Here is a 71,311-nt window from a genome sequence, read left to right as displayed (position 1 = left end):
TTAAGTTTGGTCAAATGACCCCGCGACCTGCAACCCAGAATGGATTGCGAGAGGGGAACGTGACGTGCACGCGCGTGCACATCAGCGCACAGGCGCGTGCGCACAGGCGCACGACGGCTTGCGCGGACCATCACGGGTCCAATCCGGTCCATGCCGAACTCCGTTCTTTGTACTCCGCACGTAACATCGACGCTCTCGTCCACCCTCCTCTCGGCTTTACGGAGCGCTGCCTTTTTCTGGCAGCTTTTGTTGAAGCAAGAGGCCAGCCCTGGACCGGTTTGGCCCATGGGTGTAAACTCGCAAAGAGAAAGAACCAAAGAGCACGCTTTGTTGTACTCGCACACGCGCGCGGTCACGCAGCACAGAGCCGTCGCACGCGACTTCTCTAGGAAGTTGCCCGCGACCGCGCCCTGCCCACTGCGACTTGGGTTTTGAATGAGCGAGCGATGCTGCTGCTCAGAGAGACGGACGCATTCCTGCAGCTGTGCCCTGGGCGGGCCACCATCTCTGGACAACATACTTTGAGTCAAAAATACGAACTGTGCGTGAGTGCAGAGGAACGCGTGGGTGACTGGGGGGGGGTGGTGGACGTGGCGAGGGTAGGACCCTGTTCAACCCCCCTCCCCCCTACTCATCCTTACCTGCAGCCACCCCAAGGCGTCACCCGCGCCCATCTTGGCCAGGAATGAGATCGGACCGGCCCGGACCGCGCTCCCCGCCCCACACCGCCCGAGCTGATTCCTATCAGACAGCTCAGAGAGCTGCCGCAACACTCCCGGATTCCTTGCATTGCACGTGTAGATGCTTTTGTATCGCCACATCATCATCATCATCGTCCATAATAATAATCACCATCCATTCACCATCAATCATCATCATCACCACAGTGATAATCGCCATTAACATCATTATTATTATAACCCTCCTCAGTCACCACAATCGATCGTCATCATTATAATCTATCATCACAATTCACCATCATCCTCCATCATCACCATAATCATCGATCAATCGCCTTCATAATTGTATTAATCTCCATCATCATTTTCTAATTTTCACCACCAATCAAAATAATCATGATGGAAATAACCATCATCGATCATCAACATCTCCATCACACGTGGCGGTCGTGAGCGCCATGAATTCGTGGCGCGAGCGTTCACGGGCAGCCCAAGCGTTGCGCCACCGCTCGCGACCCAGGCTGGGCTTCTCGACTCGAACCCCAACAACAAACGCCACGCAGCGTCATGAGACGCACACGCATGGCGGCGAGACCGCGTTCATGGCAGTGCTTGCGCGATAGCACAAATCTACCCATCTCGATCGGCTCGAAATTATCGTAAATCACGTGCTTTTGTGCGTGTGTGTGTGTGTGGCCACCCCCGCTCTAAATCCATTCCCTCGTATCTATACTGTGCCCTTTCTGGGGGTGCGAGACTTGGCCGAAAAAAATGTAGAAGGTAAAAGCATCGAAAAACAAATTAAGCATGGGCAGTAAGTGCAACGACTTTGTTTCATCAACCCCTAAGTATGTATTAACATTGTACAGTTTTTTTTTACAATTGAGAACCAAAGGAGTGCAAGGCTGCAGTAAAGTTTAAGAACCACTGCTCGAAATAAACCAGCTCAAGCTTAAATTTCTATTTAAAGCTTTCGTGACTGCAGGGATTCATCTTCTTGGTTCTTTGGGTAAAGTCACGTAGAATGGAAATAATAAAATAATAAAAATAAAACATAATAAAACGAAACGTCGTGAGAATTATTTATGATGTTTTATTTGTATTATTTTATTGTTTCCATTCTACGTGACTTTACCGAAAGAACCAAGAAGACAGCTCAAGCTTCTCGTAAACCACGTGGTTTTTATATGGCCACTCCTACTCTGACTCCCCGCCCCCTGTGAAAACAGACGCCGCTCCGTGTAGCAGCCTCGATGCGCAAATGTCGCTGCTTGCTCCCTATCCTCATCTCTCCTGATCCGTTGCTCCCGCTTCTTCGTTCCTTCTCCATCCTCTGTCTTTATATTGAACTTATTTGACACGTTACGTAGCCAACTATGATAATTATCGGAGGTGTGGGATATTAGAAACATTAATAACAGGAAACGTTTCGGGCAATAGCCCTTCATCGCAGAGACGCAGTTGCATTGAGACAATGCACACATTAACACGACCGTTGTGGGGCCTGGCTGTATTGGGGTTAGTGTGGGGGAGATATGTGGCTATACTTCCCCACGCCGGTCAATGCGGGTTGGCAAGGTGACAAGGAGGGGGGGGGGGGTCAACGCTCACACCCACGGGACCTCGCCAACCTCTCGCGATCCCTCAGGGGCCCAGCCAAGCACACGTGGTGTGGGTTCTGGTTCGGCATGTGGCCTATATGGGTATGGATAGGGTTGTGGTTCAAGATTGGGATTCAGGGGTCGGTGAGGGGTTGTCGTCTTGGACATTTCCCGGGAGCTCTTAATGGACATCAAAACTCAACACGCGGCTGAGCAATCTGCTTCACGTTGCTATTCCTCCATACGGCGTCATAGGGGTCATTGTTTGGTCTCGGAACTGTTTTATCATCTCTCTACTTACGAAGGACTATTGCCCGGAACGTCGCCGATTAAATACGTACGTTTTATGCTTCTTCTTTTTCTCTTTCAGTTGCAGTGGTATTGAAGAATTTGCTGATTTTGTAATTTTATTTTATTTTCGGGAGCAGCAGAATTTCTCGATGTTCACGCCCCGCGCGCCTCGCCCCGCGACTCGGCATTTAAATCGAGTTCCGCGCGTCCTCGTGTCACCTGCCCTCTCATAACCCCCCCCCCCCCCCCCCCATTGTTTGGTGTCAGACACAGCCCCCCCCCACCCCACTCCCTCCTCCACGTGTGAGCAAGTATCGGCACGCCATGGCCCCGGCATAAGAATGCGCAGCGCCGAACCCACAGCCCCGTATTTCCCTCTGCTGTACGACCAGATTCACCCTGAACGCATCGCCAGCGAAGCGGGTTTGAACCTGGTTGATGAGCACTTTGCCTGGGAATGCCACGTGGTGTTGTTAGGCGGTGGGCTGCCAGTTGGACGAGAGGAGGCGGTACACCAATGCATTGTTGAATTCATCTGTGCGGAGTTTGGGACGTGTTCTCCCCTCGTGTGATGGCGCACGTGGTGGATGGTTTTTATTCCGGTTTCGCAGATCGACATCCAAAGCTCGCAGCAACCTCCTGAAAGCAAGGCTTTCCTGGCTTAATAGGGGACATCGATTCATCGCTTAGGATTAATTGGCCTTCATTTTGAGAAACAATGCCCAATTGCCCGATTGCGACTCCGCATAATCAACATCAGCCATGGTCAATCCACTGCTGGATGAAAGCCTCCCCAAGCCGCCGCCACCACCCTCTCAAGATCCTGCGACGTAATAACCCACCTGCACGGGAACCAACTTCACCGCTCCATCTCCTCGATTGACGTCCTCTCGGATGAGCTCATTCCTTGACTCGCAATTTGTTGCCACACTTGGTGATTCGCGAGGCTCAATCGCTCCGGGCTGTGGGCAGCTGGGGCTGTGGGCAGCTGGGGCTGCAGGGAGCCTGGGGCTGTGGGCAGCTGGGGCTGTGGGCAGCCTGGAGTTGTGGGTAGCTGGGGCTGTGGGCAGCTGGGGCTGCAGGGAGCCTGGGGCTGTGGGCAGCTGGGGCTGTGGGCAGCTGGGGTTGTGGGCAGCTGGGGCTGTGGGTAGCCTGGGAGTTGTGGGCAGCTAGTGTGGTGGGCAGCCCGCGGCTGCTGTGGGCAGCTGTGGGCAGCTGGGGCTGTGGGCAGCCTAGGGTTGTGGGTAGCTGGGGCTGTGGGTAGCCTGGGAGTTGTGGGCAGCTGAGACTGTGGGCAGCTGAGGCTGTGGGCAGTTGTGGCTGTGGGCAGCTGGGGCTGTGGGCAGCCCGCGGCTGTGGGCAGCTGAGGCTGTGGGCAGCTGGGGGATTTTGAATAGCCCGCGGCTGTGGGCAGTTGGGGCGATGTGCGCCTCGGGGGTAGACGGAAGCCCGGGAGGGCAGCTCGGGGTGGGGAGTGACGTGTGGCACGTGGACCGAGTGTCACGCACAGCGAAGTGTCACAAGTTCGTGTCACACAAAGCGCAGTGTCACACACACACACTCACCTAAGTGGCACATGCAAGTGTTACTCAACGTGTCACAACGTGCCAAAAACAGCGAAGACTCACAGTATGCGACACTTTACTACGCAACCGTGTCACAGGGCAGGGTCACAAAACGCGTTACACAGTATTGTCACACAGCAGTCCCACAGTGAATGTAGTGTCACACACACCAGTCACAAAAAACAAAGACAAAGATCCCCCGTATAGCCTGAGCAGACTGTTGGGGCAAGTGCTGTTAGCGAGCAGCTATGAAGGCCGGTACGGCACACGAGGGGGTAGGTGGCCAACACCACGCCCGACCCCTCTTGTCTCCCCAGTGGCGATGTTTACACACCGCACCAGGTACTCATTTGAGGCTGAGTCGACCTAGGGAAGGCCCAGAACAGGTTCAGATAATCGTCACTGGTGTTGGTTCGTAGCGCAGCGCGCTAACTGCGACCCACACACCCCAAGTCACACACACCAATTACACACACACACCAATCAGACACACCAATCACACACACACCAATCACACACACACACCAATCACACACACCAATCACACACACACCTGTAACATAAACAACCCAGCCACACATACCCCGAGTCCCACCCCAGTCACACACACACCCCAATCACACCCCAGTCACACACACCACAGTCACACACCTACAGCCCAAGCAGCCACCGCTGTCACCGTGAATACCTCTCATAACTCCCTCCCACGTGAGTCACGCATGCTTGCAGTGAGGAACCCTTACAACACGGGGGGTGGCGGTGGTGTGAGTCGCGCAGCCCGTTCCTCCAGTCGGTGTCATCATTAAAGGGCCAGGGAGTCACGAGGTGTGGCCGCGATTACGACCAGAAAAACCAGCCCCATCACTCACCCGCCCACCCACTCACTCACCTCATCCACACATCTACTCACCCACTTACTCACCCACCCACACATCCATCCCATCCACTCATCCACCCACCCACCCAACCGCCCCCACCCAGGCCTTCGATGTCCACGTTTCAATCGAGGAGACGCAGCGAGACGCGTGCGTGGTGACGTGGGGGCATTCCTGCGCCGGGTATAAAGCACCCCGCGTCCTGACAGCACCAGCCGCGTCTCATCCATCTTTCTCGGCCACGCGTGGCCTTCCCTGCCACTCCAGGTGAGCTTAGACCAGCGGGGTCGGAGCTGCGTGCGGCTATTTAGGGGCTCCTGCGTAATGTTATTCAAAAGCAAGGCGGCTCTTTAAATATTGCGGGGTTTTTTTTTTACTACCAAATTCTAAAGAAATGGCTCCTTGTTATTTCTGTTGCCGACCACTGGGTTAGACCATCGACAGGTACCGAGACTTTCTGCAATAATTCTAATAATCATAATTTTAAAATATGTACATTTAAAATTTTTTAACATTATTTATAGACCTTGGTCAATGTATGAAGGCCTCGGCACGAAGTGTCCGTCATCGGGGGGGAAGGGGGGCGAAGGGGGCGTTTGACCATACTTCACCGGCGCTGATCGACTCGTGTTGGTGACGAGATTGTGGTAGATACCAAGAGCGGTTGAGATATCACTCGCCACTGATGTTATCCGCCTTCGAGAACCGACCTCGGGTCACGAGAGCTTCATAGTGTGTAGCGCGCTAACCTCTACGCCGTAGCCCACGCACATGTATAACTGTAGGTTTCCAGTGTATTGTATGCAGACTAATAATGGCACAATATATGTGCCTCCGCGTAGCTTGATCGGACTCCATGTGGCGTGCCTTAAACTCAAACGCAAGGAAAAATTGTTACATTTAAGTGGCTGTGACTGTCGGCGATTATTCGTGATTTTTGCAAGACCCAAGCCAAAGTAACCCACCTCCTGAGAGGCAGGGGGGCATTGCCCACAACGTCAGTCGGGTATGTACCTACCCGTCTGGTATAAAGCCGGTTACTGGCGAAGTTGTGGGATTGGCGAGCGCTGTGAACCCGACCAGCAGAGTTGAATTCCCGGCCACGGATAACGACATCGGTGGCGAATGATATCCGACCCAGTTTTTCGGGCCTTCCGCCTTCACCAACCCGTGGTGAAGCATGGCCAAACAACTTCGCCTCCCTCCCTCCCTCCCCACCATTACCGACATGGCGCGGAGAAGTATTAACCCAGCAGTGGAATGGAAATAGCAAAAACTATCAAATGAATTCGTTGATTGTACGCCGTGTAATTGTATGCGTGAGAACAAATTGAACGGTGATAATTTCCGTGATGGGTTTAACTCTCTCGCTCTGTCTTTGATGGGCTATCTGGCAGCTCGCCGTGACCTTCACCTGGACGCCGAACCGGGTGGACCTCGGATCCTGCCCATCGCAGATTCGACAGCGACCGCGCGGGTTCCTCCGCGGTGTCCCTCGCGACGAAAGTCGATGCCACGTGGTGGCGTTGTGACGTCACACGGCAGCCGATATGAGCACTGCGTTGTGATCACGACTCAACACATTTGTCAGTAACACTGTGGCCTTCAAAGGAAACAAATATTCGTTTCGGTTGATGGCCCATCCAATGATATGCTATGAAGAAGGGTCATTGTCTGAAACGTCATCATATATATTTTTTTTTTAAGGCCACAGTGTTATTTACCAATGTGTTGATATTTGTTTTTATTGTTAATTATGCTTGTGCACCACTGACAACTTGTTTACTATTACAATTGCCAAGACGCAGAATAACTAGACTCGGGCTCTCAGGGGTTTGTGTGAATGCCCGAGGCTCACAGCGCCAGACCAAGGTCCCCTTTAGGACTCCAATGGTTGCGTGTCAATGTCTGAGGCTCACGGCAAAGAGAGAGGGAGGGTTTGAAGAGCGGCTCAATCGCTATTATCGTCACCACGCGACCTTAAACACTCCCCACGAACACGAGGACCAAGTCTCTGCTTCCCGGGTCCAGTGGTTCTCATCAGTTCAACAGTTCTTTGGAGAAATTGTGAAATGTTTAGGACCACTGGAGCCGGAGGGGCCTCTCCGTCAAAGCCGAGTTCGACGTGGTGCCACACTCAAAGCGGTGGAAATTCCACATTCTCACGACGGGGGTGAGTCAAACCCACGAGACAATCGGTGTTATATTTGCTGTGTGCCGATACAAGCATGCACATCAAATGTAAATTGAATGTAATAAAAATTGTTATCTAAGCTATATAATTCATTTTTTGTCTGTCTGTCTGTCCGTCCGTCTGCGTACGCTCCCTTGCGGGGGATGTAGCTCTCGGACTGTGGGGTTCGCCGAGATTAAATTTTGCAGGTGGGCACGCCCCCGGCCCCGCGGTAAATTTAGGCATTTCCGATTTTTCGTCTCTAAACTTTAAATCGGACCGATTATCGATTTAGTGCGATTTGTATTTATTTATTTAACGCTTTATTTATTTAATATCGCCGACCAACGCGGACCACGGCGGTTGCCCCTGGCAACGGGTAGCAACAACTTCGCTGCGGGGTGGACGCCATTTTTAATTCCCGTTAAAAATATGCGCACGCAATAACACGCGACTCTGAGGTAAATTCATCAAAGTTTCACGTCCTCTTCACTCCCCCCCCCCCCACCCCAATGTGTGCAATTACTATTATAGGGTCGGTAGATAATAAAATTATAGCGATTAGACAGTATTATTGTAGCGCGGGGGGGGGGTTAACGGCCCCAGTACCCAGCCTCAGCCGGGTGGGCAATCTAGGCGAGGCCGGAGGCTCTGCACGGTACTAGGCCTCGACACGCAAGTCTGTCAGGCGTCGACTTTGTGGTATAAACTCGATATACCCAGCGTTGCCCGGGGGAAAAATACATTTAAAATCTTCTGAAAACTTTAAAACATAACATCCCAATGAAAATACAACTGTGTAATTAAAACTCTAAACCCGACCGCGCCAAGAATCGATTCTCTGAATCGCGAAAAGGAATCGAAGGTTGTAGATTCATTTAGAATCGCCTTATTTCCGTTTAATATTAGTTGGTTATAGAGTTGATATAAACTGCTACGAATGGGAAATATCCGGCGTTGACCGGGGCTAAAATATAATTAAAAACTCCTGAAAACTTTAAAACATAACATAAGAATGAAAATAAAACTCTAATTAAAAATGGAAACCTCCTATGCGCCAGGAATCGATTCTTTGAATCGTGCAAAGGAATCATCGAAGGTTGTAGATTCCTTTAGGATCGCCCTTAACATGTGGTGAGGGGGAGAGTGAGTGGTGAGGGGGAGAGTGAGTGGTGAGGGGGAGAGTGAGTGGTGAGGGGGAGAGTGAGTGGTGAGGGGGAGAGTGAGTGGTGAGGAGGAGAGTGAGTGGTGAGGGGGAGTGGTGATTGGTGAGGGTGAGTGGGGAGGGTGAGTGGCGGTTGTTAGTGGTGATTAGTGAGGGGAGAGTGGTGAGGGGAAGAGTGGTGAGGGTGAGTGTTGAGCGTGAGTGGTGAGGGTGAGTGGTGATTGTTGAGGGTGTGATTGGTGAGGATGAGTGGTGAGTAGTGAGGGTGAGTGGTGAGGGTGAGTGGTGAGAGTGAGTGGCGGTTGTGAGTGGTGATTAGTGAGGGGTGAGTGGTGAGGGTGAGCGTGAGTGGTTAGGGTGAGTGGTGAGGGTGAGCAGTGAGGGTGAGTGGTGATTGGTGAGGGTGTGATTGGTGAGGATGAGTGGTGAGCGGTGAGGGTGAGTGTTGAGGGTGAGTGGTTAGGGTGAGTAGTGAGGGTGAGTGGTGAGCGTGAGTGGTGAGTGGTGAGCGTGACTGGTGAGGGAGAGTGGTGAGGGAGAGTGGTGAGGGAGAGTGGTGAGGGAGAGTGGTGAGGGAGAGTTGTGAGTGGTGAGGGTGAGTGGTAAGAGGTGAGGGTGAGTGGTGATTGGTGAGGGTGAGTGGTGAGGGAGAGTGGTGAGGGAGAGTGGTGAGGGAGAGTGGTGAGGGAGAGTAGTGAGTGGTGAGGGTGAGTGGTAAGTGGTGAGGGTGAGTGGTGATTGGTGAGGGTGAGTGGTGAGGGTGAGTGGGGAGGGTGAGTGGCGGTTGTTAGTGGTGATTAGTGAGGGGTGAGTGGTGAGGGTGAGCGTGAGTGGTGAGGTTGAGTGGTGAGCAGTGAGGGTGAGTGGTGATTGGTGAGGGTGTGATTGGTGAGGATGAGTGGTGAGGGTGAGTAGTGAGGGTGAGTGGTTGTTGTGAGGGTGAGTGGTTGTTGTGAGGGTGCGTGGTGAGGGTGAGTGGTAAGAGTGAGTGGTGAGGGTGAGTGACGGTTGTGAGAGGTGATTAGTGAGTGGTGAGGGTGAGTGGTGAGGGTTAGTGGTGAGGGTGAGTGGCGGTTGTGAGTGGTGATTAGTGAGGGGTGAGTGGTGAGGGTGAGCGTGACTGGTGAGGGTGAGTGGTGAGGGTGAGCGGTGAGGTTGAGCAGTGAGGGTGAGTGGTGATTGGTGAGGATGTGATTGGTGAGGATGAGTGGTGAGTGGTCAGGGTGAGTGGTGAGCGGTGAGGGTGAGTGTTGAGGGTGAGTGGTGAGCGGTGAGGGTGAGTGTTGAGGGTGAGTAGTGAGGGTGAGTGGTGAGAGTGACTGGTGAGTGGTGAGGGTGAGTGGTGAGGGAGAGTGGTGAGGGAAAGTGGTGAGGGTGAATGGTGAGGGTGAGTGGTGAGGGTGAATGGTGAGGGTGAGTGGTGATTGGTGAGGGTGAGTGGTGAGGGTGAGTGAGGAGGGTGAGTGGCAGTTGTAAGTGGTGATTAGTGAGAGGTGAGGGTGAGCGTGAGTGGTGAGGGTGAGGTTGAGTGGTGAGCGGTGAGGGTGAGCAGTGAGGGTGAGTGGTGATTGGTGAGGGTGCGATTGGTGAGGATGAGTAGTGAGGGTGAGTGGTTGTTGTGAGGGTGAGTGGTGAGGGTGAGTGATGAGGGTGAGTGGTAAGAGTGAGTGGTGAGGGTGAGTGACGGTTGTGAGAGGTGATTAGTGAGTGGTGAGGGTGAGTGGTGAGGGTTAGTGGTGAGCATGAGTGGTGAGGGTGAGTGTTAAGCGTGAGTGGTGAGGGTGAGTGGTGATTGTTGAGGGTGTGATTGGTGAGGATGAGTGGTGAGTGGTCAGGGTGAGTGGTGAGGGTGAGTGGTGAGGGTGAGTGGTGAGAGGTGAGGGTGAGTGTTGAGGGTGAGTGGTGAGTAGTGAGGGTGAGCGTGACTGGTGAGTGGTGAGGGAGAGTGGTGAGGGAGAGTGGTGAGGGTGAATGGTGAGGGTGAGTGGTGAGTGGTGAGGGTGAGTGGCAAGTGGTGAGGGTGAGTGGTGATTGGTGAGGGTGTGATTGGTCAGGATTAGTGGTGAGTGGTGAGGGTGAGTAGTGAGGGTGAGTGCTGAGCGGTGAGGGTGAGTGGTTGTTGTGAGGGTGAGTGGTGAGTGGTGAGAGTGAGTGGTGAGGGTGAGTTGTGAGGGTGAGTGGTGATTGTTGAGGGTGTGATTGGTGAGGATGAGTGGTGAGTAGTGAGGGTGAGTGGTGACGGTGAGTGGTGAGGGTGAGTGTTGAGGGTGAGTGGTGAGGGTGAGTGGCGGTTATGAGTGGTGATTAGTGAGGGGTGAGTGGTGAGGGTGAGCGTGAGTGGTGAGGGTGAGCAGTGCGGGTGAGTGGTGATTGGTGAGGGTGTGATTGGTGAGGATGAGTGGTGAGTGGTCAGGGGGAGTGGTGAGGGTGAGTGGTTGTTGTGAGGGTGAGTGGTGAGGATGAGTGGTGAGGGTGAGTGGCGGTTGTGAGTGGTGATGGGTGAGTGGTGAGCGGTGAGGGGTGAGTGGTGAGAGTGAGTGGTGAAGGTGAGTGGTGAGGGTGAGTGCTGAGTGGTGAGGGTGAGTGGTGAGAGAGTGGTTAGTTTTGAGGGTGAGTGGTGAGGTTGAGTGGTGAGGGTTAGTGGAGAGTGGTGAGTGGTGATTGGTCAGTGGTGATTGGTGAGGATGAATGGTGAGTAGTGAGGGTGAAGTTGAGTGGTGAGGGTGAGTGGTGGTTGTGACGGTGAGTGGTGAGGGTGAGTGGTGAGGCTGAATGGTGAGGGTGAATGGTGAGAGTGAGTGGTGAGTGGTGAGGGAGAGTGGTGAGTGAGAGTGGTGAGGTTTAGTGGTGAGGGTTAGTGGTGAGAGTGAGTTGTGAGGGTGAGTGGTGATTGGTGAGTGGTGAGGGTGAGTGGTGAGGGTGAGTGGTGAGGGTGAGTGGTGAGGGAGATTGGTGAGGGAGGTTGGTGAGTGGTGAGTTGTGAGGGTGAATGGTGAATAGTGAGTGGGAGTGGTGAGTGGTGAGGATGAGTGGTAAGGGTGAGTTGTGAGTGGTGAATGGTGAGGGTGAATGATGAGTACAGTCAATATGCACTGCTGTTATCATACCAGGTACCACCACCACAATATGTACTCCTCTCATCATAGCAGATACCACCACAGCAGTATGCACTGCTGTAATCATAGCAGGTTCCACCACAATATGCACTGCTGTCATCATAACAGGTACCAACACAGCAGTATGCACTGCTGTAGTGATAGCAGGTACGACCTCAGTCGGTATACATTGCTGTAGTGATAGTAGATACTGCTATCGAGTTGGTAGATACCGCTATAGTAAATACTAAAACAGTCAGTATATACCGCTACAGTCAGTCAATACTGCTACAGTCAGTATATACTACTATACAGTCAGTACATACTACTATACAGTCAGTACATACTACCACGGTGAGTAGCTACTAGAGTCAGTAGATACTATTATAGAGTGAGTAGATACTGCTATAGATTTTGTAGTTACTACTATAGTCAGTGGATACAACTATAGAGTCAGCAGATACTATACAGTTAGTCGTTACGAGTATATAGTCGGTAGATACTACTGTAGTCCCAGTAAATACTACTATGGTCAGTAGTTATTACAAGTCACTAAATACTACTACACAGTCAGTAGCTACTACTGGCTCAGTAGATACTACGGTACAGTCAGTAGATACTACTACAGAGTCAATAGATACCACTTCCTCTGTTGTATGTAAGGTCTTAATTTTTGAACTTTCGTGACTGCAGGAATTATTATTTGGTTCTTTCGGTTAAGTCACGTCTAAAGATAAAATAATAAATTAAATTAAATAATAGAAATAATAGAAATAATAATGTATGTAAGGTGTTGTTAGTATATATATACCTACGAGGGGTAAAGATATTTTTTGAGGGGGGGGGGGAGACCACAATTTTCGGAAACCTTTTGACATCAACTATTTACCCCGCACTTTCTACAACTTTTTGGACTTGTGAAAGCCTCTTATATATTTGTTGGTGGAGAAATGTACAAACAGCCCACCGGGCTTTGACAATACCTTAGTATCTGTGTATATATATGTAAGGTTTTTAAGAAATATCTTTTTCACCCGGGCAAAGCCGGGTACTTCCGCTAGTAAATTATAAAACAATACCTTAGTTAACTATAGTTACTATACATCTAATTGTATGTTAATATATGAATATAGTTAATATATACAGTACATTGTTATTGAATTATATTGTGTTTGGCTTCTTATTTTGACTCTACGCTACTGCTGCGTTATTAAAAAAAAGTCTTTCTCCCTGCTCTCCAGCATTCACCGTTGCGCGGAGCTAGTATCCAAACAAGCACACGAGGCGCGCGTGTGCGGGCAATTCAGGCAAGAGGCAACACGTGGGCCGCACAGACACCCACGCCACAGAGCCGCTTGGTTTTCCGTGTCTCTATTTGAGCAGCGTAAGCAGTGAGACTCGCTGGGGTTTCTTGTTGAATCTTGTCTTCATCAAGCATTCTTCATCTCGCGCGCACACGCACACCGCACACTCTCTCTCTCTCTTTCCGGGCCATTGTGTGGCCGGCTATGGCTTACTGATGAGCGCTATGAGCGCGAAGCCGGTGACCCATGTTTTGTGTCCGAGGCGCAGCATTAAACCAAATAGGCATTCGTTTTTCCGGGAAATCCGCGTAACACCGCGAGCGCGGGTGTTTTCCATACGGTGATATCACCGTGGTCTCGTCGGATCTCGAAAGCTAACCGGGTTTTAGCCTGGTTAGTACTGGGATGGGTGATCAGCAGTGCGTTACAGGTGCCGTAGGCGTGGAATCTGCATGGGCTGAGGGTTTTCCTGAGATAGAAATGCAGCAATGGGTGCAGTCCATGTATGGATCTCGCCCTGAGTCTGTGAATTGATTCTGTGCAGAGATGTGAGCATTGCCCCCCTCGCATCCGTGGACATTCTCCGGTTCCTCTGGCTTCCTCCGACACGCCAAGGGCTCATACGTGGAACGAATAAAAACATTCTAGATTTGAAGCTTTCGTGACTGCAATGATTCATATTCTTAGGTTTTTTCGGTAAAGTCACGTAGGTAAAAATTAAAATTAATAAAAGTAAAATAAAAATAAAATAAAAATCACGACGTTTCGGAGGCAACACAAGCTTCCGTCAGGTGGAACCGTCACAGCACGATAGCTATAAAAATAAAATAAAAATCACGACGTTTCGGAGGCAACACAAGCTTCCGTCTTCAGGTGGAACCGTCACAGCACGATAGCTATCGTCGTGATTTTTATTTTATTTTTATTTTACTTTTATTAATTTAAATTTTTCACCTACGTGACTTTACCGAAAAAACCTAAGAATATGAATAAAAACATCCCAATGACAATGCGTCTCAAGAGCCAGTGCAGCTTTCCTGGGGTAAATAATTGACAGTCACTATTACTATCGTTATTCAGTTAACATCAGCCACCGTGAAAGAGAAAATCAACACTGCCTAGACCAGTGGGAGCAGCTTACTCGGTGCCTGCACCACCACAACTCAAACGTCGGACCGCGTGAGTCTGTGGCTGCATCACGACCACTCACTCGGTCTGGATTTTCAGGTTCCCCGGCCGCTCTCTTGGAATTGTTGTGGAGCAGGAATGGCTCATTGAAATCCCACCGTCACTACAGAACAACTCGTCTATAGATACAATCTTAATATGAGGCTTTCGTGACTACAGTAATCCATACTCTTTGGTTATTTCGGTAAAGTCACGTAGGTATAAAATAAAATAAATAATTTCTCACGTTAAGATCATGCTAATCTCTCACATTAACATAGCCACTTCCGTGCCCTCGTCGAGGAGGCCGCTTTCCTATCTTACAGTTACATGCTAATTTCTCACGTTAACATCACTAGTTCCGGCCACTTCTTTATGACCCTTGGGCTACACCCATTTCAAACCTTTTAAAACAGTCTGCCTCGGCAGCAGACCATGCTTTCCCACCTGATGACGGACGCTTGTGTTGCGCCTGAAACGTCGTGATTTATTTTATACCTACGTGACTTTACCGAAATAACCAAAGAGTAGAGATACAATATAAATCACGTGACTTGTGTGCCCACCCCCCACTCTGAACCCCTCCCCTCTCTCCGCCGCCCACTGTGGAAACAGACGCCGCTCCCGTCGTGTAGCAGTTTCGAGGCCCTGATACAGCCTCTTCCTCCTGAGCCTCATCAATCTTACCCCTTGCATCCCGTTCTTCCGTTCCGTCTACATCCAAATTACTTTGTTCTCTCTTCCCTTTACCGTTCCTATATCTTTGTTCTACGCATTACATCCTTGACTCTCCTTCCCTTCCCATGGCGTGCAGCCACGGGTACAACGTTGATAGTTGAGTTCCATTTATTGCTGGTGACCGAAAACAAGATGAGCAGTTCTGCAGGAACTGGTGGTTTATCTAATGTTCGAGACTGAGAGCTTTTCGTGCACTCGGTGCACGAGTTTGTGTGATGCTGACTGCGGGAATAACTCTGCCCCAGCCGATAGAAATTCCACATTCATATGTCGGAGTCCAGCCCACCCATATATATATAATGTACCCATCAGAATGATCGAATTGTGTTATACCATATTCTCCAGATTATAAGACGCATGGATGTCATACATGTGGAGCGTCAACGATTCAGAGACAGAGTTTCTAGGAGGCACCTTCTTTATGAAACAACTTCCACGGTCTCGTCCGCACACTCTCCACAGTTACTTAGCCTAGCCTGTACACAACCCTCACCGTCTAACACTGACGGCGCTGACTGAGATAGCCAACAACTTCCAGCAGCGCAGCATCTTGCGAAGACGACAACGACGACGAGACGAGTCCACTCCCAGAACCGGCAGCCCCGAGCCCCCCACTCTCGGCTCCTTTTATGCTCCCAGCGCGGCCTGACTCCGCCCTGACGGCGCCTCCCTTCTCGAACCCGCTAGCAGGTTCCAGGGGCCTCCAGACGGGGTCCTCCCTGACCCTTACCCTGGTTCCTCCGCCCTGCCAACACACCCCGTGCTCAGGCTCACCGGCGTGTGCGCTGTCTGTCCACCACAGTTGCCGCTGCTGTCCACCAGCCGGCGCTATGCAACTACACTTGTTAAAGTAAGAGTTAGGGGTGCGTCTTCTCATGATTATCGGGAGAATGCGGTATGCTCTTCGGTATGAGATGACATCACAAACATTGTTTGCCTTTCGCATGATTGCGCCTGGGCAGTGGATAGATGACCGACCACGGCGCAAAAAAAAGCCACGTTGTAGGTTACCCAGTAAACGTGGAGCGTTGGGCCAACGTTGGGTCAACGTTTCCAACCGCTGACTGGGAATAGACCTCGTGCAGATGCCGTGGTGCAATCGCACACTGAATTCCCGGAGGTCGCCGATTCGATTCCATCAGGCGCGCGCGCTGCAGTTGTAAACAACGCCGCGAGTCTCCCAACCTCTCCGCCTCTGTCCACGCCAGCAGTCGCAATGGGTGCGGTAAAGTGCGGGTGCGCCCATCGCTTCCGATACGCTAGATCAGCGCGGAAGAGTAGGCCGAATATCACTCTTGCGCCTCCCTCTATAGCGGAGGCCCTTGCGCCAGCAGGGGCACGAGCGAGACATTGCAGGGCTGTGCCTTCACCTCGAGATCTCAAAAAGAACACACACGGCTGCCGTCCGCCACCTCAGGTGAGAGCGTGGGGCGGTGACGTCGCCTAATTAAATCAAACTATCGCGTGGGACCCGGCGTAGGGGTCATTACTGTCAATTATAATTTACAAGTGGAACACGCGCACACGCAAGGGGAGACAACATGAACCCCCTTGTGGACATTAGCAGACTCTTGGGGCAAGGCGCTGGTGTTACCGTGCACCTATGAAGACCCCGGACGGCACACGTGGTTGCAAGCACCACGCGCCGGCCGCCTTTGTCTCCCCAGCCGCCGGCCGCTACGGGAGGCCCTCTGCTGCGGAGCAACGCGGCCCCCACAGCCTAGAACACCTGTGACGCAGGGTGATTACCAATCCGCGAACTGTCGTGCAGGCTCAGAGCTTCCGAGGGTCTGACGAGATGGGGCGCATTCCGCGTGATTTGTCACAAGATAACACTGCCTGCATCAGATCCGCAGTGTGTGTGACGGCACGTTTATAAACACGCGTGTCAGTCCGCATGCATAGGCCAAGCACCAAAACGAGTGGAGGGATGCACAAGGCGGTCCAGATGTCTTGTGACCCCCCCCATCCCATTTAATTATATTATCTATACTTAATATGTTTGTATACCAGTGGGTAGTGAAAATATTAATTAATGAGCAAAGGGAGAGAACACAAATTGTTCGGGGTCAATTAATTAGCGGTCGCAAGACACCTGGCCCACCCTGTACAGCACTATGTAGGATAGAGGCGCAGCCCTGCAACTGCCTGCTCGTGCCACTGCCGTGCCGCGGGGCCTGGGAACGCGTGGATGCCGCCACTACCCTCGCGGCTCCCGCGCGCCGGACCCAGCGCTCCCTCTGCTGTGCGAACTCATCACGCCTCTGTTGAGCTTCATTGGCCGTAACTTTTTTAAATTATTATTACACGCTTTTATTTAACTCACTCTGTCTGTTGTTGTCGTTGTTGTCGTTGTCGTATCCTCAAATCTTGTAACTCAATCTTAACCCACTTCCCAATGTGGCATCGACTGCAAAATTGGTATACTTATGTCATACTGATGACAATACTATATTATATCATAAAAAAATAAAAAATAAAAATGTAAAAATTCATTTTTATATGTTATGTTTCGGCTTGGGTCTAATTGTCCACGGTCAACCCACTGGCTGTAAATCACCACGGCCCCTTACGTTATGGCAAGCCTCGGGGCCACTTCCTGGAGTCGTGGAGTTCTGCCATTACTCGTATGGTACATTTAATTAAAGCATGTTTAAAAAAAAGTATTTTTAAATATAACTTTTTTTGCTGTGGTTGCATTTTGTCATTTTGGTGACACCAGGTCCACTCTTGCAAGCGAGACTCCATCCTGGTCTCTTGGGGTCTCGTCACATGGTTACCAAAACATCTACTTGAAACTTGAATTTCTGGCTTTCGCCTGAGGAAGCTGGTGGAAATTACGGGCGAAACGTCATAGTCGAATTTTGTGGGTTTACTCTCCAACACACCGGTGTGCTGAACTAGTCACGAATTGGCATTTTTTGTTTACCTGTGTCGGGTGGTGGCGGGTTTAACGACACATTCATATTCACGTGCTCCAACCCAAAAAAACCTCTTATGGATAATATTAGTCGCGACAGCCAACTACCCATAAAATGCTCTGCGTGAACCAATGTTGTGCCCCCCCCCCCCACCCTTTCCTTCGTTACTTGAAATTAAAACGCCTTCCGTCTTTTTTCCGTAACCTCTTTTGTTCACGCGCTTACTTTTCTTGCGTAAATTATACCGGTTTATTCGATATTGTTCCTGTGGCTATTTTTTTTTTACAATGGCTCAACTAACTTCCCGAATAAACACGCATAATTAACATCCTTTTTATTTTGAATCGCTCGGTGCAAACGAGCGTTGAGTTTAATTTGATTTTGTTGAACGCGGGCGATCCCCGTTTAACCGGTTGCCCGGCGATTCGTGGTGGCGCGAACACGGCAGCTGTCTCGGGTGTGGACCAATCAACTTCAAGGACAGTGCACATTAGTGCACATTATCAGAGTTATGTTTTTTGTTTACATTTTTATGACTGCAGGTATTGTGGTCTATACAAACATGACTCCTTGTAAAAAAAAAGGTGTCAGTTTTGTTGCCAGATAGAAGGGTCAAAAAACAATTATCATATTTTTTTACTGGCAAATGAGGTTCCAACAGAGTAACGACGTGTTGGCGAAACGCGACGAATCGTCGCCTGCACCTCCCACGACCGCCGCGACGGCGGTGCAAGCGGTGGGGCTGCTGGGAGGCGATAACAGCGCATCGGCCGACCACGAGGGAGCGCACGCGCAGCACCATGACCCAAAGGTCCCCCCCCCCTATAGCCTTTGACGGACGGTGGGAGCACCTATGAAAGCTTGCACGGCACACGAGTGGGGGTGGGTGGGCCAACACCACGCCCGGCCGCCTTTGTCTGCCCTTGTGGTGATGCTTATACACTGCACCAGGTACTCATTTGAGGCTGAGTCGACTTAGGGGAGGGCCCCAGGACCGGTTCAAATAATTATTACTGGCGATGACCGTGTAGCGAGAATCGAACTCGGGTCGTCGGAGTTCGTAGCGCAGCGCGCTAACCGCTAGACCACTGCTCCCCACCAGTATCAGAACTCACCAAACATCCACGCGAACTGGCAGCCGATCCCTTCCCGACACGACGAGTCGCTTTCTTTGCTCACCACCTCCCACGTTAAAGCATCGCCGCCCGAGCCAAGGACCGCATCCAAACGTTAAAGCTACGCCAACGCCTGCGCTGTCCGGGCTCCCAGTCTCTTACGCCAAGAACCAACGCAGCGAATTGCAGAAGTTCCCTTCCATCTCTGGAACGACGAGGATGAAGAGGCCAACGGACGACTCAGCATCGTCTGGAACGGGCTACTCGTTCGGTCGCTCGCTGCTGGAATCCTGTTCCGACTCGGAGTGGAAATTGGACCCCTCTATTAATGTGCTATATAGAAAGGGTCATTGCCCGAAACGTCAGGCCGCACGCAATGTTATTGACGAATGCGTCAATAACTTTTGTTGGTTGTGCTTGCGCACCACTGCCAATGCAGCGGCGGCATCAGCGGCACCATATAATTTGTTTTAAAATCAGAGCCGGTCACCCGCCGCTGATGTAAGCCGATGCAAAGTTCATAGCGCAGTGCGCTAACTATTGCGCCGCCGCTCCCACGTTCCTCGAGACACGGTTCAAGAGACAAGCTTAACCCAGATGCGTGTCTCCGTCTCGATGGAGCGATGATGGCATGAGTTCGCGTGCAGGTGCTGAGCGCATTATTTGCTTGGTAGCATCGTGCGGTGAAGGCGGCTTGGGCAGGGGTGGGGGGGAGGCGGAGGCCTTCATCCACCAGTGGATTGACCATGGCCGATAATAACGACTTATGATTCCAATAATTTGACCATGGGTGATAATGATCGCCTGGCGGTGGGTGCCTGTAATCCTCCAGCATTGTGGAGGCAGCAGCGAGGGTTGATGGATCACACACCGATGTTGTGAAACTCCCTTCCCGCGGGCGTCGATGAGGTGCCATACCCCTGGATTGCCAGGGGAAGGCGATACAGAAAAAAATGTGGACTCCCGCATGTTTTGTCTATACGGGATAGTGCAGTGTTCTTCACTGATTTTCAGAGGGGGGGCCACTTTCGCCGATAAGACATCATCAGTGTATGAGGGCGACCACACATTTGAAACCATTGGGGTTTTACAGCAGCACGATGACGATGGGGAGTGTTGTCACGTGTTGTGTATTGTAGGGGGCCGCACGTCAGGGGCCACACTAAAGGCCACCAGGGGCCTCACTAAAGGCCACCAGGGGCCTCACTAAAGGCCATCAGGGGACACACTAAAGGCCATCAGGGCCCACACTAAATGCCACAAGGGGCCACACTAAAGGCCACCAGGGGCCTCACTAAAGGCCATCAGGGGCCACACTAAAGGCCATCAGGGGCCACACTAAAGGCCACCAGGGGCCACACTAAAGGCCACCAGGGGCCTCACTAAAGGCCGTCAGGGGCCACACTAAAGGCCATCAGGGGCCACACTAAAGGCCACCAGGGGCCACACTAAAGGCCATCAGGGGCCACACTAAAGGCCACCAGGGGCCTCACTAAAGGCCATCAGGGGCCACACTAAAGGCCATCAGGGGCCACACTAAAGGCCACCAGGGGCTTCACTAAAGGCCACCAGGGGCCACACTAAAGACCATCAGGGGCCGCACTAAAGGCCACCAGGGGCCGCACTAAAGGCCACCAGGGGCCGCCAGTGGCCCGCGGGATGAAGGACACCGGAATGAAGTGTCGCTTGTCTTGCTCGCGGGGTTTTCTCCGGTTGTTCCGGTTTCCTACCGCACGTATGAAGACCCAGTAATTGGCGGACAACACCTTAATACAGAGAGGACCGCGGAGCTCGGGCGATTTTTGGCGCCGCTGCATTCCCGCTCGTCCGTGGTTCCTCCTCCCGGTGCCGTTTTTTCTCTCTCTCTCTCTCAACGAGAGCGGTGAGCAAATACTCCGCAGCGGCGGCGCGGTGTTACAAGTTGACACTATTATTATTATGATCATTTCTCCTGACCGACCTCTTCACCTCTCCGTGCCTCTCCTCGCCTCTCCCCAAAGCTGTCAGAAACCACGAAACCACAGAGCGCGCACGCGACCGCTAGGACCGCAGCGATTCCCACAGCCCGTGCTCCTCACAACACAAACCGCATTCCGCGCGGGGGAGGAGGAGGAATAGGAGGCTCGCGGGGAGGCGTGGTGCGGTTTTACGCCAAGCGATTGGGCAGCTCCTATCTCGACGCGAGATCCCATTGTGTTGGTGTTGATGCAACCTTCACCTGGCTCTGTGAGGGGGGGGGGCGTGGGGGGGGGCACTGTGGGAGCAAGGGGTGGGGGGGACAGGAAGGTATTGGGGGGGGGGCAGGAGGTGCGAGGAAATGGATTCATGGTTGGGGTAAAGGCGTAGCTCATGAACCACGTGTTGTTGTGGTGGCAAATGTTACACCCCCCCCCCCTCCCGTAGGCAGTGTCCACCATGGGCAGAAAGCCTCGTGTTCATAACATATAAGGTATCAATGTTATGGACACACTTCCAATGTAGTTCCATATTCCTTACATGGTCCATGATTCCATTCATGTTCAGGTGAAATGTGTGTTTGTCTTCCCCAAAGCGATATTCTCGATCAAATATAGTGACGTATGTAAGGACATGATTATAGGAAAACGCGACCACTCTCACCTAGCTATCATTCGGCGTTGTGATTTAGAGGTAAAATGTTTCAAGAAAATTTTTCGCAGCATTTGCCACCCAACGTGGTACTAATGAGGCCACCTTTGGGCCATCTGCATAAAGGACCTTCATTTGGAGCGCACGGTGTCAATATCTACACCACCCTCCCCGGTCGAGCGATTCGATTAATATCCACTAATAAATAATTGATTCTTGTTACGATCATGGTGACCCTGGCGGCTAAAGGAAACACGTAAACTACTTTCGTACACCTTATAAGAACGATTCGATGCGTGTATTGTGACATTCATCGATTAATCGAGTGAATCGCGACACCGTTATCCGACAGTGGCGCACAGGTACACATCTCCCGGCGTCCCGGTGATTCCACCACGTGTGGAAGAGACGTCAACCTCGTACCCGAGCGATCGCAGACGATAAACAGACACGCTAAGCGGACGTTTCGGACGATGGCCCTACTTCAGAGCAGTTGATTTCATTTTTCTCGGCGAAATAAAATAACTTAAGAGATCCTACAGCACTCCACCACCATCGCCACCATTCTCTTGTTCACTGCCATGTGCAGGCACCCACTACGTGTGCTGCGTCACCATGGCAACTGCGCCGCCACCATCGTCTCCACGAGCCCGGGTCGGGTATCCAACCGCGCGTCCTCTGCAGCCAGCCACGCTCGGGGAGGGGGAGGGGGAGGCGTGGGATCCGCCAATCGTGAGGGGGGTGGGGCGGGGGCGAGTTGGTGGGGGGGGGGAGTCCCCCACGTGAGTTAAATCGCCGCTGATGGGATTCAGTCACTGGCGAGAACGAGCGGCACGCGCTCAGCATCTCCGTGCAGGGGAGGGGTGGTGGGTCGGGGTGCGTGGCACTCACCCCCCCGCACCCCTCCCCCCGGCGCCCTTCCCCCCGCGCCCCTCCCCCTCGAACCCCTCCACTCCGCACCCCCCCCGCACCCCTCCCCCTCGCACCCCTCCCCCCGGCGCCCTCCCCCCCACGCTCCTCCCCCCCGCGCCCCTCCCCCCCGCGCCCCACCCCCCCGCACCCCTTTCCCTCGCACCCCTCCCCCTCCGCACCCCTCCCCCAACACCCCCCCCCCGCGCCGGCACCCATCGCTGTCTAATTAAGCCACCCGGGACTATGGGGGACATTTCAGGTTGCTGCTGCTGCTGATGATGCTGCTAACGAGCCGATGACCAAATAATGCACCTGCAATGCGCCAGGCTCGCCAGATTTCGGAGGCTGAGCAGGGTGCCTGTGTTTGAATGCTGCGTGGGTGGGTGGGTGACCCCGGGTGGGTGACCCCCCAATTGATCATGCGGGTGTCGGAGGGCGACGTGAGCAGCAGAGGGCAGTGCAGAAAAAAAACATCCGATGTTGTCCGGTACTTCTACGCTCCCCGCCTTAAACACCCCACTGACAAGCGTGGTGAAGTATGATTAGATAATCCCCCCCCCACTTCCCCCTGAACCACATGGCGTGGCGCATCGAGGCTCCGGGTTGAGGAGGCCAAAAAGTCCGCCTCGGGTTTTCCAATCTCAGGTGATGATGCATCCTACAGGTTCGTGACTCATTGACGCAATTGGAACAGAGAGGCAACGTAGTGGCGATGATGATGCATCCGTGCGGGGCTCTGTGTGAATCCATGGTCTCTATATATGAGTCCTTTGGTCTCTGTGTGAGTCTACAGTCTCGAGATGAGTCTCCGGGCGACTGCGCGAGCCTACGGGACTTCCTGTTGAGGATTCGCCAGTGCCGGACCCTCACCAGGACCAGTTCCCCACGGGAAGCCGCGTGGGCTGCGAGCCCCTCAATCTGCTGGAGAATGAGCTGACGACGAAGACTGCCAACGCATTCCAGACTTTGGTGTCTATATGTGAGTCTGTGGGTGTCTGTGTGCGTCTATGCGTCTCTCTGTGAGTCTGTGGGTCTCTATTTGAGTCTCTGAGTCTCTACGTGCGCCTATGAGTCTCTATGTGAATCTGTGGGTCTCTGTGTAAGTCTGTGGGTCTCTGTGTGAGTCTGTGGGTATCTGTGTGAGTCTGTGAGTCTCTGTGTGAGTCTGTGGTTCTCTCTGTGTGAGTCTGTGGGTCTCTCTGTGTGAGAAAACGCTGATGATGAAGCCACTACCGGCGCATTTCAGATGACGTGGGACATCCCGTCCCATGTATGTGTGAGTCTGTGAGTCTTTGTGTGAGTCTGTGGGTCTCTGTGTGAGTCTGTGGGTCTCTCTGTGGTTCTCTCTGTGTGAGTCTGTGGGTCTCTCTGTGTGAGTCTGTGGGTCTCTCTGTGTGAGTCTGTGGGTCTCTCTGTGTGAGTCTGTGGGTCTCTGTGTGAGTCTGTGGGTCTCTCTGTGGTTCTCTCTGTGTGAGTCTGTGGGTCTCTGTGTGAGTCTGTGGGTCTCTCTGTGGTTCTCTCTGTGTGAGTCTGTGGGTCTCTCTGTGTGAGTCTGTGGTTCTCTCTGTGTGAGTCTGTGGGTCTCTCTGTGTGAGTCTGTGGGTCTCTGTGTGAGTCTGTGGGTCTCTCTGTGGTTCTCTCTGTGTGAGTCTGTGGGTCTCTCTGTGTGAGAAACCGCTGATGATCAAGCCACGACCGGCGCATTCCAGGCCACATGGGAAACTTCCCATGTGGCGTCACTCACTCGTGGGGCTTGTTTGACCGCACGTCGCCAGGCTGCCCAGCGCAGGCACGTGACAGGAGGTGCAGAGAACCGGTTCACATTTCAATCGCCCGTTGGATGTTAGCCCTAGCCGGGAATCGAACTCGTGTAGGCCAGGCGCTATCCACCGTGCCGCGGCTTCAGCTCAAGCTCAGGTCATCAGAGTTCGATTCCCGCGACAAAAATCTGAGCCTCCCTTTGGTCGACTCGGCCTTAAGTGAGTACCTAGTGCGGCTGTGCAAACATCACCACCGGGGAGACAAAGGTGGCCGAGCGTGGTGCTGGCCACTCAAGCCCTCGTGTGCCGCGCCGGCCTTTATAGGTGCTCGCAAACAACCCTTGCCCCAAGGGTCTGTTGAAGGCTATAGGGTGGATCATTGTCTTTGTTTGCGTGTGTGCGTGTGTCGCGGTGCCCGCATACCTGAGCTCTCGCACCGGGGCTCCTCACTCACCTGAGCGTTTGACCTCCCGTGCGCGCAGCCTCGGAGCCCCACGCTGAGTTATCTCGATGTATCTGCTATTAATCTTCTGCCCATATCTCGCTGCGCCTGTCCCGAGGTGCCCCCGGCTGCCAATGTCAGGTAGTATTACTCTGCGTGACACGCGCATACATACACACATATACACACACACGTGTATAGACGCGCACGTATGCGCATAAGTACACACGTATGCATGTGTGTATACAAAGACCCCCCCTCGTATAGCCTTAACAGACAGTAGGGGCAAGTGCTGTTAGCGAGCACCTATGAAGGCCGGAACGGTACACGATGGATGACCAGCATCATGCCCGACCGCCTTTGTCTCCCCAGTGGCGATGTTTACACACCGCACCAGCTACTCATTTGAGGCTGAGCCGACCTAGGGAAGGCCCGTGACCGGTGCAGATAATCGTCACTGGTGTTGGCCGTGAGCGGGAATCGAACCCAGGTCGCCGGGTTTATAGCGCAGCACGCTCACCGCTACACTACCACACACACACACAGAGACACACACAAACAGAGACACGCACACACAGAGACACACACAAAAGACAAAGATCCCCCGTATAGCCTTGACAGACTGTTGGGGCAAGTGCTGTTAGCGAGCACCTATAAAGGCCGGCACGGCACACGAAGCGGTGGGTTGCCAGCACCACGCACGGCTGCCTTTGTCTCCCTAATGGCGATCGGTTTAACACGTAGGCGATGTTTGCACAGCGCACCAGGTACTTCTTTTAAGGCTGAGTAGATCTAGTGGAGGCACATTACGTTACCTGTTCAGATAATCGTCACTGGTGTTGGCCGCGAGCGTGAATCGGACTCGGGTGGCCGGGTACGTGGCGCAGTGCGCTAACCGCTTAACTACCGCTCTCCACTACACTGCACGTGCACGCACATACCGTACGCACATGCCGTACACGCACACACACACATACATACGTACGGTACACACACACGCACATATGCATGCACACGTACACATCATATACAAAGACAAAAAAGGTCCGTATCGCTATAATAGATTTTATTTTTTTTGGAGGCCAGTGTTGTTAGCGAGCACCTATGAAGGAAGGCCGGAACCACACTCGCCCCTACACTTGAGTACGCATGAGTACACGTGCATGCATACATACACGTTAACAAGACAAAGATACCCCGTATATCCTTAACAGACTGTTGGGGCAAGTGCTCGTAGCGAGGACCTATTAACGCCAGAGCAGAACACGGCGGGGTGGGTGGCCAGCACCACGCCCGACCGCCTTCGTCTCCCTGCTAGCGATGTTTTTTACGCACCGCATCAGGCACTTGTTTGAGGCTGAGTCGACCTATTGGAGGACCAGGACCAATTCGATTAATCGTCACTGATGTTGGCCGAGAGCGAGAATCGATCGCGGGTCGCCAGGTTCGTAGCGCAGCGCGCTAACCGCTACACTACCGCTCGCCACGCACATAAACACGCACATACTCACACATAGCCTAATAGGTGCTCGCTTGCATACATTGTCACAATAGGCTGCATGTGTATGTTGATGTTGTACTGTATATACAAGTGCGTGTCGAGCGGTGGGGCAGTGGTTGTCGCCGTACACGATAGACCTGACTTCGATTCCCAGCCACGGCTTACATCGATTCATCCTTAAGATGAGTACCTGGTGCAATGTGTTAACCATCAGCTCTGGGGAGACAAAGGTGGCCGGGCATCGTGCTGACACCACCACTCCCTCGTGCGTATCTCACAAATGCATTAGTAAATGTGTCTAAGTATGTGTGTGTCTGCTGTAGTGGTTATGTGCACGCTAACAAACCTTGCCCCAACAGTCTATGACGGCTATACGGGGAAACTGTGTCTTTGCTGTAGTGGAATGTATGTATGTGTGTGTGTTGAACTTCTTTCGCACCGTACGTAGCCAACCGTGCTCATTGCGCTACGAACCCGGCGACCCGAGTCCGATTCCCACTCCCGGTCAACGTCAGACTCAACTATCTTAACCCGTCCTGCGTCGCCACCTAGGTCTACTCGGCCTTAAATGAGTACCTGGTGCGGTGTGTCAACATCGTCACCGAGGAACCAAATGCGGCCGGGCTTGGCGCTGTCCGCGCAACCCCCTCGCGTGCACTGTGCCCAGACGACCCGTTGAAGGCGATACGGGGGATATTTGTCTTCGTGTTTGCGACGAGTATTTGCTGTAGACGTGACAGCACTAAGTGGCTTTTAAGACGTGGGCATCAGCCAACACCCCCACCTGCGGTGTTCCGCTCGGCTCCCCAACTACACCCGCGTGGCCAAGATGCACGCGCGCACAACAGCGAACGCACAGACACGCAACCAAAGACAAAGAGCCCCCGTATAGCCTTCGACAGACTGTTGGGGTAAGTGCTGTCAGCGAGCACCTAAGAAGGCCGGTACGGCATACGAGGGGGGGGGGTGGCCAACACCACGCCTGGCCTCCTTTGTCTCCACAGTGGCGATGTTGTACGCATAGCACAAGCCACTCATTTGAGGCTGATTCGATGCCCAGGACCAGTCCAGATAATCGTCACTTGTGCTGGCGTCTACCGCACACGCACACGCACACACACACACGCACGCACACGCACACACACACACACGCACGCACGCACGCACACACACACACGCACACACACACGCACGCACACACACACGCACGCACGCACACACACACGCACGCACACACACACGCACGCACACGCACACACACGCACGTACGCACACACACACACGCACACACGCACACACACACACACACGCATACACACGCACACACACGCACACACTCACGCACACACGCACGCATACGCACACAGACAGACCCACAGGCCTCAAAGACAGACACAGACCCGCCACGCCATCCCGCACACACACACGCACTCAATCACACTCAATCACGCACACACACACATACAAACTCGAGCACTTACGACAGCTCCGAGTACACACCCGCACAACCACGTCAGCCCGCACACACAGCCGCACACCCAGAGCACGTACTCCAGCCAACACACGCACCCCTCACACACACACCTGAGCCATTACGTCAACCAGCAAAGACAAACATCCCCACGATGGCCTGAACAGACTGTTGGGGCAGGTGCTATTAGCGCGCACCTTTGAACTTCTTTCGCACCGTACCTCGCCAGCCGTGCTAATCGGATGTGCGGGGGAAGGACAACACCGCCACACGCAGCGCCCGGGTGCCCTTTTGTCTCCCCCAGTGGCGATGTTTACACATCGCAACAGGTACTCATTTGAGGCCGAGTCAACCTAGGAGAGGCCCACAACCGGTTCAGATATTCGTCGCTGGTGTGCTGGCCGTGAGCGGGCCACCCCTCTCCATGCACGCGAAGACGCAGAGCCGCAGAGTCTGGCGCACGCAGTCGCATGACGGCGCGGTGACCACGCGGGTTGGCTCGGGTGCCTCCGTCTGTATCGCTGACACATCCGAATGAAATGCGCCGTGACAATGATGCGTGCAGTCACGACCTGGGGGGTGCGGGGGACGAGAGGGCACCCGCTGCTTCTCTTCCCCCCCCAGCCCCATGATGTCACCGCGCCCGGCTCGTGGCCCCGTGCCAACCCAGAGCTCCCGAAGCGCACGCGACGGCGGGAGCCCGGCCCTCACCTGTGCTCACCTGCCGCCAGCCACACCACTGGAAACTCAACCACCACCATCACCACCACATACTCCACCACTACACACTCCACCACCTCCCTCACCACCACCACCACCACATAATCCACCACCTCCCTCACCACCACCACCACATACTCCATCACCACATACTCCACCACCTCCACCGCTACATACTCCACCACATAATCCACCACCTCCCTCACCACCACCACATACTCCACCACCACATATTCCACCACCACCCTCACCACCACCAACACATACTCCACCACGGTCTCCACAACAGCAATTTACGCGGCACACATCACTACCCCTCCACGTGAAATCCCTGGCCACTCTCTCCTTACCTCGCTCCCACCACAAACCACTCGACCCACCCCTCCCCCCTTCACCCCACCGGCACGACTCTCACCACCTCGTCCGCTCCACACCCCCTGGCGCCCACCGCCGTGATCACCACCGTCTCTCCTCGTCTCCCCGCACTCACCTATCCAAAACAACTCCGCACATTCGTCAGCAACGCCGTGACCTTGAAGAGTGCGATGGCCCTTCTTCATGGCACTTTGTTTTTTTTACGCGAGGTTATTAAGTGACGCGAAGAAGAGCCATTGCCCGAAACGTCGCCTATAATGTTTTAGTTTTAATTTTAAGGCCGCACACAGTGCCACTGACGAACGCGCCGAGTTTCGTTGTTGACTGTGCTTGTGCACCATTGCGAGACGCAGCATCACCATCACCAGAAACCTCTCCCCACGGCACCCCTCCCCTTGTCCACCACTCTCACCGCCCCGTCCCACCTCTCCCTCCCCCCCTCTCAGGATCCGTATCTTTGGGAAATCGAGCCCCGCTGTGTGGAGACGCGGCGAGTTGACGGGGGGTGTTCGTCGCGGCCACGAGCCAGGCGATGGAGTCTCTTCACTCCGCCGCTACTGCCCGTGACGCGCCCGCCCCTCCCTGCCCGAGACGCCAAGTGGCGGTGGCTGAAAGGAAACTTCATCGCAGAGGGTGGGGGCGATGGGGGGCGGGGAGAAGGCGGGGAGTTTGGGGGGGGCGTCTGGGGGAAGGAGTGGTGGGGGGGGGCGCGTTGATTAAAACGCTTCGCGTGATAGCGCAGCCGCGAGTCCGTGACGAATTGGAAGGAGCGTCACACCGGATGGAGGCCATCAGTCACTCAATCAGTGGCTTTATTTTCAACGCTGCACATTAAATCCCCGTTGAGACCATTGACAATGGCTCTTTATTCATGCAGGAAGGGCTTCGCTGCTGAGTCTCAAGACCGCTGGCTGTTTTTTGCAGGGAGGGCCCCAGCGGTTTCGATGGCTGCGCCGCCACAATTTGAGTCGATCGGTGAAGTCGCGTGTGGTGGGGCAAATTGTGAGTGCGCCCACGTCTTGCAACGGCAGCTGACCAGCGTGGAAGAGTAGGCCAAAAAATACCCCCCAGAGCTTTCTCCACTGGCGGCCCTTCCGGCAGCAGTCACGCGCGTAGCTAATTACAGGGCTGCGCCTTGGTCTTGATATGCGCATTTACCTGCTGCTGCTTCATTAGCGTGTTGGCCGTTTCCACAGAGAGTGGGGAGTTGGGATTCGTGTGAGACGACACCGGGGGACCCCGGAGAGAACCAACGACACATACAGCAGGATAACACTCAAAGCGTCGCACAGATAGATGCAATAATCCATAGCTGTTTTGCTATCGCCTCGAACGAGTCAGATTTGTCACGGGGTACCTGGGTCGTGTGACAACGGGCAAAGACAACAGCGTGCAGAGTGGACACATTGGAAGCCATCGCCATCATCATCATCAGCCATGGTCAATCCACCGCTGGATGGAAGTCTCCCTCCGCAAGCCGCCGCCGCTTCTCTCGACCCTGCTTCGTAACACTCCACCGAGCACGTGCACACCGGCTGATGTCATCGTCGCTCTAATTCCTTGGCTGCAGCTCCGTTATTATACTAAAAACATAACTCGGCTAGTGACACACGGGGAGTTGATACCGGGATTGTCACTCGGTGAGTGTCACTCGGTGGGTGTCACGGGGGAGTGACACGGGGGAGTGGTACTTGGAGTGTCACTCGGTGAGTGGCACACAGGGAGTGATACGGAGGAGTGATACAGGGAGTGGCGCTCAGTGAGTGGCACACGGGGAGTGATACGAGGGAGTGATACCTGGAGTGTTACTCGGTGAGAAACGCACGGGAAACGGGTGGTGAGCAAATGGCTGGAGGTGAGGTGTCGCCGTGAGCGAGGAGATTCCGTGTGTGTGCGTGCGTGCGTGTGCGTGTGTGCGTGTGTGCGTGTGTGTGCGTGTGTGTGTGCGTGTGTGTGTGTGCGTGTGTGCGTGTGTGTGTGTGCGTGTGTGTGTGTGCGTGTGTGCGTGTGTGTGTGTGTGCGTGTGTGTGTGTGCGTGTGTGCGTGTGTGTGCGTGTGTGCGTGTGTGCGTGTGTGTGTGTGTGCGTGTGTGCGTGCGTGTGTGTGTGTGTGTGTGCGTGTGTGCGTGTGTGTGCGTGTGTGTGTGCGTGTGTGTGTGCGTGTGTGCGTGCGTGTGTGTGCGTGTGTGCGTGTGTGTGTGTGTGCGTGCGTGTGCGTGTGTGCGTGTGTGCGTGTGTGTGCGTGTGTGTGCGTGTGCGTGTGTGCGTGTGTGTGTGTGTGCGTGTGTATGTGTACGTGTGTGCGTGTGTGTGTGCGTGCGTGCGTGTGTGCGTGTGCGCGTGTGTGTGTGCGAACGTGTGTGTGTGCGTGTTTGTGTGCGTGCGTGTGTGCGTGTGTGTGCGTGTGTGTGCGTGCGTGTGTGTGTGCGTGTGTGTGTGTGCGTGTGTGTGCGTGCGTGTGTGTGGTGTTTAATGGCCGTGTCCGGTGAGACAGAGACTCTTGGCGGAGTCTCCGCGTCTCTCTGACCCCCCCTCTCTCTCTTCCCCGCCAGCCACGGCGGAGACGCGCGGACACGATTTTGTTTGTACAGCGAGCGGATGATTGAGCGCGTGTGTGTGTGTCTGTTTGTGTATCAGTGCGTGCGTGTGTGTTTGTGTATCAGTACGTGTGTGTGTGTGTGTTTGTGTATCAGTGCGTGCGTGTGTGTTTGTGTATCAGTACGTGTGTGTGTGTGAATTAGTGTGTTTGTGGAGGGGGGAGGGCATTTGTATCTTGTGGGGAGCGGTGGGCAGTAGTTAGCGCAGTGCGCTATGAACCAGGCGAGCCGAGTTACATTCACCGTTCACGACCGATAACAGCGGCGATTATTTGAACCGGTCCTGGGCATCCCGTAGATCGACTCAGACTTAAATGAGTACCTGTTGCGGTGTGTACATCGGCAGTCGGGGAAACAAAGGTGGCCTGGGCGTGGTGTTGGCCACCCACCCCCTCGTGTGCCGTGCCGGCCTTCATAGGCGCTCGCTAACAGCACTCACCCCAACAGTCTGTTACAGGCTACACGAGGTGGGTTGTCTATGAGTGTTTGCGCAAGAGCGGTGGCGCAGTGGTTACCGCACTGCGCTAGGGATTGGCGATCTGTCTGAACTCGAGATTTTTTAACGTGTGTGTATTTTTTTTTATAACTGATAACCCCAAAAATACTTGGTAACAAGCGGTCATCGCTTTGCCGCACTCATCATCATATCTATATTTTTTTGAGCGATAAACGTTAACAATGTTTTCTCTGTGACTGAGAAACGATGAGCGCTGTCACAGTGGTGGTTGGTGGTGGTGCGGTGGTGAGCAGCGCAACGCAGAGGGGGCCGGTTCGACCCCATCTCCCGGCGCGGCAGGGAATATGTTAATTACCCCCCCCCGCCCCCTTCCACACGTGTCCACCCAGAAGCCACGAGTACGTTAAGTTAGTCGCGTGCGGTGGGGTGAAGTGAGGGGCACGCCCACCTCTTGCTGAGGCGTCTTGGTCAGCGCGGAGAAGTAGGCCAAATACACCCCCCCCTACCTAAAGCGGCCTCTAATGGAGGCTCTTCGACCAGCAGTGGCGTGAGCGAGACATTGCAGGGCTGCGCCTATACCTTTTAACTGAGAAAGGAGGGCAAAATAAATCACCAGGCGGTGATTTCGGCTGCCGTGCCGTTTGAACTTTCGGGCGTGACAATTGGTGCAATCATGACACCGGTTACCGGTTAGGGTTACCGGTTAGACTTTAGGGTTACGGTTTAACAACCCTACTCTCAACGCGTCGTGTCCCCTTCCGCCGCAGCTGGTGGTGTCGGAGGGAAGAGTGAGGGCAGAGTCTCTCTCTCGTTCTTCTTCTTCCTCTTCTTCCACGCGTTTGTCCCACTCACGTGGGGGTGTTCCGCTGTCTTTGCCAACCTTCCCCACGCTGCCCTGTCCTGCGCCATCTATCTTCTCGCTCCTCTGGCCACCGTGGTCCGATCGCACCACATGGCCTCCCAGGGCCGGATCAAGGCACGGGGCTTTAGGGGCTCCAGAGATGAAGTGAAAAGTTATTTCGTTTGTGAATGACGAATTTTTTTTGTCGTTAGCCTTGTTAAAATACATTTTATTTTTCTTTAACTTTGTTTTCCTTTTGAAAATATTACTGGGGGGGCTCACAGTACCTGTAGCCCAGGGGCCTACACAATCTTAATCCGGCCCTGACCCCCCCCCCTCCACTTCTTCTGCCTTCCTCTTGATCTCTTTCCTTCCAATTGCATCACTTGCTACCTTCTGACCCACATCATTTGCCTGCTGTTTCTGCGCATGTCCCAACCACAGCAGCGTTTTCTCTCGCGTCTTCTCTGTGATTTCTACCACCTTGAGTCTGAGTCTTCCTCTCACTTCTTAATTTCTCACCCTGTCCTCTCTCTCTCTCTCTCCGCCGTTCCTCTAACCCACTCCAGAGTCCCGAGGACTCCTGCTTGCCCGGGAGTCTCCTTCTGGCTCCCTCTCGAACCCAGAGCCGTGCTCCCCGCGTGAGTCCCCTCGACGCAGAGAAACCGACAGCGAGATACCTGCAGGCCACAGCAACTCAACCGGGCCCAGAGGCCGAGAGGAACACCTGCTCACACTCACCCCTCTTACTCACCTGCTCACACTCACCCCTCTCACTCACCTGCTCACACTCACCCCGCTCACTCACCTGCTCACACTCACCCCGCTCACTCACCTGCTCACACTCACCCCTCTAACTCACCTGCTCACACTCACCCCTCTAACTCACCTGCTCACACTCACCCTTCTCACTCACTTGCTCACATTCACCCCTCTAACTCACCTGCTCACACTCACCCCTCTAACTCACCTGCTCACACTCACCCTCTCACTCACCTACTCACACTCACCCCGCTCACTCACCTGCTCACACTCACCCCTCTCACTCACCTGCTCACACTACTCCAACTCACCTGCTCACACTCACACCGCTCACTCACCTGCTCACACTCACCCCGCTCACTCACCTGCTCACACTCACTCCTCTCACTCACCTGCTCACACTCACCTCTCTCACTCACCTGCTCACACTCACCCCGCTCACTCACCTGTTCACACTCACCCCGCTCACTCACCTGCTCACACTCACCCCTCTCACTCACCTGCTCACACTCACCCCTCTCACTCACCTGCTCACACTCACCCCTCTAGCTCACCTGCTCACACTCACCCCTCTAACTCACCTGCTCATACTCACCCCTCTAACTCACCTGCTCACACTCACCCCTCTCACTCACCTGCTCACACTCACCCCTCTCACTCACCTGCTCACACTCACCCCTCTCGCTCACCTGCTCACACTCACCCCTCTAACTCACCTGCTCACACTCACCCCTCTAACTCACCTGCTCACACTCACCCCGCTCACTCACCTGCTCACACTCACCCCTCTCACTCACCTGTTCACACTCACCCCTCTAACTCACCTGCTCACACTCACCCCTCTAGCTCACCTGCTCACACTCACCCCTCTCACTCACCTGCTCACACTCACCCCTCTCACTCACCTGCTCACACTCACCCCTCTCACTCACCTGCTCACACTCACCCCTCTAACTCACCTGCTCACACTCACCCCTCTAGCTCACCTGCTCACACTCACCCCTCTAACTCACCTGCTCACACTCACCCTCTCACTCACCTACTCACACTCACCCCGCTCACTCACCTGCTCACACTCACCCCTCTCACTCACCTGCTCACACTACTCCAACTCACCTGCTCACACTCACACCGCTCACTCACCTGCTCACACTCACCCCGCTCACTCACCTGCTCACACTCACTCCTCTCACTCACCTGCTCACACTCACCTCTCTCACTCACCTGCTCACACTCACCCCGCTCACTCACCTGTTCACACTCACCCCGCTCACTCACCTGCTCACACTCACCCCTCTCACTCACCTGCACCCTCACCACCACCACCACCCTGCCTACTCATCAACCCCCACAACCGCGAGAGAGTGAACTTGCGTGACCCCCCCCCCCCACACTCCCCACACCTCCCATACCCCCCCACACACCCCCGTGCAACTGACCCCCTCCCCCGCTGCCCCCCACCCACCCTCCGACCCTCCCCTCGCCGGGGGCTGTTCCTGGAAACCCGCGCGTTCACACGCTCACACCCCCCCCCCTCTTCTCTTATCGCGGAATCCGCGCGCGCGCCTGAACCCAGGGTCATGTTTTCAGCGCTCCGTCTCCCTCTGCGCGTCTCTCCGAGGAGCCTGGTGACACTGGGATGCAGTGGTTTGCCGAATCCCAACACTCGGCTCCCGCCTGCACCGCGTCCCCCCCACCTCCTCCACCCCCCCTCCCAGCCAAGCGACTTTGCAGCCTGACCCTTGGCAAAGAGATGTGTTATGAAGAAGGGTGGGCCGTTGTCCGAAACGTCGCCTGTTATAGACTTGTCGTTGTAAGACCACGGCTTTATTGACGGGCGTGTGGAGTTTTGGAGGTTTTTGTTTCAAGAGGCGGCATGTAGAGCCCGCGGGGAGAGGCTGCGGCGCGCATCGCTTCAGCGAACCCTTGTGGACATTGGGCCTAGGCCCCTACAGCGACTGAACACTGCTCGGGTCTTGAACATACATCATTATCACAATAATTACCACCATCATCACTTTAATCGTAATCATTACCACCATCATCATCATCATCACAATAATTACCACTATCATCATCATCACTTTCATCGTAATCATTACCACCATCATAATCACACTGATGACCACCATCATAATCACTTTAATCATAATCGTTACCACCACCATCATAATCACACTCATAACCACCATCATCACTTGAATCATAATCGTTACCACCATTATCATTATAATCACACTCATGACCACCATCATTGTCACCTTCATCATAATCACACTCATGACCACTATCATCATCACTTTCATCATAATCGTTACCACCACCATCATCATCATAATCACACTCGTAACCACCATCATCACTTTCATCATAATCATTACCACCATCATCTTCGCTCTGTGTGAGTTATTGTATGTTAACAGTGCATGGTGGTATTTGTGTGTTCATATGCGCGTGTGTGTGTAACTACTACGAATCGGGAGACCCGAGATCGATTCCCGCTCACAGCCAAAATTCGTGACGAATTCCTAAACCGGTCTGGGACCTCCCCTTGGTCACCTCAGCCTCAAATGAGTCCTGTATCTGGTATGATGTGTAAAACATCTGCAATGTGGAGACAAAGGCGGACGAGCGTGCTTTGGACTTTAGTTTGGTATCCTATGATGGAATGCGAATTCTAAATTTTAATTATTATTATAGGTCCTCACTAACAGCGCTTGCTCCGACAGCCTCATCTGAACAGGGGATCTTTGTCCGTTTTGGCTATACACACGACGAGTGTGTGTATACACAAAGACAAAGATCACACACACGAGTGTGCGTGTGTACGTGTGAATGTATATACACGTGTGTGTGTGTTACCTGTGTAGTCACGGGGCCCCTGGGCAGCACGCGAAAGTGATACGAGCAGCAGCGCGTTCACCAAACGACAACACTGCCCCCCCCCCCTCCCCACATCACATCACAAGTTTCTATTTACGAGGGGAACCCACGGCCCGCGCGTCGTAGCCGGCCCGCTACGTCCTCATTTCTCACGAGCCGCGGCCACACGAGCTCGGCCCACGTGACAGGCAATCATCCGAGGATCTTAGCCGCACTAACCAGGTGCTGGAGCGGGAATGCGTTCGTCCCGGCGACGACGACGACGCTGTGCCTCTAAGTGGATCTCGCCGAGCGGATCTCACTAAAGCCACTTGCGCTGAGCCCGCCCGATGTTCACGCACCGCGCCGGATGCTCATTTCAGGCTGAGCTGACACCGACAGGGGAAGGGGGCCTCACCTCGACATGGCCACTGAGTTGGTGATCGCAGTCAGGGTGACGAAGACACAAAGGTCCTCCCGTGTAGCAAACACGGACTGTTGGGGCACGTGATGTTAGCGAGGGTCTATGAAGGCAAGCAGGGTATACGAGGCAGTGATTGGTCAGAACCGCGCCACTCCGCCTTTGTCTCCCCAATCCTGATGTTTTACACACCGCGCTAGGTACGCATTAAAGGCTGAGTCGAGATAGGGGAGGCCCAGGACCGGCTCAAATATTCGCCAATGTTATCGGTCCTGAGCGGGAGTCGAACTCGGGTCGCCGGGTTCGTAGCGCAGTGCTCCAACCACATACACCACTGCTCCCCACACACACAAAGATCCTCCATTTAGCCTTTAACAGACTGTTGGGGCAAGTGCTGTTAGCGAGCACCTATGAAGGTCGGCACGGCACACAAGGGGGTGGGTGGAGAGTACCACGCCCGACCGCCTTTGTCTCCCCAGTGACGGCCTGGGGAGGCCCACAACCGGTTCAGATAATTGTCACTGGTGTTGGCCGTGAGCGGGAATCGAACTCGGGTGGCCAGGTCCGAAGCGCAGCGCGCTAACCGCCACCCTACCGCTCCCCACACACACCACACGCACACACGTGCACACACACACAGCCTCAGAGTGAGGGTGACATCACCGCCTGCACTTCTCCCTCTCTTCTCTCTCACGCTCAGGTGTCGCCTTTCATTGCCGGGGGCGGGAGGGGGGTGACAAGGGAGTGAGGGGAGGTGCAAGTGAGTGGAGGAGGAGGGGTGTGTGTGGGGAGTGGGGTAGTGGATGGGGGGGGGGTAGTGGGTGGGGGAGTGGGGTAGTGGATGGGGGAGAAGTGGGGTAGTGGATGGGGGGGGGAGTGGGGTAGTGGATGGGGGGGTAGTGGATGAGGGGGGGGTAGTGGATGGGGGGGGGAGTGGGGTAGTGGATGGGGGGGGGTAGTGGATGGGGTGGAGAGTGGGGTAGTGGATGGGGGGGGGTCGTGGATGGGGGGGGTGGAGAGTGGGGTAATGGATGGGAGGGGGAGTGGGGTAGTGGATGGGGGGGGGTGGAGAGTGGGGTAGTGGATGGGGGGGGGGGGTCGTGGATGGGGGGGGGGGAGAGTGGGGTAATGGATGGGAGGGGGAGTGGGGTAGTGGATGGGGGGGGTGGAGAGTGGGGTAGTGGATGGGGGGTGTGGGTAGTGGATGGGGGGGGGTACTGGATGGGGGGGGGAGAGTGGGGTAGTGGATGGGGGGGAAGTAGTGGGTGGGGGGGTGGAGAGTGGGGTAGTGGATGGGGGGGGGGTAGTGGATGGGGGGGGTGAGGAGAGTGTGGTAGTGGATGGAGTGGGGTAGTGGACGGGGGGGGGGGGTGTAGGGGGGTGGTGGTAGTGTTTATAACGAGAAGCGCTCGGGTGCGGCAAGTCCAGCCGTGCACACCTCGGACCCGTGCGAGAGATCGCCGGGGCAGCCCCCTGCCCTCCCCTCTGCCCTGCCGCGAGCCGCTCACGCGCCGCGCCGCGCCGCCCCCGTTTAAAGAGCCATAAATCGTGGCGAGGACTCTAATCGGTGGGTGTCGCTCACGGCGAGGGATAGTGACGGGACAGCGGCGCGGAACGCCGTGAAAGTCACCGGGGGTTGACAGCTTCGTCAGCAGCAGTAGCAGCAGCAGCAGCCCCAACCCCACGCGACGTTCAGCCACCGACGGGCAAAGTTGCCCCGAACGCGTTCGGATGTCGGAGGCTAAGCAGAGGGGGGTTGCTCCTGGTTAGTACGTTGGATGGGTTGACCGCCTGCACCGGGCGCTTCTTGCCCAGGTGTTGCAGGCGTGGTGGGGCTGCTCGGGGGGACCAGGAGATGGCGCTGCTGAGAGTCGCCCCCCTCCCCCGCAGCCCACCGCTGTCCCCCCACCCCGTACAGAGCGCGGTGCCGGGGCGCATGAAGCAAACAGTCCTGACCCGTGGGATTGGGCAGACATCCCCAATGTGTGCGGGAGTCTCCCCCCAACAAGTTTTAATCTTGAGACTCAACGAAGCTCTCGTGACTTTACAAAGCTTGCTATTATTGTTCTTATCATCATTTAGACATCAGTGGCCGTGGTGGTGGTGGTGGTGAGAACAGCGTGTTCTTGCTTGTTTCTGCTGCGCAGCACCTGCGCGTGAACGCGGCACACGGAGGCGAGGGGGAGTCGGCGTGGACCCGGACCCCTCTTGCGGGGGCCACTGGGCGTTCCCTGAGCGCCTCAAGAGAGCCGGCGCTGAGACCCCCCCCCCCCCCCACTGCCCCCCCCCCCACTGCCCCCCTCTTCCCCACCCCGCTGAGCCACTTCAGAGCACGAGGGGTCCCCCGGTGACCGCGGCTGTTGACATCGCGGATCGTAAAAAGGTAAAGGCGCAGCCCTGCAATGTCTTGCTCACACCACTGCTGGTGGAAGGTCCTCCACCAAAGGAAGCTCAAGAGAGCCCCCCCCCCCCCCAGGGAGTATTTGGCCTACTCTTCCACGCTGGCTATAAATCACGGCGGCGGACGCGGGGTTTAAGAGAAGTTGACCATTGTTTAAACTGCCGAGAGCGATTCGTTGTCTGTCACGTGGAACGCGTACACACGTACACACGTACACACACGCGTACATACATCGCACACTCATATCGACATTTTATTTCGAATCAGCTATATTGACGCAGACTGCGTTAGTGGATGAGCGCGTCACGTGGGACGTGTTTAACAATCATTGGGCGCGTGCAGCGTGGAAGGATTTTGTTTGTGCATGGGGAGTAAATTGGAAAACGCGCGAAAATGCGTTCCGGAGTTTGTATAAACCCTGGTATTATAGCGACTATCATCAGTAAGAGCTTCATCATCAGCACACTCAATATCATCATCATTCACACTTCAACATCATCCACACTTCAACATCATCATATATAATCTACCACAACCACGTACTCCACCAATACCATCATATACTCCACCATCAAGACCACCACCAACAACAACCCAAACGACGGAAGCATGACAAAACTGAATTTCCACCCGCGAGGTAGCCGTACTCCCCGTTAGCAAGGACGCGACCTGCACTCAGAATCTGTATCTGTAACTAGAGAAATCCGAGAAGCTATAAAGCTATTTTTTTTACAGATGCCGAGTAGGGGCGGGTCAAAAAGTTACAACAACGAACAATACAAAAACCCTGAGCCCCCCCCCACCACCACCACCTCCAACCCACCCCCTTGGTTCGTGTTCATCTGTGGAACCCAGTCGTGGGGAGTGGGGGAGTCGCGGCACGGGGGGGGCAGCGTCACCTCAAGGTGGCGACGCGAGAGATGGCCGCGGCGATAAAAGTGAAACCCGATAGAGCGCCGCCAGTGACTTCACCACCAGGGCCGAATTAAAGTTATGAAAACAAAGGAGCTCATTCAGGGCAATGGGTAAATAAATAAATGGCCCCTGTAGAGACGCCCCTTGCCGCTATTGGGGTGCGAGGTTGGTCCATTGACAAGACGTCCATTCATTCATCATTCGCTCACGCTCACGAATTCACGAACACATTCATTAAATCAACGCCTCGAATCGCCACGCGTCGTTCACTCCTCACTCACGGATTGGCTCACTCTCTTACAATCATGAATTCGTTCCCTCCCTCCAGCCAGCAAAACCTTTTTGTTTCAATATATATAACACAGTACGATATGTCTTGAAGTTACTCACCTCCACCGCGCGGCCAAATGATGGCTGATGACTCGTTCCATCGCGGTCCCCTCCCACCTCCCGCAGCCATGCAGCTCGACTCCGGCTCCGGCTTGCGGGGCGCCTCGTTCCTGCTGGGCGTCGCCCTCGCCTGCTGCTGCTGCTGCCGCTGCTGCAGCTGCTCGGCCGTGCCGGGCGTCGTGGCGGGCGCCCTGCAGCAGCAGCAGCAGCAGGGCGCGGCGACCCGCACACTGCGCCTCGACTCGTTCGTGGGCTGCGCCGTGCGGGAGTTCACGTTCGTGGCGCGCAAACCCGGCTGCCGCGGCGTGCGCGTCACCACGGACGCGTGCTGGGGACGCTGCCAGACATGGGAGGTGAGCAAGGGGCAGCTGTCTGTGTGTGTGTAGGGGCAGCTGTATGTGGAAGGGCAGCTGTGTGTGCGCGTGTGGAGGGGCAGCTGTGTGTGTAGGTTGCAGCTGTATGTGTGAAGGGCACCTGTGTGTGTGTGCAGGGGTAGCTGTGTGTGTGTGTGTGCGGAGGGGCAGCTGTGTGCGTAGGGGCAGTTGTCTGTATGTGTGAAGGGCACCTGTGTGTGTGTGTGGAGGGGCAGCTGTGTGTGTGTGGAGCGGTAGTGTAGCGGTTCGCGCGCTGCTTTACGAACCGAGAGACCCAGATTCGATTCCCGCTCACGGCCCACACCAGTGACGTGATACGAACCGGTCCTGGGCCTGCTTCGGGTCAGGTCAGCTTCAAATGAGTACCTGGTGCGATGTATAAGAAGACAAAGGCAGCCGGGCGTGGTGTTGGCCACTCACCCACTCGTGTGCCCCGTGCAGGCCTTCATAGATGCTACTCGCTAACAGCATTTGTCCCAGCAGTTTGTTTAGTCCAGTTTTTCTTAACCTTCACTGCAGCCTTTGCACACCTTTGGTTCTCAATCATAATTAATTTAATATTTTTTTTTATAAATACAGAGGGGATTAATGAAACAAAATCGTTGTATTTACGTGCCCGTGCTAAATTTGTCTCGCACCCCCAGAGAGGGCATCTCGCGCCCCCATGGGGAGCGAGCACCCCAGGTGAAGACACCGCTGTTTAGGCTCCACGGGGATCTTTGTCTGCTGCTGCTGTGTGTAGAGCGGCGGGGTTCATAGCGCCGTGCAGTCACCGCTGCCCCACACCACATCGCGACGCAGATATAGCACTGGTCAACACACTTTTTCTGGCATAAGGTATTCCAACGGTTTTAAGGTAATTTTGGGGTGCTGATTCCAAATCTGGCATCAGTTTTTATCTACCACATCAGGTTTTTGAGATATCAAATATTGCATTTTCAATAAAAACTGCAGAAGAAAAATATTAAATAAATGTGGGTATCTACATAAAATGATATTATAAACACACTATCCTAAAAATACAGCACCATATTTTAACACTAAAGCAGTCACTGACTCGCAACAACTTGCAATCATAAGTGACAGAGTTAATTTCGGGTAAAATCAATGAAAATGGGGTATGCCGATAGCATAGAATAAGATGTGATAGAGCAATTCTGAGATCAGATTTGGAATCAGCACCCTGAAATTTGTCTAAAACAGCTGCAAAAGTCCAGACCAGAAAAAAAAGGTTTTTTTGTTGACCAGTGTTATCCACTCCGTCTATACCGGCCGCGTGGTGGTGGCTATGCACGCTACAATTCGGCGCTGTGGAGGCAGCAGCAGCAGCAGCGAGAGTCGGTGGATCACCGCACACGCGTTGGACTCCCACCCAGTTTGTCGATACGGGGTTGAGAGTTGCACCCCAGGAGCAGCGTCGGGGTTTCTCCTGGCGCTTTGGTTTCCTCAACCACGTGTAAACATTGAGAGGGTGAAAACATCTGAGTTGTATAGGGGACAGCAGAGCTTCGGTAATTGTTGATATCGCCGGTTCAACGCGTGGCTGCTGCGGCTTTCCCTCTCGTCTGTGGTTCATCCTCGCCTCCCTCTCTCGCTTTACGAGAGCGAGACGATACCGTGCGGTCGGGCATCGCTATTACTCTGATCGTTATAACTGCGGCAGAAGAGGATGGACGAATGGACGAGGAGTGAACGCGAACAGCTTTCCCGGACACCCGCGGTCTGCGCGAATCCTGCTAGAGCACAAACAAACGGCGCGTTGAGATGGAAAAGTTGGCGAACATAATTCAAAACTTCACGGCAAGATCCCAGAGACGAAATGAGAACACGGAAGGGGAGATGTCCCGCATCCTTTGTAGATGCTTGGTTCACGAGTGCGCACAATACGATCGTACGCGATGGTGTCTAGAGGGAGGAGGTGATGGAAATTGCCCGAGCGGTGTGGGACACACAGCACGTAACACGCTCTATGCAATCTCTTTGATCGCACCGCGGCCAATGTAACCAACCCCGACTCCGCTGCAGGCTTCAGGCGCAACCTGCTTCACCCCCCTCCCTCCTTCCTTCTCGCAGCCCCCCCATCCCCCCCCACCACCACCAACCCTCACCAGTCCCTTCCAGCGCCGACGCAGTTACACCGCCTGCACACGCGATGGATACGCCACTGCGACCACCAACGTTGATTGCGAATTCATTGTATTGCGTCCGGAGAACAATTAAGATAACGACGCGATGGGGCATTGACATCAAAATGTTGTCGACTGTGCAAGGAGCTGGCACGGTGGTGCAATGGTAACCGCACTGAAATTGACATCCAGAGGTGCACCGGTTCGATTCCACGACCCGGCGCGGCATTTGTAATCAAGTGGGCAAGCGTCTTAAATTCACCAGCCTATGACCTCGGTTAGTCGAAGGGCAGGTGGAGAGTGGTGGGGTAGAGCGTGGGTACGCCCACCTCATCCAAGTCGTCTGGCAAAGCGTGGAAGCGTAGACAAAGCTACTCTCTCGTGGGGCCCTCTGTAGCTCTCTATCTCTCTCGTGGGGAAACTCTTCCACCAGCAGTGGCTCGTGGAAAGCAATTGCAGGGCTGCGCCTTTACCTGCACCACCGCAATTCGAGCCGGCGGTGCGGCCGCTAACGGAGGGGGGTGGAACACGCGGCCCAGGGATCAACAAGGCAGTGACACACACGCCGTGTCCACAGCACGCGGATCCAGAACAACAGACTGTATGTGCAGGCTCGTGCACATGGGAAGTTCAATCCGCAATGAAGACGATAAATCCTAAATTCACTCGCGCCTGTCTACCTCTCTCCCTTCTCATCTCACTCTACTGGCCTCTCGTCTCACGCTATTCCCCTCCACGCACTCTCCTACCTCTCGTCCCACCTACTCCGCTCACTCTCCTACCTCTCCCCTCTCGACTTACTCTACTCCCCTAAACTCACTCTCCTACCTCTCCCATCTCGTCCCACTCTACTCCCCTCCACTCACTCTCCTACCTCTCCCCTCTCGACTTACTCTACTATCCTCCACTAACTCTCTTACCTCTCCCATCTCGTCCCACCTACTCCCCTCCACGCACTCTCCTACCTCTCCCCTCTCGACTCACTCTACTCCCCTCCACGCACTCTCCTACCTCTCCCCTCTGGGCTCACTCTACTACCCTCCACACACTCTCCTACCTCTCCCATCTCGTCCCACCTAATCCCCTCCACGCACTCTCCTACCTCTCCCCTCTCGACTCACTCGACTCCCCTCCACGCACTCTCCTACCTCTCCGATCTCGTCCCACCTACTCCCCTCCACTCACTCTCCTACCTCTCGTCTCACTCTACTCCACTCCAGCAACCAATTCTTTCCGTTGTCGCCTCCTGTCAACCGTGCTATCAACTTTCTGCCCCCCATTCAAGTTCAGGCTCAATACCTTTTTATACCTCTGCCTGTGACTGAACCTTTTTTGCCTATCCACAGCCGTGAATAGGCAAAATAGGCACATGTCAAATGTGGTTGCATTGTGGACGCTGTATAAATCCACGTCGTATTGTGTCACGGTAGAAGTGAGAATGAGATCAGGCAAAGAATCGCGGGAGCAGATTTAACAGATTATGGGATAGGTTGTATCAACGAGGTGACGTGAATCTGGGAATACATCTGAGAGACGCCAGTGCTGCAGTAATCCCAGTGATGCATGGCAGGAAACCAAGGGGCTTTACAGCGCCCAGCGAGAACCGGTCTCGATATTACTCGCGAAAATAAATCGTTCCCATGAAAACCTCGAATTACAGTGACAAATTGGAATTCCCCCCCACCCCACTCCCACCACCGCCCTCCTCCACGTTCTCGTTTCCAAAGTCCATGCCCGCTTGCTCGCTTCAATAAACGCGTAAATAGACTCGTATCTATTGCAACTTCACCCGTGCTGGTGGTTGCTGGCCGCTTGGCGCTTTAACACCGCCTATTTCGCGCCGCGCGCGTTTCCAATTCGTCGCGATCGCTTAGAGCCTTAGATTATCCGAAACAATGATCGCAAATCATCTCGTTAGCCCAGGCCAGCCCAGCAGGGGGCAGCCTGAGATAGCGCAGGCGAGGCCGGCGCTGCACTGCCGAGGAATGATGATGACGACGTTCAGCTCGCGAGACACCGAAACATCGTGTGCGTTACTCGTGGTTGTCTGCGCGCCATGCCCCGCGTGTCCCTTGCGTCCCATGGCCGTGCGCTCCCCTATCCACTACGTCTCCCGTGTGCACCATGTCGCGTGTGTCCCGTGTCCCTTTAAATCCCGTGTGCCCCGCGTGTCCGTTGCGTCCCTTGCCCACTGCCCCGTGGCCCTCACGCCCCCCTCCCCCTGCCTCCTCCCCCCGCCCCCCATCCCGTGTGTCCCGTGTCCCTTTAAGTTCCGTGTGCCCCGCGTGTCCGTTGCGTCCCTTGCCCACTGCCCCGTGGCCCTCACGCCCCCACCTGCCTCCTCCCCCCGCCCCCCATCGCGTGTGTCCCGCAGAAGCCCACGCTGGAGCCCCCGCACGTGGAGGCGCACCACCGCGTGTGCTCCTACAACGAGACGCGCGCGGGCAGCGTGCGCCTCCCGGGCTGCGCGCCCCACGTGGACCCCGTGTTCAGCTTCCCCGTGGCGCTCAGCTGCGTCTGCAAGATGTGCTCCACGGACGACACCGAGTGCGAGACCTACTGACGCTGCTGCTGGCGCCGCGGTGGCGAGCCACTGCTGAACGAGGGCCCTCCACGACGCCAGGCGTATCTACTCGTCACGGGGGGTTGCCCGTGACGGCGGCCAGACGTGGGAGCGTAGAATCGCAGTACGACAACGGATTTTGTTGTTGTTGTTGTTGCTGCACTGACCTTTTGCTGCCGACAACATAGCCCCGTGGTCGCCTGTGACTACCGTGTGTTGCGCACGGTGGACACCCACCCCGGCTCAACCCCTGCTTAGCTTCCGAGATCTGACGAGATCGGACGCATTACGGGTGAGCTGGTCACGGGCCATCATTCGCCAAAGCCCTTGGTGGACCCGTGGGAACCTCATTTAGTCTCAAGACTTTTTATCGGGACTGTCCTGCTACATTGGATGTTTGGTCAATTCCGTCCTTAACGAGAGCTCGGCATCGCGTGGCGAGGACAACTTTCTATATTTGGCCGCACAGATGCATTCTAGAACGTATCGCTATACAGCCATCTCCGGGCCGCCTCGCAGGCCAAGCCTGCAACGCCTGTTACTCCCAGGCGTTCTCCCATCCCAGGACGAATCGGGCTCACCACGCGAGATCTCGCGAGGTCGGGGCGCACGAAGAGCGGTCTGGTCGCGCAGGGGAGCTGGAACTGACACGGGAAGGGGGCGCCGGCGAGGGGCCACGTGGACCGAAGAAGCGCGCGTGGGAATCTTTGAGCCGAAACGCCGCGACGTGCTGCTGTGCTAGACGGGAGACGGGAGATGGTTTCAGAGAGACGGGCGAGAGAGAGAGAGCGAGAGCGATGGGAGAGCGCGCGACACGGGATGCGAGGGCGATGAGCGAGACAGCGAGGATGTAAATTATTGGCGACGCGTTAACGAGAGGAGCCACTCTCGATCCCCCCCCCCGCCCTCTCCCCTACGGCGCCTCCTCCACCACAAACACTCCCCACACCCCCATCCATCGGGGGGTACGGGACTGAACGAGCGAAGATGCTCAAAGCTAGGCAGGCGGCAAGGTGAGGTCACCCGAGATAAGCCGGTCAGGGTCAAGGTCAACCGGTCACGGTCACCTGCCCAAGGTTGACACCTGGGACCAAAACGGATTCCCGTGTTGTTTTGGATTTAAATCAATGAATTAGCAATAATAATTATAATAAAATACCGCCCTTTGTCCATCTACTGCTGAGTGAAGGCCTACCGCACGTCGTCTCGATCGCAGAGGTTGTTTGACCATACTTCACCCGCGCTGGTCAGTGCGGGTTCATGAATGGAGGAGGCCCAGAACAGGTTCGGATGAATCAGTTCGACGCTGCTACTGTCGCCGTAGCCGGAAACCAAACGCGGTGTGACGGATTTGCAGCGCAGCGCGCTCACCGCCGCGCCTCCACTCCACAACGAGAGCGCTTCAGGAGAGAGAGTTCGTGTCGTCTTGTTGTTCCTCATCCTCGTCCGTTGAATGCGCGCAGACGACAGTGGCTTACTGCACGGTCTCTATCTAGCTCTATGAGTCGCTGTGTGTCTCTGTAGGATTACTGTATGGCCCACAGTTGGGGCAGCATGGCCAAAGTCGCACTGCCGTGGCTTGTGCCCTTTAATTTCCCTTTGATGAATGAGATGTGCGTATCGGCCCGGCGATGTTCTCATGCGGTTGATGGTTATACACCCTCAGCGTCTTCGATGAGGTAGAGGAGTGTGCCAGCCTGGAGGAGGGGCGACATTTTCTAAAAATAAGTGAAGCAAATGACTTCACTCGTCATCCTTGCAGGAATGAAATTGTCCTGTTCTCGCGATCTCTGCGTGCTCAACACATTCGTCTAAACAAGAGTTTATATTAAAACAAAACAAAGACGCGCAACGCTCTTGCGCCGCGTCTGCGTTTCGTGTGCCTTTAAACGTGGCGTAGATATTTTTTTCTTCTTCAACCCGATATGTTGACAAAGCCAACGAAACTTTCGCTCGAATGCATTCTCGGTGACGCCGAAGATCGCTCACTTCGCCGTGGAACTCGGTGACCTCAGTTCGATTCCCGTGCCCCAGGACCGGTTCAACAAACACAAATAGGGACGTATCAAGTCTGAATAATCGTGAATAGCCCATTGAGTCTCTCTCGCCCCCCTATTGGGTCTGCATTTCCCTTGTCTCATCTCACCACGTATCTTGTCTAGTCTGCATCTGTTGTCTAAACTGTAGCTCTCGCATCTCACCAGCGCTGTCCCATCTGCATCTCGCTTCTGTCAGCTCACGCCATCTCCACATCTTGTCTTGACAATTAAGCAAATTAGTTGGCGCTTCTGCGTTGGCAGTGGTGCACAAGCACATTGGGCGACGTTTCGGGCAACGGCCCTTGGTCTTTGTTCACATATCTTGTCAATATCTCTTCTCACACCTCACTCGGAGTTTTTGTGGTGTACAACACCCCAGCGACTCCCCCCTTACCCCCCCCCCCCTTCTCCCTCACCCCTCTCCCTCACTCCCCCCCTCACCCCCCACTGCTGAACAGCACTGAAACAGCTGCACGTGACCGTGCCCCTGTAGGCTGATGTTCCTTCGCCTTGTATTAAATTGTGATATACTGTACGTAGCATATATTATATACTGTATGGAGACTATATTAACCCGGCTCTTTTTGTGAAAGTGAGCCCACGCCTGTTTGTACATTTGCTGTTGTTGTTGTTTTAAATAAAGGAGTAAGACCAAGATCCCACGCATAGCCGAAACGGACTGTTGGAGGAATTGCTGTTAGCGAGCGCCGTATTCATGTCGGCACAACACACGAAGGGGTGGGTGGGCCAGCACCACGCCTGGCCGCCTTTGTCTCCCCGGTGCCCATGTCCACACACCGCACCAGGCACTCGTTTAAAGCTGAGTTGACCTTGGCGGATGGCCTACGACCGGTTCAGATATTCCTCACCGACGTTGGCTGTGAGCGAGAATCGAGGTCGGGTCGCCGGGTTCGTAGTTCAGTGCGCTAACCACTGCGCCACCGCTCTAAAGGAGCGAACACAACGCCACTTGGGGCTAGTACGAGCGCGGCTAAGACAGCCGGAGAGCGGTGGTGCAGCGGTTAGCGCACTGCACGGCCAAATCATTAATGAGTGTTTATTTCAAATGTGTGATTTACTGTATGTGCGAGGGGGAAACACTCTATCCCGTACAGATGGAACAAGTGGAGTCCACATTTTTCTGTACCGTAAACCGCTTTCTCATCGCGGGCCAGGACACCCCCCTCCCTGACGCCCACTGGATGGGAGTTTCACGGCATTCTTGTGATGACCCAACAACCCTCGCTGCCTCAACAGCGCGAGATTGCAGGCCACGTGCGTAGCCCCCACCGCTCGGCTCACGACGATGGTGATGGTCATGATGATGTTGACAGCGGTGATGATGATGATGATGTTGAAAACGACGGTGATGATATTTGAAACGATGAACGTATGGACAGCTTCGCCCCCCGCGAAAGGAAACGTCCTCCACTCGTCGTCATCATCACCTTCATCGTCATCATCATCCTCCTCATCACCCCCCTGCTCGGACCCAGCAGAGGGGGCAACTGAACCCCGCCCCCCTCTCCCCCGACCCTCCACATCGCCGTCTGCGCCATCGCGATTGGAGTGCGATGCCATTAATTGAAGTAAACACGTGATGAATTAAAGTGGAGTTGATGCTGTGCCTTGAGTTAATCTAAGTGAATTCGTGATGAATGAAGGCGCCCAGGCCGCGCGGGATCGAGTCCAGGGTTTTGCTGAAACCCCTTTTTTTACCGACGGTCTCTACTGGCCACCCGTCATAAGAATGTGGAATTTCCACCAACGGCTCAGCAGTGCCGCTGAACACCGAATCGTTTCGTTTGCGTTTCGTGGTTACCTTGATGGTTTCTCTTCTAATCCCCTTCCAATTGCGCTCTCGGCATCGTGCCACGCGATGCAGACGTTGTCGCCCGTAGCCGTAGCGGTAAAGCAGTGCACCACCCTGCGTTGAGAAACATACGGCCCCGGGAAGGTGATGTCTCCATCGGAAGAACTGCCCCTGAAGTCCCTTGATTCAGCCCCTTCGTCCACATTCGGGGCGCTGCGCATTTCTAACTCTAACTTATTTGCGTGGAGGAAAAACAAAAATAGTTATCGCCTCGTTCCTCCGACGTCATCCTGAAGGCGCAATCGGTGTCACCTCCAGGGATGAGCGAATCCATTTGGAACTCTCGCCCAGCCGATGCAGTTTCTGCTTTGCCGCGCGGAGACTGGCGACTCGCCCCGCGTCGAGACGTCGGTTTAGACCACGAAGCGGGTGACACCCGAATTCAAACTCGGGTGCTCAGCTGTTCCAGCTGTAGCAATTATGAACCACCCCCCCTCCCGCCCCGTGAGGAGCGTGTCCACCGCTGCCAATGAAAGTAGAGCATCGTCCACTGCTGCAGCTAAATATATTGATGTAAAAATTCATTATTCTCATTTATTTATCCAGGAGAGCCATAGTGAGTCGTGGGACTATTTTTCAGGAGGGTCCAGCGAGAGCGGCGTCTTTATTCGTGAGATTGTTTTCATCCAATTCACGATGCACTGTGTTTATTAGCCACGTGGGAGGCGGAAACCGGAGCACGCGGAGAAACCCCACGCCTTGCTGCGAGGGCACAACGCCCTGTCCTCGTACAGATGGCAACAGATGGCGATTAGTCCACTTGGTGTTCCGCCTCCTGCTGGCGAGCCAGGGTATGGCACCTCTTCCACGACCCCCACGGGAAGGGAGTTTCGCTACGTCTTGGTGTGGCAATCCACCACCAACCCTCGCTTTGCTGGAGGATCACAAACCACGTGCACAACCACGTGACAGAGCGGTGGAGCAAAGGGCGCCACCACCAACTCTGCCACCCGAGTTCGATTCCCGGCCACGGCTTAGATCAGTGGTGGGTGATACCTGAGCAAGTGCTGCCCCACTCCCCACCACGCCCACGCCGGCACCAACCTCTAATGCCCCCCCCTCACCACTTCCCCCCACCTCCTCCTGCCTTCACCACCGCTCAGTAAGTAGCATGGGCAGCCCTTTCTTTATTCAGCTGTGTATTGACAATAGCTGTAAATTGTATTGTGTCGTTAATCCAGACCAAATACAGATTAAATAAACGGTGAATAAATAAATAGTTCGCGAATCCAGCGGATTACAGAGGCACTGCTGTCCGTGCCCTCGGCTGAGGCCACTTAGAGAGAGTGCCCGCGTGGTCATCCCACACCCACACACCTCATCCACAGAGCCACACCTCCTCCACAGACCCACACCTACTCCACAGAGTCACACTTCATCCACAGACCCACACTTGGTCCACAGAGTCACACTTGCTCCACAGAGTCACACCTCCTCCACAGAGCCACACTTCATCCACAGACCCACACTTGCTCCACAGACCCACACTTGCTCCACAGAGTCACACCTCCTCCACAGAGCCACACCTCATCCACAGACCCACACTTGCTCCACAGAGAAACACTTCCTCCACAGAGCCACACCTCATCCACAGACCCACACTTGCTCCACAGAGTCACGCACCTCCTCCACAAACTCACACTTCCTCCACAGAGTCACACCTCCTCCACAGAGACACGCCTCCTCCACAGAGTCACACCTCCTCCACAGAGCCACACCTCATCCACAGACTCACACTTCCTCCACAGAGTCACACCTCCTCCACAGAGAAACACTTCCTCCACAGAGCCACACCTTATCCACAGAGAAACACTTCCTCCACAGAGCCACACCTCCTCCACAGAGCCACACCTTCTCCACAGACTCACACTTCCTCCACAGAGTCACACCCCCTCCACAGACCCACACTTGCTCCACAGAGTCACACCTCCTCCACAGAGTCACACTTGCTCCACAGACTCACACCTCCTCCACAGAGTCACACTTCCTCCACAGAGCCACACCTTATCCACAGACCCACACTTCCTCCAGAGTCACACCTCCTCAACAGAGTCACACTTGCTCCACAGACTCACACCTCCTCCACAGAGTCACACTTCCTCCACAGAGTCACACCTCCTCCACAGAGCCACACTTGCTCCACAGACTCACACCTCCTCCACAGAGTCACACGTCCTCCACAGAGCCACACCTCCTCCACAGAGGCACACCTGCTCCACAAACCCACACCTCCTCAACAGGCACACCTCCTCCACAGAGCCACACACCTCCTTACACAGACTTACGCCTTGCACCCCCCCCCCCCCCGTACACCTCCGTTACCAACCCCACGACTCATCCCGAACCTTCTCCAGCCCCTCCCCCCCCTCCTTCTCCACCCTCCACGCTACCCCTCCCCCCTGGCGCTCCCTGTCAAATTATTCTCGCGGCCTCACGCAGGCGAGCTGCTGTCAAGCCCCGTGCTCTTGCACGTGCGCGGTAGTGCAGCTGCACGCGTGCAGGCGTCGTGCAGCAGTCAGGCGGTGCACGCATTTGTTCGTGCAGCTGCGCGTGCCGTGCGCCGAGTGCAAGCGAGCAGCGATAGTGCAGCCATACAGGACTGCAGGATTCACATTCGCGCGGTGGTTGAACGTGAAACCCTGCGTCTGTGCTGAAAGGCAATCGTGCAGCAATGCAACAGTGGAGGAGGTGCAGCTCCGCGTAATTGCAGCTGTACAACATCGCAACCGCGCAGCGGGGGTTGCGATTGGCACGGTTGGCTACGTACGGTGCAATAAAAGTTCAACATGCATGGGCAGTAGTGTAGCCGTGCGGTACATCAGCTCAGCATCTCTGTAACGACGCAGTGCAGCCGTGCAGCAGCTGTGCACCATTGCATCTTCTGCGCGCGTGCATCCGTGTGTCTGTTGCATTCTTGTAGATTATCCAGTAGTGCAGCAGTGTAGTTGCACAACACCCCGCAGCCGTGCTGCGCCAGTGCAGCACAGTGCAGCAGCAGTGCGGCTTCACAGCCCTCACGATGGGGGAGCCGCGGAGCAATGCAGACACGCGGTCCCCAGAGAGTCGCGCACAGCAGCCTCGATCCGTTCCTTGTCCCCCCCCCCCACCTCTTCCACAGCCCCCCCACACCCGCCTCTCCACAGCCCCCCAACCGGCTAGCCCCCACCCCTCTTCTACCCCCCCCCCCACCTTCCCCCCTGCCCCTCCCCTCTCTCCTCCATCATCTCGGGAGCTCGGATCCCGTGCAGGGGCCGTGGGACGCGGGCGGCGGGGAGTTGGAGGTGCCGCGGTTTCGAGGGTCTGAGAGGGGTCGGGGGTGGAGCGCGTAAGACGAGGAGTGGCATGGGGATGGGGATGGTTACCGAGGTGAACAAGAGGATGGGATGGAAGATGACGAGGTGATGAGGTGAGAGGGAGGTAATGAGGGGTGGGGGAGGTGAGTGAACTGGGTGGCAGGTGAGAGGATGAGGAGGTGAGGGGAAGAGGAAGGCGCGAGGGGGTGGCAGTGGAGGTGGGGTAAAGGGGAAGGGTGGGAGACGCTTCTCCCTCCCATCCAATCTCATCGCGCTCCGCTCACAGCGCGCACGCCGGATATAATCACTCCCATCGGCGCGCTCCATCCAATTACGAGAGACAACCGCGCGCGGCCGGGGCTCTCAACCCCGAGACGCGACCCTCAGCCGCCGCCTCGCGGGACACGTCCGCGGGCGGTCCATACCGGGGGTGGGGGGGGGTGTGGGGGGAGGTGCTGCGGAACCGTTGGCGTCAGTCGCAGTCGGTGATCAGGGTGGGTTGGGGAGGGGGGGAGGTTCGGCACGGGCTTCCGTGGTCTCCTCTGCACGCGGCCAGGGATGCTCGCCTCGCCGCACGCAGAGACCCGCGTCCTCGCAGCGCAGCCCCTCCAGCCCCTCCAGCACCGCCAGCACCGCCAGCACCGCCGCCGCCGCCGTCTCCCTGCCACCCCCGCAGGATGCCCGGGGGGCGCAAGGGTCTCGTAGCCCCCCAGAACACCTTCCTCGACAGCATCGTGCGCCGCTTCAGCGGTAACTCGCTCGTTCGCGCGGCGGGGGGAGGGGGTCCCCAGCGGGGAGCTCAGAGGCGTCTCTATCTGTGCACGCTACCCCCCCCCCCCCACCACCATCGCTAACTTATTGTGGGCCCCTCAACACACATTGTGTCGATGTACGTTCCTCTTTGTCCCTACCCTCGAGTCCGTCTCCGTGTCTCCACCTGCGAATGCCTCTCTTCGCGTCTCTCTCTCTCTCTCTGCATCTTTGATCCTCTGAGTATCTATAACGGTGCCCCTATTCTCGTCTCCCTCGCTGAGTGTGGGTGCTGCCTTGCCTGTGTCTTTTCGCGGGCGTCTGTATTTATCTGTGTGTCTGCGTCTCTGTGTGAGTGTGTATGTGTCTCTCTTAGTGTGTGGAGCGGTCGTGTAGCGGTTAGCGCGCTGCGCTACGAACCTGACGACCCGGGTTCGATTCCCACTCGCGGCCAACACCAGTGACAGCGATTATCTGAACCGGTCCTGGGCCGCCCCTAGGTCGAATCAGCCTAAAATGAGTACCTGGTGCGGTGTGTGTAAACATCGCCACTAGAGAGACACTGGTGTTGGCCGCGAGTGAGAATCGAACCGTGGTGTTGGCCACCCACCCCTTCGTGTGCCGTGCCGGCCTTCATAGGTGCTCGCTGACAACACTCTCCCCTACAGTCTGTCAAGGCTATACGGGGGATCTTTGTCTCTCTTAGTCCCCGTGCAACCCGCTGTGTCTTTTGTCTCCTCCTATCTATCTCTGAGTCCCTGACTGGGTGCACATCTCCGTGTCGTGTATGTCAGTAGAACTTCTTTCGCACCGTACGGAGCCAACCATGCGCATCGTCTATCAGTCTGTGTCTCGGTGTCTTGTGTTTCTCCGTGTCGCTTGCATTGTCTATGTGTGTGTGTGCGTGTCTCTCTCCGTGTCACCGTCTCTCTCTCTCGCTGCCGTTCTCCGCACCGCGCCAGAACTACCACAGCAACTCGCGCAGCGCTCACGGGCGCTCGACCGACCGCCTTTGTCTCCCTTCCACCCCCCCCCCCCCCAGTCTGAAGGGTGTGAGTTCAAATTCAGGCCGTGATCTCTCCCTAGGTCGCTCAAATGAGTGCCACTCGTTACTCAAAGAGAGTAAGGTGAGATTGCTCGTGCAGTCTTCCGCAGGCTGGCGTCGCTGTCATCGCTTTGCCGAGCACCTGTAAGGGGGCAACGATGGGGGGGGGGGTGTGACCAGCACGACATTCACCACCAGGCACTCATTTCAATGCCGAGGCGACCTAGGGTAAAGCCGATGTCGGCCGTGGCTGCAGGCAATCGAGCTCAGGTAGCCGGGGTTCGCAGCGCAGTGCGCGAACCACTGCGCCACTACTCCGAACCCACGCTACGCACACGCACATATATATATATGCGTGTCGCCCCCCCCCCTGACCCCTCCCCCTCACAGACACTGACCTCCTCTTGGGCAATGCCCGCATTGTGGACTGGCCGATCGTTTACTGCAACGCGGGGTTCTGTGGCCTCTCCGGATTCCAGCGCGCAGAGGTCATGCAGTGCAACAGCACGTGCAGGTGCTCACTCACTCGCCCCCCCCTTCATCCAAACCACCCCCTCTCCCGTCCTCCAAATCAGTTCTACTTAACAGGAAATGTTGTTTGCGATGTTGGCGAAAATTCCGAATAATCTGGAAAAATCTGAGGTTGGTAAAAATGCATATTGTGTAACGTCGCGATCGTCAGCGCGGAGGCGCGCGCGCGTGAGATCGGCACTCGTCGTGGCTGGAACTCCCAGTGAGCAAGCACATAGACGAACAAATAAACATGCGATGCACACGTTAACACCAACATGCGGTACATATGCAGAGATGGAAGCGTCTTGCTCTGCCTTGTCGCAATAATTACGCATGCGGACATAAAGGGGTGGCAGATGAACGAATTAATATTTCGCTAGATGTATTTATGAAGAAATGAGCAGCTAGAGTGATGAGTGCCGACGTTTAGCAGCACGGGGTTTGGAAGAAGATGAGAATGGTAATGAGTTCCAGAGTTTAGCAGCCCTCCAAACCGAACCCCTTCCCTCACCCCCCTCCCCGCCCCAGCTTTATGTATGGCGACCTGACGGACCGGGGCACCATCGAGAGCGTGAGGAGGTCGTTCGAGAACCACGAGACCAACTCGTTCGAGATCCTCATGTATCGCAAGAACCGTGGGTGCCGCGGGGATGAGTCCCCTCCAGCTCCCCTCTCCCCCTCCTCCTCCCCTCTCACCTTGCTCCAGCTCCCCTCCTTCAGCTCCCCTCTCCCCCTCCTCTCCCCCTCTCCCCTTGCTCCAGCACCCCTCCTCATCTTCCCCTCTCCTCCTCCTCCTCTAGTCCCCCTCCTCCTCCTCCCCCTCTCTCCTTGCTCCAGCACCCCTCCTCATCTTCCCCTCTCCTCCTCCTCCGCTAGTCCCCCTCCTCCTCCCCTCTTCCCTTGCTCCAGCTCCCCTCCTCCTACTCCCCTCCCCTCTTGCTCCAACTCCTCATCTACTCCCCTCTCCCCTTCCTCCAACTCCCGACCTCCTCCCCCCCCCCTCCCTCCTCCTCCAGCTCCTCACCTCCTTCGCGTCTCATTCACTCGTCTCCAACAAAACCCATGGCCGCACGTGGCGCCGAGGAGGCCTTGGGCTGCATGGCCCAAGAAGTCTCGCGTGTGAACATGTGTAGTGTTTATTCTTTGGGTCTTTCGGTAGTCACATAAATAGGGTAAAATTAATACAAATAAAATAAACTGCTAAAAGCAGACTTTTAAAAACAGTCGTAGTTTTTTGATTATTTTATTTTTATTAATTTGAACCTATCTACGTGACTTTACCGAAAGACCCAGAGAATATGAATTCCTGCAGTCACGAAGGCTATAAGTCAAGATTTATGCGTAGTATATATGTGTGTGTGTGTGTATCCTGGTTGACCTCCACATGTGCTTGCTAACAGCACTTTGCCCAGCAGTCTGCGTAGCCTACACAGATATATTTGGCTCTGTACGTGCTATATACATATTTTATGAGGTAGATATAACGTATAGTACAGATCTCGGCGGAGAAGGTCCATGGGTCGGTCACCCTTCCCACGCGCTGCTCGAGTATCAGCAGCAACACGAATTCACCTCCGCACTCCATGCATCCCCAGGCACGCGCGCGAACACAACACGGACACACGCGCGTTACGGAAACACACGGAGACTTCAAACTGAGCCGTGAGACTCGGTCAGGCTTTTCCGGCTCGGCACGTTAACCTAATCGTATTTTCCCCAATGAGCTACGCAACGTCAGCATCGATTTAAAAAAAATCGATGCTGACGTTCGCAATTCCCCGTATGGAATCGTGGTTGTGTGCAACGTGAGTGGGAGAGAAGGGGGGGGGGGGTGGTGCCACCCGTGGGTGGGAGCCGCCGTGGGAGTCACGGGACCAGACCTGGGATTGTAGTCGTGGGTGGGGGCGCTCTGGTGGGGGCGCTCTGGTGGGGGCGCTCTGAAGCCCTTTGTTGGGTCTAATAATTAAATAACAGGCGCGAGAGCGAGTTACTCCCCGCGAGCACCCAATCCCCACTCCCTCCCTCCCCTCTACCTGCCCCCCCGCCCCCCTCCCCCCGCCCTACAGGCACTCCCGTGTGGCTCCACATGCAAGTGTCCCCGGTACGCAACGAGTTGAACGAGGTGGTGCTCTTCTTGAGCATCTTCCGGGACATCACCATCTTCAAACAGCCCATAGAGGATGACAGCAGGGGTAAGGAACCCCTCCCCCCTGCCCCCACCCCCCACGTCCTCCATCACGCCCCAAGACACACGCACCTCCAACTCCCCGTGCCCCCACGATCCTGATCCATCCCAATCGATGCCCGGGCCATTCCAGGCCACGCGTGACCCTAATGAATGGGTGCTCATTCATCATCACGACGAGCGAGTGGGTGACGTGACGGGTGATGTACAAAGAGGTGGCGGTGATGTCACGGATTTCGTGAAGTGTCACTTTAACACGTGGGCTTTCGCGACCAATATTATTCATAATTAAGGTGTTTTGGGTTAGATCGCGTCAATACAAATGTGTCGTAAACCCTCCACCACCCGACACAACCAATTAGTAAGGGATTTGTCCCGTAAACAAAACGCCACTTAGTTGCGATGTGTGATGCACGAAATGACCGAGCGATGCCATGCGAAGCCGGGGAGGCGGCGGGGCGGGGGGGGAGGGGGAGGGAGTAACGCGCTGCCTGATGCGATGACAGTGATGGCATGTGCGTGAACGCGACGGTGTGCGCCGCGTTATCGTCGCAGGGTGGGCCCGCTTTGCCCGCCTCACCCGGGCCCTCGCCACGAGCCGGAGCGTCCTGCACCAGCTCAGCACCAGCGGGGCGCGCGGGGAGGCGGCGGGAGCCAAGGGACTACGCACGGCCGAGGTGGGAGCTGTCCCTTTCAGCACCACAGTGGTCGTCAGTCCCACGAGCCGAATTCTCTGCGGTTACAGTGCCGTCATGGAATGACACCGTTTTGAAAAAGCTATAGTTTGCGTGTTTGTGTGTAAACCACCGATATATACACGTGGGGCGATGTAAGTGAGAAGGCGCTTTGGAGGGAGTTTGTAAGTCGCGGCTGTGCACCACCACAGCTGCCCGTGCACGCGGTCTCGCGCGCGTTTAATTCGGCTCCGGTCCGTCCGCGTGTTCATCGGTCACGACGCGCCACGGTTCTCCTGCTCTCCAGGACGCACGAGGCGAATGTCTTAATGAGAGTCTTGCCTTATTAAATAGGAATATGTGTCTGTCTGTCTGTCCATCCAGCCGTCCGTACATCTGCATGTGTGTCTACTTGGCTGTCCGTCTATATACCTATTAATCCGTCCGTCTTTTCACCCGTCTATCCATCCGTCTGTCTATGTGTCCGATCGTCTGTGTCTGTCTGTCCATCCGTCTGCCTGTCCGTCTGCTTTCCTGTTCTTTCCATCTAACTCTATAACCGTCACCACTTCTGTTGTCCGCCTGCTATTATTCGCCCACCACCTCTCCGCCTACCGCACGCAGGTCGTCCAGCTGAACACCGAAGTGCTCCCCGCCTACAAACAGGAGGCTCCCAAGACCCCTCGGAACATCATCCTCCACTACTGCGCCTTCAAGACCACGTGGGACTGGCTCATCCTCATCCTCACCTTCTACACGGCCATCATGGTGCCCTACAACGTCTCCTTCCGCACGCGACAGAGCAACGTGGCGTGGCTCGTGGTGGACAGCGTGGTGGACGCGATCTTCCTGGTGGACATCGTGCTCAACTTCCACACGACCTACGTGGGCTCCGCCGGGGAGGTCATCTCGGACCCGGCGCTCATTCGGACAAAGTATCTCAAGACGTGGTTCCTCATCGACCTGCTCTCATGCCTGCCCTACGACATCATCAACGCCTTCGAGAACGCCGACGAGGTAGTCTATCGCGCATGACGAGGTGGTCTAGAGCGCATGACGCGGTGGTCTGGAGCGCATGACGAGGTAGACACCACTACACAGTACAGTACAGCTCGGCCACCAATGGATTCTTGACTCCCGCCTGTGCGCAGATCCCGCGTCACAAAGGTGGTGAGGTTTGTTTGTTTTCTCCTTCCCGATACTCATCAACAGCCATGTCCTCCCGCATCCCGTCTCCTCCCATGACACCACCGCAGCCTTCACTCACCATCACCTCCTCTCACAGTCGAAAGTCGGTGGGCCGGGCGGCAGCGCGCTCGCCGCTCGTCGCGGAGGCGTTCGCGGTGTTTGTCTTCCGCTCAGGGCATCAGCAGCCTCTTCAGCGCCCTCAAGGTGGTGCGGCTGCTGCGCCTGGGCCGCGTGGCGCGCAAGCTCGACCACTACATCGAGTACGGCGCCGCCGTGCTCGTGCTGCTCGTGTGCGTGTTCGGCCTCGTCGCGCACTGGCTCGCCTGCATCTGGTTCAGCATCGGGGACGCGGAGGCGGCGCGCGAGTACGGGTGGCTGCATCAGCTGGCGCACAGCGTCGGGCAGCCCTACCGCTACAGCCACGCCAACGGGAGCGTCGCTGACGCCGCCGCCGCCGCCGCGGCGACCACCTCCACCTCCCCTGCTGACACCTCCATCACCGGCGCCGCGGGTGCGATGGAGGGCGGCGGCGGTGGGCGCTGGGAGGGCGGCCCTTCTCGGCGCACGCTGTACGTGTCGGCCCTGTACTTCACGATGAGCAGCCTCACGAGCGTGGGGTTCGGCAACATAGCGCCCAACACGGACGCCGAGAAGATGTTCGCTGTGGCCATGATGATGATCGGATGTGAGTGATGCCCGTGGAGCGCAGCAGCGTCATCTCCTGCGGTCTGCGGTGTGGGTGGTGCGCGCGCGTAAACGTCAGCACTGGAGAGACAAAGGTGGCCGGGCGTGGTGTTGGCCACTCACCCCCTCGTGTGCCATGCTGGCCTTCATTGGTGCTCGCTAACAGCACTTGCCCCAGCAGCTGTTGGAGGTTATACTGGGGGTCTTTGTCTTTGCTGGGGGGAGCGGTGGAACGGTGGTTGGCGCGCTGCGCTAATAATCTGGCGACTCGATTTCGATTCTTGCTACGGTTAACCTCTGAATGAGAACCGGGTCTCCCCTAGGTCGATTCAGCATAAAATAGTGTCTGGTGCGGTGTGCAAACATCAGCACTGGAGAGACAAAGGCGGCCGGGCGTGGTGCTGGCCACGTCACCCCCTACTGCACCTCCCCAACTTTAACAATTGCTCGCTAACAGGACTTGCCCTCACAGTCTATATTGTTTTACAGGTAATCTTTGCCAGCGTCTGTGAGCGGTTACATGGAATATCTGAGCATTAAATTTCCCTCAATTCATAATTTATATCACCAAAGTGAAGGGGTGAATCACTTACGGTATTTTATGTAGCATCCACTGATGCGTGTGGGGTGGGGTGGGGGTAGATCTGGCACGTGTGTGTGTGTGTTTGAAGGGCTACCGAGTGTTGTGTGTGAGGGGTCTAGTTTGTGTGTGTTTGGAGGGGTATCGAGTTTTGTGTGTTGGGGGTCTGGTGTGTGTGTGTGTAGTGTCGTCTAGTCATGAGCGCACAGCGCTACGAACCTGAAGACCCGAGTTCGATTCCAGATCACGATAACACCGGCGTACATTTGAACGACGTCGTGGGTCTCCCCTAGGTCTACTCAGCCTTGATTGAGTACCTGGATTGGTGTGTAAACATCAGCACTGGGGAGACGAAGGCGGACGGGCGTGGTGCTGGCCACCCACCCCCTCGTGCGCCGTGCCGGCCTTCATAGGTGCTCGCTAACAGCACTTGCGCCAACAGTCTGTTACAGGCTAAATGTAGGATCTTTGTGTGTGTGGGGAGCAGTGGTGTATGTGGTTGGCGCAATGCGCTACGAACCCGGCGACCCGAGTTCGACTCCCGCTCAGGACCGATAACACTGGCGAATATTTGAGCCGGTCCTGGGCCTCCCCTAGCTCGACTCAGCCTTCAATGCGTACCTGGCGCGGTGTGTAAAACATCAGGATTGGGGAGACAAAGGCGGACTCGCTCGGTTCTGCCCAATTACTGCCTCGTGTACCGTGTCGACTTTCATAGGCGCTATGAATGCCGACGCGTGGGTGGATGGGGGGGGGGGGTCTTGGGGGGGGGTGAGGGCGGGCGAGATGAGATCTTGAACCAGGCGCCAAAATGTCTCGAGCTAAAACTGCCCGTCGGACAATCTGCGTATCTCTGTGTCCGTCCGTCTTGTCTGTTAGGATCTCGCTCGAGGTAAGCGGTGGGGGGAGAGAGAGGGGGTGGGGGGGTGGGAGGTGCCGTGGGAATTCTTCTCGTCTCTGACTTGCATTTCGCTTCTCTTCCATTACCGTGCATTAGCAGCCCGACCTCACGTTGCTGACAACTCAATATTCAGCAGCGGTTAAATATTCTCCTTTATCATTTGAAGGGGGGAAAAAAAGGCTCGCGTAAGAAAGACGGACCACACCGGCCACCACCCGCACGCACTGCACACGAGAGGCACACGCGGGTTGTGATCCCAACCGCGAGCTCCACACGCATCCCCAACCTATTCCCAGAGGTCCCGCGCACAAAGGCAAAGACCCCCCCCCCCCCGTCTAGCCTTCAACAGACATTTTGGGCAAGTGCTACTAGCGGGTAGCGCCTGTGAAGGCCGACACGGCACACGAGGGGGTTGGGGTGGCCACCATCACGCCGCGGTCGCCTTTGTCTCGACGGTGCTAAATGTGTACACGCCGCGACAGGCACTACTCAATTAAGGTTTAGATAATCGTCACAACGAGAATGTTGACCGCGAGCGGGGGATTGAACTCCGGGCCGCCAGGTTCGTAGTGCCGCGCGCTAACCACACACAGACACGCGCCGTAACAACGAGACTGCGACAAATGGCGAAGTGCTTTAATTGGAAGGGAAAGAAAATCAATAACCCAAGGAACGTCAATCAACCGCCCATATTCTCGAAGTCTGAGCTCTTGCTAACGCCGGAAGATTCCCGGAAGTGTACACATGCGAAACGTCGGACAAAAGCTGTCAAATTCTGCTCGCTTTCCGAACGTTACCGGTTTTGCTGAAAAACCAAAATCTATTTCCGTATTTGTCCACGTGACCAGTTCATCAGCTTGGCTGTGTCGGGTCGCGGAGGGTGCACATCTGTAGTTGACATTGACACCAAGACACGCGCTCTCTCACCCAAAAAAAAAATCATTTTTTTGAATCCGTCCATATCCAGGTGGATGAAAGCACAAACTCTCCGATGCCAATGTGTCCCACGTGTCCCGGTCTGTCTCGGGGGTCTCTCGAAACCCTCGCATCGCTCCATCCTCGTATCCTCTCCTCGTGTCTCAAGAGCGCACCTCGCCCTTCCTTTCCAGAGACCTCGCCCCGTGAGGCCGATTGCTCCGTTCGACGTGAAACTCACTGCCTTGCTGATGGTTGCTGCTGCTGCGTTCGCTGTGGTCCAAAGACACACTGTTTGGGAAAACATATATAAATATTTCTATATAAAGGACCATTCCTCAAAACGTCGAATTGGCGGTCTGTCGTGGTGTTTGTATTATCGGTATTGCAGCACGGTGGTGGCGGTGGTGTTTGTGGCGCTTGGGACGTCGGTAGTGGTGCTGGTCGTGGTGGTGAACGTGACGGTGATGGATGCATTGATGGTGGTGGTGGTGGTTGTGACTTTAATGGTGGTGGTAGTGTTGGTGGTGGCGGTCGTGACGGTGGAGGTGGTCGTGACGGCGATAGTGGTGGTTGTTTTTTGTAGTGGTGACGGTGGTGGCGGTGACGGTAGTGATGATGGTGTTGGTGGAGAAAACACAATCGACACCTCTGTCGGGAGTCAAACCCAGACGGCTCCCCCCACTAAGTGTCCCCGACTCCACCCCCCCCCCCTCCTGGCCGTGTCCCGCAGCGCTGCTGTACGCAACGATCTTCGGGAACGTGACGACGATCTTCCAGCAGATGACAGCGAGCACCAACCGCTACCACGAGATGCTGACGAGCGTGCGCGACTTCCTGCGGCTCCACCACGTACCGCGCGGACTCAGCGAGCGCGTCACGGACTACATCGCCTCCACGTGGTCCATGTCCCGCGGCATCGACACGGACAAGGTACGGGGTTGGGGCGGGGAGGGAGAGAATCGCAGCAGCGAGGAATTCGTCCCAAGAGGCTCGGATAGGTTTTGTGTTGTTTGTGTGATCACGCACGACCGGTCCCAGAGGGTGTATAGGCCAGCTTGGTCCACCGACCAGCGGGTCTCCGAGCGCATGAGTTATCTGTTCACTTATTCTTGGGTTTTTTCGGTAAAGTCACATAGGTAAAAAATTTTAATTAAAATAAAATAAAAATTACGACGTTTATTTTCATTTTCATTTTTTACCTACGTGACTTTACCGAAAAAACCCAAGAATATGAATCCTTGCAGTCACGAAAGCTTCAAATCTAGAATTATCTGTTCACTGCCCGGGCTGACTAGCGTCCAGTGCCCTTCCCCCCTCTCTGCCTGTCACTTGGCCGCCTCTCTCCTTGAATTGACTTATCCCCACTGCCTCCGTACTGCGTATTGAGATGCGGTCGCAGTTAGACGATGCTGTACGTATCCACGTTGTACTGCACTAAGTGCACATGATGATGATGATGATGACAGCAATGATGATGACGATAACGTAATTGTGGCGCTGTATATTGAACTTCTTTCGCGCCGTACGTAGCCAAGCGTGCTAATCGGAGGTGCGGGGGAATAACGTGTCGATGTGAGGATACATGGGTATCTACATGGATGGAGATGATGGTGGCGATGGTGGCGACGATAGGATGATGATGACGATTAAGAAGGATAACGATGCTCATGACGGCAGTAGTGATGGTAATGATGACAGCGACGATGATCTCGATCTCCAAGCAGGAACATTGCCCCCCACCCCCTGAAACCCCCCCTCCCATCTCCCTCCCTCGGGAAGGTGCTGAGAATCTGCCCCAAGGACATGCGCGCAGACATCTGCGTGCACCTGAACCGCACCGTCTTCTACGAGCACCCCGCGTTCCGCCTGGCGAGCGACGGCTGCCTGCGAGCCCTGGCCGTGGAGTTCCAGACGGTGCACTGCGCGCCGGGAGACCTGGTCTTCCACGTGGGCGAGAGCGTGGACTCGCTGTGCTTCGTCGTGTCCGGCTCCCTCGAGGTGGTGCAGGACGACGAGGTGGTGGCAATCCTCGGTGGGTGGGCCTTCTCCTCGTCATCATCGTCGAGCGGGTGTCGGTCCGCAGTGGTCGCTTAAGCCATCAATGAGCCAGACCGTTTGGAATGTTCCTCCAGGTGTCGCCAAGATCCGTAGTCCCCTAGTCGGGCCCTCCTGGGTGGGCACGGCCCGCGTCATCGTCGAACACGACGATCCGCGAGCTCCAGGTGAGCCCACGTAGGATCGGGTTTCGATCCGGGATCTGATCTTGGACCCTCACCGGGCAGGGCGAGGTTGAGCCACATCGCCTGCTTACAGACGAGCCGCGTGGCCCGAATAAGCCCAGACGGCAGTGTCGGATGAGGAGGCTCTCCTCCATGTGGGCGAGACCAGCGCGGGATGTCACGGTGACATTTGTTATGAAGTCAGACCACGTGATCCCAAGGATGATGATGATTATGCGCCGTTGACAGCTCGTGTAGAAAGCCTCCAGAGCGCTTGGCGTAGGACGCTAGCAGTGTCCAGGTCTCGTTTCAACGGGTCGATGCGACGCCCCTGCATCCGCTAAAGGCTGCTACGGTTCACCACAATGTTAAATATATATTTAAAACAACAATACAACTGAACGCGTTTGAAAATGACACTGCGTGGCCGTGAATGGAAACAATATAAACAATAGGTAAGTCATCGAGCACATATGTGCTATAAAAAAAATCCACGTGTTTTATGAAAAAGGGCTATTGCCAGAAGCGCTGCCTATTATATATCTGTTTCCTTTCAAGGTCGCTGTTATTTGACGAGTGTGTTGAACTGTAAATTTGGCTCGTGCACCCCTCCCAACTCAGCAGCCGCAGCATCACCAGATACTTTGTTTAAAACTAGCATAGACTATTAGATAGAACCGCGACCCTAAATGGCAACGATTTATCTTCAATTCTCCATGGGGGGGTGGAGGGGGGGGCGGGCGGGCGTGCGTGCGTGCGTGCGAGTGAATGAGCGGTGGCGCTGTGGCCAGCGCACCACGCTATGTATTCAGCCACCTGGGTTCAATTCCCGGCCACGGCTAACATCAGTGACGAGTGGCAACAGAACCGGGTTTGGGCCTTCCCTAGGTCAACAAATTATTGCCCGGTGCGGTGCGTACCGATCAGCACTGGGGAGACAAAAGGCGCTGTGCCGGCCTCAATATGTGCTCGCTAACTGCACTTGCCCCAACAGCCAGTTAAAGGCTACACTTGGGGTCCTGAGTGGTGTTTTAGGTGCAACTCACCGCGTGCGTCCTGCTCTGTCGCTCGTGCCCACCGCCACGCGCCCCCCACCCATGCCCCCGCCCCCCCTACCCTCCTGCTCACCCAGCAACTGCTGCTTCTAGCATCCCAATGATGAATTATTCAAAGGGGGAACGCAGTGGGGAGTCAATTAAGATCTGGCCGCGTGCGAGCTATTATATATTTATTTGTTTATTATGAACATCACATCAACAACAACCACAACAAAAGCCACGCGGTTACACATAGGGGAGAGACGTCGGGGGGAGATGCATGCGGGGCAGAGACGAGGCGAGCCCTGAGGTTGGTGAGAGATTACAGGGGGATCCCCCCCCCCACCCGCACCCTCTGCAGCACTGCCCTAGGCCACATCGTGATGATGCGAGGGGGCGGGTGGCCACGTGTACTCCACACGCGCACACGCGCGCGTGCTTTTAGCAATCACAATTACTGAGCGCCGGCCCAAAAAAAAGGTTTTAAGAAATGCCAAGCGGCCAGCGACAAACAGCACTCTTAGAGTTGTAATAAATTAAGCGATGGCACTCGTACGAGTTTGTAGGGTACTGCGTGGACATGAAGAGCACTGCAGATTACGCAGCAGCAAGGCAACATCACGGACAGGGCAGAGTTGGCGGTAACGCGGAGGGGTGGAGTCCTCCCTCTGGAGTCGCGGAGTGAGGAGTGCGCTGGTTGTTGTTGTTGTTGTTGTGGTGGGGGGCGGGGAGCACCCACGCCATCGTCTTCGCATCCTGGGCAGCCCCCCACCCTCTCCCTCCTCGCCTCCTCCCTCGCCCGACCGCCCGCGACTCCCCGCCCGCGAACCATGCGGACCACCTCATCCTCTCCTCGTGCCGAGCGCCTCCGCGATTCTGTGTCCATGAAAGTTTAATGAGACTGGGGGATGTGGGGGAGTGGAGGGGGCATGTGGGGTGGGGTGGGGGAGCCGAGGGGGGCCGCGCTGCAACTGACTCGAGGCTCCGAGCGTCGAGAGGATGGGGCAGAGTCCGCGATTGATGCGCGAGCGAGGAGTTTGTAAACACGGGGTCATTACTCTCTGTCAATCACACACACACACACACAAAGATCCCCCGTATAGCCTTGACAGACTTTTGAGGCAAGTGCTGTGAGCGAGCACCTAACGGCACACGAGGGGGTGCGTTGGCAGCACCACGCCCGGCCGCCTTTGTCTCCCGAGTGGCGATATTTACACACCGCACACCAGTTACTCATTTGAGGCTGAGTCGACCGACACACACGTGCGCACGTAAATGGCGCACTCAGATACACACGTGACGCACGAACAAATATAGCCATCGTGCAGCTGTCAACATTGTTGGGTGAGTGTTGTTAGCGAGCGCCTATTATGAGCACGAGGGGTGGCGCTGTGGCCGGCCCCAAGCCCGTCCGCCTTTGTCAGCCTCGACGCTGATGTTCAGTCGGCCCATCAGAGGTCCGCATTTTAAAGCTGAGTCGACCGAAGGGAGGCTCAAGACCCGTTCAGATATTCAGTCGTCACTGACGTTAACCGTGGCCCAGAATCGCACTGAAGTCACCGGGTTGGTACCTCAGTCCGCTAACCACTGCGCCACCACTCAGTCCACCTAAGAAATACAGTCATGATATCAATCATTCACATCCCTTTCTTTAAAAAGAAAAGCTTACAAGCTTGGGCTCGCGGCGTCTGTAATTGACAGCCGTTACCGCGAGCGACTGTCCCCCCAGCAGTAGGGGTCCGGGTGATCCGTGCCAATCATTCGTTTATAATAGAGGGGTTTTTTGGGGTGGTTAGATCGCGTAAATATATAAATGTGTCGTAAAACTCGCCACCACCCGACACAGCCAACTAGTAAGGGTTGTCACGTAAACAGAACATGGCAATTCGACACTAGTACAGCACACCAGTGTGTTGGAGAGCTAAGCCACAACATTTTTGACGTTTTTACAACTATCTTGATGACGCTAGTTGTAATTGATGACGCTAGTTGTAATTACTGGCGAAACGTCGTACTCACATTGTCAATGTTGTGGCTTCGCTCTCCAACACACTGGTGTGCTGTACTAGTGACGAATTGCCATGTTATGTTTACGTGACAACCCTTACTAATTGGCTGTGTCGGGTGGTGGCGAGTTGAACGACACATTTATACATTTACGCGATCTAACCCAAAACAACCTCTATTGTGGATGATATTGGCCGCGAAAGCCTACGACGTGTTAAACATTCTTTCGTTTGTTGTCCTTCCCCCGCACCTCCAATTAGCACGGTTGGCTAGGTACGATGCAAAATAAGTTCAACATACATCCATACACACAGTCAACCCCGCGTCACCCCACCCGATCTGTCCCGTGCTCTTGCCCATCGCGCGCGGCTTCCCAGCAGCGCGAAAGTCGCGCAATTACGCAGCGCGACCCGAGGCCTCGTTAATTAGCGCGGTGGCTAACTCTTTCCCCGCACCCACCCACCCCACGCAGGCAAGGGGGACGTGTTCGGAGACGCGTTCTGGCGAGAGAGCGGCCTGGCGCAGGCGTGCAGCAACGTGCGCGCGCTCACCTACTGCGACCTGCACGCCATCCCGCGCGAGCCGCTCCTGCGAGTTCTCTCCTTCTACGCGCCCTTCGCCAGCTCCTTCGCGCGACAGCTGCTGCTCACCTTCAACCTGCGCAAGCGCGTGCGTGGCGCCCTGCACCCAGCACCGACACTCACTCCGCTCGCTCCCTGCACTCGCTGCACAGCGCCCTTCTCTGCACCCGACGCCCAGCGCGCAGTACACAGGGACGGTGCGATGTGAACCACCGATCCATCCCGTTGAGCGCGGTTGGCTACGTACTACGTACGATGCGAAAGACGTTCAACGTACGTACGTGCACACCGTACGACGTGAATCACCAAGCCACCCAGCACCCTGGTCCCTGCACGCTGGGTCACGCACCCAGCACTCGCGGTGGCACCACGACACACGCGATGCACCAAACCACCCGGACACCCTCCCTGCCCCGGGCGCCCTGCACCCGGCGCACCCTGGAACGCGCACCATAGCCCACCCTGCACACAATGTGGAGGAACCAGCATCGTTCACCAGGCACTGAGCTGCTAGCCCGGCTACCTGAGTTCGATTTGCCGTCCAAGGAAAGCATCAGTAGGGAGCGACATCCGAAACGGTGCGAGGCCGCTAACCACCGCGCCCCGCACCTCTTCACAGACCCGCGCGGAGCAGCGTGGTGAAGTATGGCCAAGAATCCCGAATGCTCGACGCGGTCTGGGGAAGCCTTCACCCAGCAGTGGATCTCCACGCTACTAACAATTGTCATGATACAATGAGTACAATGATCTGGTTCTTGGTGCAAATCGAATACGCGGCCCCCACTCTCGCCACTGCCCCCTCCTCTGCTCCCGCCCCCCCCCCCCCCCCCCCCAGATTGTGTTCAGAAAAATCAGCGACGTGAGACGCGAGGAGGAGGAGGCGGCGGCGCGGGCGAGGCGGGGCAGCGCGGGCCCCCACGTGGAGCTGCACTCCGACCACCCCGTGCGCCGCCTCCTGCAGCGGCTGCGGCAGCAGAAGGAGGCGCGGGGCGCGGCGGAGAGGGGCCCCCCAGCGGGGGGCGGCGCGGAGGAGCCCGGGCCGGACTCGGTGCCCCCCACGGTCCCCAATGGCTCATCGGTCAGCAGCGATAGCAGTAGCGTGGTGACCATCACGGAGACGCCCGGTCCCTCTCACGACAAGCCGACCTCTCTGCCCCTGAGCCTGCAGGGGTCATCGCCGGCACTGGGGCACAGCGCTCCGGGGGCCCTGCTCTCGGCCCCCAGCGCGGGGCCCTTCAAGAAACCCACGGGGTGGTCGCGCTTCAGAGGGGCCCTGAACGTCGCCTCCAAGGAACCCAGCGGCGGCGAGAGCCGGGGTCACTCTTCGACAGAGGTCATCGAGATGACGGAGGCGAGCGTGCGGGGGCGCGAGGAGAGGGCCGGCGGTGCGAGCACCCCGTCGCAGGTTCGCGTGTGGGAGGCGTCACCCGCCACCTCCCCCGCGCAGAGCCCCCCCGCGGGCGCGGGCCGGACCCCCGAGAAGGTGACTCTGAGGAAGACGGAGTCCTGCGACAGCGGCATCACGCGCAGCAGCCAGAGGCTGGACGCGCACGACGGAGCGCGGAGCTCGGAGCACAGCCCCGCAGCGACGGGGCCAGCGACGGGGTCGGCGGCCGTGAGAGAAGTGCGACGTCCGTGCCTCGCCATCCCCGAGCAGAGGCTGCACGCGTCCGTGCTGGGCGCGCGGGATGACCTCAAGCAGGACGTGATGTCGCTGGGAGCACGCATGGCCGGCATGGAGAGGCAACTGGCGGAGATCGTGCGGCTGCTGAACGAGCGGCAGGCCCGTGACTGTGGTGGCCCGTGACTGTGGCCCGTGACTGTGGCCCGTGACTGTGGCCCGTGACTGTGGCCCGTGACTGTGGCCCGTGACTGTGGCCCGTGACTGTGGCCCGTGACTGTGGCCCGTGACTGTGGCCCGTGACTGTCGCGGCCCGGCGCGTGGCTCCAGGCTACAAACTCGGCCGCAGGTTTATTTTTGGTTGTTCCCAGCCCGGTGGATTCAAGTATGATTGAAGCGTGACGATAATTGTGATGATGCACCGGTGATGATTGTTCTTGTACGATGGTGAATTCATTATTGACGAAGACGATTGATGAGGATGATCGATACTAATCTGTGCTCCCACCAGTCCAGATTTCCTGGGAAGGTGCACTTACTGCCCCCAGTCTCTCTTCTGCGAGTGAGAACTATCGCAATAAAATGTTCTTCCCACTCATCGATCACCACCCCTCGACCCGGAGCAGCGGACAGCGAGGAGGCAGTGACTGGCGGACAGTCCCCGCAGCAGCAGCAGCAGCAGCAGACTTGTGGCTCTCACGAGACGACTGGATTCTGTGTCGCTAACTGTCGCCACCCTTGGTCGTGTGCTCGACTCGATATCGACTTCCGGAGTGAGAGTAGGAGAACTGCTGTCGTGCTGCCTCGTGAGAACCCCCCCCCCCCCACCACTTCACCCCCCCCACCCCCGTTCACGTCCACGTGTCCCTAAGCGCCTGCGTTAGTTGCATTGGGTAGATGTTACAGATGCATGGCAAGTGTCAGCGCTGGGGGGCGGGGGCGGTCCTGGGTCGAATTGTGGAGCCTGAGAAATCCGCGTGTGACCTCACACAGTGACCACCTCGTCCAGGCGATCAGGTCACTCGGTAGACGACCCGCGAACCGTTCCTCCCATTGATGCGATCGCCTCAATGGGTCCTCGTCGCTCGGTGCGCGCGGTGATATCCCCACTCGACGATCGCGTCTCGTCTCGATGGCTAACCTCGTTCATTGATCCTCGTCACCCGTCGATTCCCAGAGTCGGTGGCGATCCTCTCGCAGCGATGTCCCCGCCGAGTGATCTCCTCGCTTGAACTACGAGTTCGGTGATCTCTCTCTCTCTCTCTATATATATAAAAAACTAAAATCTCCCAACTCAATAAAACTCACCTCGCACGGTGACGTCACAGTGGGTGACCTCTTCAACACCCCACTCCCAGTAACCATGCCAACGTCGGGCCAACTTTGGGAATGCGGTTGGAACCGTCGAGCCAACGTCGGCCCAACGTTCATTCAACGTTCCGCGTTTAATGGGTGGTGACCTCACCTCCGCAAGAACCTCGTTCGGGGGCTCCCGGTGCATCAACAAGATCCGTATGCGGCCCTCGCCTCGCGCGCCCACGCACCGCGACCACGTGTCTCGTGAATGTTCGGGAATGTGAAATCCACGCGGTGGAAACGACGGCGAGGCCTCGACCACAAGCAGTGCAAACGTCGATTAAACGACTCTTTGCAGTACCCCGGGTCGCTGTGGAATTCTCCTCCCTGTCGCGTGGACTTACTCGGCGTCGACTTGAAACCAGAGAAAGGATCCCCCTCTCCCACCAACCTCCCTCCAGTATGCACCGAATTATCCGGAATAAAAGGAGACGCTCAGAAAAAAGTAAGACGCAATCACAAGACTTGTGCCCCCCTGCGTCAATAACGTTACCTACTTATTCTGGTCTCTATCTCACACACACGCACAGTACACCTCACATGATGATGAGACGCACCACCCAAACATTGCTCTGAAATACTGGACAGGCAAGCGGTCCATCTGAAAATCCTGAGAATACGGTGGAAGGGGAAGTGTAAGGATGAATGGAATAATGGAATG

The 71,311-nt window shown here is 55.6% G+C and overlaps 2 protein-coding genes across 3 annotated transcripts; both read left to right on the top strand.

The window, feature by feature from the left end:
* The first annotated feature begins 40,140 nt into the window (after nucleotides 1–40,140).
* On the top strand, nucleotides 40,141–45,186 carry LOC144943320 (glycoprotein hormone beta-5-like). Its single transcript, XM_078870695.1, has 2 exons — nucleotides 40,141–40,476; nucleotides 44,998–45,186. Exons 1-2 carry the CDS (start codon nucleotides 40,141–40,143, stop codon nucleotides 45,184–45,186), a joined length of 525 nt encoding a protein of 174 aa, XP_078726821.1.
* Nucleotides 45,187–52,877: 7,691 nt separating this feature from the next.
* Nucleotides 52,878–71,050, top strand: LOC144943212 (voltage-gated delayed rectifier potassium channel KCNH1-like). Of its 2 annotated transcripts, XM_078870501.1 has the most exons (11): nucleotides 52,878–53,141; nucleotides 54,577–54,700; nucleotides 55,228–55,334; nucleotides 56,766–56,891; nucleotides 57,440–57,561; nucleotides 58,183–58,575; nucleotides 58,921–59,431; nucleotides 62,560–62,759; nucleotides 63,609–63,861; nucleotides 67,565–67,761; nucleotides 68,509–71,050. In XM_078870501.1, exons 1-11 carry the CDS (start codon nucleotides 53,069–53,071, stop codon nucleotides 69,478–69,480), a joined length of 3,078 nt encoding a protein of 1,025 aa, XP_078726627.1. In that variant the 5' UTR covers nucleotides 52,878–53,068; the 3' UTR covers nucleotides 69,481–71,050. The 2 variants fall into 2 exon arrangements, with proteins under 2 accessions (XP_078726627.1, XP_078726628.1); XM_078870502.1 differs by lacking the exon at nucleotides 54,577–54,700 and having other exon boundaries at nucleotides 53,077–53,141.
* Nucleotides 71,051–71,311: the final 261 nt, after the last annotated feature.

This window comes from Lampetra fluviatilis, chromosome 30 (genome assembly GCF_964198595.1).
Source record: "Lampetra fluviatilis chromosome 30, kcLamFluv1.1, whole genome shotgun sequence".
In the NCBI taxonomy this organism is placed as follows: Eukaryota; Metazoa; Chordata; class Hyperoartia; order Petromyzontiformes; family Petromyzontidae; genus Lampetra; species Lampetra fluviatilis.
The sequence above is the reverse complement of the archived record's forward strand: the minus strand, read 5'-3'. Positions and strand labels throughout refer to the sequence as shown.

Coding starts and splice junctions, on each gene's coding strand:
- LOC144943320 (XM_078870695.1), top strand. CDS start 40,141: ATGATGGCTGATGACTCGTTCCATCGCGGTCCCCTCCCACCTCCCGCA. Junction 40,477..44,997: donor GACGCTGCCAGACATGGGAG/GTGAGCAAGGGG, acceptor TGTGTCCCGCAG/AAGCCCACGCTGGAGCCCCC.
- LOC144943212 (XM_078870501.1), top strand. CDS start 53,069: ATGCCCGGGGGGCGCAAGGGTCTCGTAGCCCCCCAGAACACCTTCCTC. Junction 55,335..56,765: donor CCTCATGTATCGCAAGAACC/GTGGGTGCCGCG, acceptor CCCGCCCTACAG/GCACTCCCGTGTGGCTCCAC. Junction 56,892..57,439: donor CATAGAGGATGACAGCAGGG/GTAAGGAACCCC, acceptor TTATCGTCGCAG/GGTGGGCCCGCTTTGCCCGC.